The 67298-nt window shown below is 48.2% G+C and overlaps 1 pseudogene; it reads right to left on the minus strand.

Annotated features, from left to right (window-relative positions):
• Positions 1 to 35625: 35625 nt before the first annotated feature.
• On the minus strand, positions 35626 to 54232 carry LOC149338199 (uncharacterized; annotated as a pseudogene).
• Between the last annotated feature and the right edge of the window lie 13066 nt (positions 54233 to 67298).

The raw sequence follows: 67298 nt of genomic DNA on the forward strand, positions 1-67298 counted from the left end.
AGTTTCTGAGGCTCTGTATATTGCAGCATTTGGCATGTACACTTATGGCACTTGTTGGAGAATTGCCCCAGTTTTTGTGCAGATTTAGTCCAAGTGGGATATATTTGAAGCATTTTATTCCTCCCTTTGTCCTGTGACACAGCGAACTCCTGTATATTACAGGGCTAGCCTGTACAAAACAGGACTGTCCTGTAATCCGGTATAAATTTTAAACCGGAACCGCATACCGGGTTATTATACAGGATTTGCGATACCGGAGTATCCTGTATAATACAGGACTGTCCTGTTTTATAAAGGATACTCCGGTAATCCGGTATTGCAAATCCTGTACAATAACCCGGTGTGCGGTTCCGGCTTAAAATTCATGCCAGATTTTTCAGTAGGGAAGCTGTACAACAGTAAGCTCACGAATCCTTACATTTAGCGAAGGCAGTGTTAAACCTAGCACATAACCTATTTATGGCGAAATCGCTGAGATTCCTTGTATGACAGCTGAAGTCACTGCAAACAACCAAATTTAAATGAAACGGAAAAGCGTGATTTAGAAAAAATAGTCTGAGATTTTTTATTCCTCTTCTCAATCAAACCAGACAGAACAAACCTGAAAAGCATAACATGAGAACTGACGGAGGATGAACCGATCCTTTCAAAGCCAACCGTGTATATCCGAAACAAAGGGAAATCATGCAAGTTGAAATTCACCGGCTGTGGAAACTGGGTGTGATAATCTCAGATGAGAGTGTCTTCACACTACCATACAGATTAGTTGAAGTACCAAGCTAAGAGCAGAAGCCTTGACTAAATTGGCAGCGTTTAAACTCTGTAAAAGTCGATCAGATGTACCCACACCCAATACTCAATGAAGGCTGGAGACAGTATTCAAGGCCACGTACATTTCAGCCTTGAAGTTTTTTGACGGATACTAGTATGTTCCGCTTACTGAGCGTGCCAGTCACTGCGCAGCTTTTATTTCACCTCAAGGTGCTTTCCGGCCACGTATTCTTGTCTTTGGGCTGACGAATGCTACACACAAATTTTCCCGTCTAATGGAGCGCGTTCTGCTTGGTATGGAGAAGTCTATACTTCCGTACTTCAATGTTGTAGCGATATTTTCCATTACATGGAAAGTTTCAGTTTCAGTCTCAGTTTTATTCCTTAAAGGCCCCCTTTTCAAGCGGTGTTACATAAGGGGTGGGAATACACTTGAAAATGTGAAAAAAAAAGCAATGATTAACTTTGAAGATGATAATGCCACCTAGCATTGCCAGGTGGCGCATAGCTGCTGACGTATAGGGCGAGCGTCGTCATAGGTGATGATGCGGTGCTGCGTGATGGGTGTTTGACGAACCCTCGAGGAAGAAGCAAAGCACGGCTTGTATTCCTTCAGCAGAAGCTCCAAAGCCAGTCGTTGTTCCCGAGGCAGGTGGCAGTTTATGTCGACGTTTTCAAGGGAGGGCTCGTCAGTGCCGGCTGCCGCGGAAGCAAAACAAACAGGAGTATCGATAAAAGGTTCGGCAGAAGCAATAGCGGTTCCTGCAAAAAGATGTCGGTATTCATTAGAAAAATTTGTGACCAGCACCGCAGACCGGCCACTACGAAGCGTTAGTAGACTGCGAGCGGCACAGATGCCTTGAGTAAGCAGGAGTGAACAGTTAGCCTCGGCGACTGCTTCTGCGTCATGCAAGTCGTTGCAGGCGATTTCAACCAAAACACTGCTCCGTGGCGGCAACGTGACACTGTCAGCAGAAACACGAAGGGCGGCACTGCGGTGGCAAGAGTCGGCGAGGTGGGTGGCTTGACTGGTCGAAAAGCTGATGATTCGGTGGCGGAGGTCGATCACAGCACCATACTCCCGCAGAAAGTCAATGCCAATAATGAGATCGCGGGAGCAATTGCACAGAACTACACAACTGATGACGAACGTAGATCCATGAATCTGAACGCGAGCCGTGCAAATGCCCTTTGGGGTAACGAGATGACCACCGGCTGTACGAAGATGCACCACAGAACATGGAGTAAGCATTTTTTCAGGAGAGTCGCCAATTTATCACTGATAATTGAATAGTCGGCACCGGTGTCCACTAATGCACTGACTCTGTGACCGTCGAGAAGAACAGGTATGTCCAAAGAAACGGGGCTGTCTAGGTCGGATGACGGTGCCATCTGTTCACGGTCGGAACGTAGCGGCGGCGACGGGAGGTCTTCAGCGCAGCGACTCCCAGCGACCTCGCCCCCGAAGGTCGCCGGTCTCAGTTTTCCCGACGAGGGCTGGGCGAGCGACCCTGTGGTGCTCGCGAGGAGCTGTGGGGGTTCGGGGAAGAGCGCCTCGGAGACGATGAGCGCGGCTGATGCGGCGTGCGGGCTGAAATTCGCTGTTCCGCTAGGAAATCTTCAATGGCAGGGGGCCGATGGCCAAACCGGGGTCTGGGTGAATCGGCTCGAAAGCCCTGCAGACCGAGACGTCGATAAGAGCAGTTACGGTAGAGATGTCCTGGTTCTCCGCAGTGAAAGCAGAGTGGCCGGTTATCAGGTGTGCGCCAGACATCGGCCTTCCGCAAGGGCGCTCGGCGATCCTCGAAATACTGCACTGGTGGCACTGAGGATCGCGGCTCAGGAGGCGTTACCGGAAACGGTGGTGGCGAAACCGCAGCCGGGCGCCTCGCAATTTCAGCATAGGTGGGGCGGTGGCATTCTCCTGGTAGAGGAGGTGTTTCGACAGCAGGAGCCCTGAACGCCTGTTGCACTTCCTCGCGAACAAGAGCGGAAATCGAACCTAGCGCTGGCTGCGAAGGGCTGCAAAATTTCAGGACCTCTTCACGCACGATGGCGCGAATCAGTTCACGCAGATCGTCAGGGTGGCTCCCGGAGGTAGCAAACGATGCGGTGACAGCAGCAGCATGCACGGGCCGGTCGTAGGTCGCAGAACGTTGTTGCAGCACCTTTTCCATCGTTGTGGCCTCCGTAAGGAATGCAGCAACGGTCGATGGTGGGCTGCGCACGAGGCCTGCGAAAAGCTGCTCTTTGACGCCACGCATCAAATGTCGGAGTTTCTTGTCTTCCGGCATGGCCGGGTCAGCTCTTCTGAAAAGGCGCGTCAATGAGAGGGCGAAGTTCCGAGTCCGCCCTCTGCCGGGACAGTAAGTCGGAGGCGGTGAGCGTACCAAGGAATCCGCTGTCGTCATCGGGCGCTGCGTCGCCAGGATCAACTGGTGCACGCGACAGTGTGTCGGCATCTTCGTGTCTGCGGCCGGACTTGTAGACAATAGTGATGTCAAATTCCTGGAGCCGTAAGCTCCAGCGTGCCAGGCGTCCAGATGGGTCTCGCAAATTTGCCAGCCAGCAAAGGCAGTGGTGATCGGTTACGACTTTGAATGGGGGCGACTTTGAATGGGATACACGCGCTTGAAAAACAGATGGCGAAGCGATGACGACGATGTCATAGGGAAGGCCGTTCCAGTCTGAAGCTGTTCGCGAAAAGAGCGATGCAGAAAAAGCAGTAGTGCGCGACGATGGGCGTGCAACTTGCAGTGGATGACTGCAAGATCATCTAGATCACATGCGGGATCATGCTGGGAAGGTTGACGGACGCAGGACTCACCGTGAGAGCGGAAAAATGTCCCTTGGGCTGCACGGAAGTGACTTAACCGGGCCTTTTGTTGAGCGGTGTGCCTGCCGACCTTCCGAAGTCAAAATTGCTGCCACGGTCAACTTTCGCCACCCGACAACTAAGACTGAAATAAAAGCATTTCTCTGCCTTACTAGCTATTACTAACATTGCATCCAGCACTGTTCTGAGACTGCAAGTCCCTTGACAGAGTGTTCTCCCAAAAAAGACAGCCCCGTAACCATTCAATGGGACACTGAGAAAGAGGCCGCATTCCAGAGCTTGAAGGGAGCATTCATTTCTACGGAGGAGCGCAAAGACGACAGATAAGAAAGGAGAGGGCGTACAACAAAGCGTTGGACTATAACCTGGGGTTTATTCCAAAATACTTCTTTTAAACATCGCTGTTCTGGAAGTCAAGGGTGTACACAACAGGTAGAAACGGTCAAACATTCTTTTTAAAAGGTCAGTGATCTGCAAGTAACTTGATTATACAACATATGGCAATGGCCAATCAATATTTAACAAAAACTGTCTATAAAAGTGAATTCCTCCTCATGCAAGGTCAAGGCTGTGCTGCTAACGCACGAGACTCCCGCTTTTCTTAACTCAAACGGTCCTGCCAGCTCAAGGGTTGTATTACCTTCGTGCGTGAATAACACGGGTGTCCTACCGCGAAATGGTGAACGCCCTTCGCATGAGTTTCAGCGCTCTGCTAGGTCACAGAAAGGTTGACTTGAGAGGAAACAGAAATGCTCCCGTAGTCACGTATTGAAGCAACGCGACTACGGAAGCACACCGACTACGGGAGCATATCAGTTCCGGCAGAATGGAGATGCTTAAATTAAGTTTTTTTTTTCGAATAAACCTCAGTTGATTGTCCAGTGCTTTGTTGTGTGCCCTCTCCTTTCGTTTCTGTCGTCATTGCGCGCTGTTCCGTAGCAACGAATCCATACTAACTTTCCCAATTAGCCGCTCTAGCGCAGTTTATTTGAAGATAGCGTTGAGTCAAAGGCCAGTTCTCAGGGCTCCAGACATTTCAAAGCATTTCATAACTTAATGCGACTCCAGCAACCGAGGCTTGGGAGCTGTGTTTTGTCAGAGAGACTCTATGGCCAAGAGCGACCCGTTCTCTATATAAGCCGCAAGATGAGCGTCAGAGAAAAGGCGTGCAACGCATCGGAAAACGAATGTTCATGCCTCATTTTGGCCGCGCAAAAGCTTGCATGCTAAGTCGCCGGGTCAAAGGTCACGGTAAAGAGGGACCAGTGATTCTTAACGTGGCTGCAAATCATGTCAACAAAGAATATAGCCCTTCAGCCAGCCGGAGAACTTACAAATGCATTGTAAGAACGGAAAGCTACAGCCCAAATCTGATGGCCTCAGTCCAGTGTTCTAAAATGAATTTTGCCGTTTAGCTACTAGTTACGTCGTTGTATAACCGAAGACATTGTATTTGGTTAACTTTTTCGATTTCACAATGGTGGATACTACGCGTAGTCGGAGAAGGTTCCTAGTGCGAGCCGCTAGTTTTTCTGCGCTCAAAAGGATGTATACACTATTCACCGAAGGCGTCGCAATCAGGCTAGCTTGAAATACGGAACATCTAGACTCAGAATGGACATGTTGCAGCGCTCCTACTGGAATGAGCTGGCCCTTCGCATGCCTCATATGTATACTGATTTATTTTATACGTTATTTAAGCCGCATTGCATAATTCAGAGTTTTTTTTATTGCGCGGACATTCTTGTGGAAGTTGTTCCTTGGGCTTGCCAGCCTTTACAAGCACTATGGTTCGTTTTATAACGCATTAAATGAAAACATACCTGTTTTCTTGAAGATCTAGCGATTCAGTTGGTTTTCGCGGGGTTCTTTCTGCTCTGGATTTGTTTGGTAATGGTGGCCTTGCTGAGTGCGCCAAGTTAATCCAAATCGTTCAGAGGAAGTGTCGCTCAGTCGGGAGGAAAGGACATCAACAGAAATCGTGAGAGAATCAAGTCAGCCGAGAAGCAGCGAACAGTTCGACCTCCTGATGCAGCGACTGGCGGCGGGGTGCACTATTCGGAGCGCGGTTTCAACATGTTTCGGTTAAAAGTGTTTCGTACAAGGCTGCACTAACCAGCTCTTCTACAGCTAATCCACTCGAGCCTACCCTTCATGGCTTAATAGCTTCTGCGCCATCTCTACCGTTAAGAGAAACTGAGCAGTGAGTGACGGCCGCACAAGAACCTTGCTTACACGGTGCCTGCAGGCTGCTCTTCTCCATTTTGTTCAAGCCACAGCCGAGACGTGACTCCGGGGCCATCTTCGTAAGAGTGGAAAGATCGCGACCGCCGCCGGAATTGGTGTAACCCGAAATTTGTGTAACCTTTTGTATAGACCTTTTCGTCTTCCCGCAACTTCCTTCTTCTGTTGACTCGGGCTCAACAATGCCGATGTCGCTAACCAAGTCCGAGCACCCGCGGGCCACGCAGGTTAACGAGCCAGCAGAGCGCGTGATGGTTGGTGATGATGGTGAACAGGCGTCCGTAGAGATATAAAAGAAAACACTTCGTGGCGGACGACAGCGAGGCATCCCTGCTCGGTGGCCGTACAACTGCGGTCCGGCTTACTGATGAGTGACTGGCATAGGCAACAACGTGCTCTCTCTTTTCACAGCGCTGGACAGCAGCTTCGATTCCAACACCGCTTGCGTCGGTATGAATCTGCGGAGAAATTGGATCAATGTGGCGAACGACAGAGAGCGAAGTGAGAAAAACACTTTAGTTGTCGGAATGCGGAATTGCATTCAGAGGTCCGCTGGAAAGCCATACCTCTTCAACAGAGGCCTTTCAGGGGGTGTGCGATGTGCGCTAAGCGATTAATAAAGCGGCGGAAGTACGAGCATAAGCCTAAGAAACTGAGCACTTCTTTCACACAATGCGGTGGCTTGAACGACTCGACGGCTATAGTCTAGGCGGGATTCGATCTGACGCCGTCGTTATCAACGAGGTGTGCGAGAAGCAGCGCTTGATGTGCACCAAGGCGGAGCTATTTAGAGTGAAGCACTGGGCCAACTTTCCGTATACAGTCCAAGACGAGAGCCGGGCTGTCGTTGTGCTCATTGAACAACGCCCATCTCATAACGACTTCTTCTATATAGCACCTTATGATGGTATTCGATAATTAAGGTGACTGATAATGAGGGCGTAGTACAGGAATAAGGCGACATGACTTTGAATCAAACACCAAGTTTTTATTAGCACTGGTTTCCAGGAATAAATTCCTTTACTGATAGATTAGGTGTGCAAGTAAAATTTTAGATTACATTGAAGCGTGATGCCGAGAAATACATCCAATTCGAATACAGGAATAATATGATCTCGTAGATAAATGTTTGAGCTCTTGATAGCTTACATTTGATAAGCGCAGAATGTCATGAAAGTGGTTTTTGTCGGGTTAAGTGGTTTTTCATCTATTAGGCATAATAAATTTTTATCTTGAGTGAATATTTTGGTAGCATCCGTGTCAAGTATACTTCTTATATAAGTGAGGCTTGCAGATAAGAAATTTATATAGATGACAAACAGAAGCATACCATGAATGGAGCCTTGTGGCACTTCTAAATATATGTTAAGGTGTGAGAAACTGTTACCTGTAACCAGAAAACTTGTATATGGTTAGTGTGATAACTGCACAAGATAGCTGAAGGAGGTCCACTGATGTCGACAGAGCCTAATTTAGGGCAAAACATGTGCAGTTAATTGTGTGAAACGGTTTCGTGAAATCTAAGAAAAAAACACTCTAAAAGAGCCTTTTATCTATATAATTTTCATTCTGTCAACGAATTCAATTAATGCTAGCTCTTTTGAGCGATTAGAGCGGAATCTAAATTGCTGACCTGCTAACAGTTTGAATGTAAGGAAGTAGTTCATATAAGATTAACGATTGGCGTCTCGATTACATGCTTTACTAAAGAAAGGCAATATATTTATTGGACTGTAGTTAACTAGGTTTTCTGTGCCGGCTTTCGCAAAGATCGGCATCACCTTGGCGTATTTAAGTTCAGTGGGATAAAGCGCAGTCCTAAATACTGAATTAATAGTGCCTCTGAGAACATTGCAGACATCGCGACATACTAACTTTATTTTAAAGGAATTAATTGCATCCATTCCAAGAGCCGTATTTTTTAAACTAGAGATTACTTGAAAGACCTCTTCTGGGGAGTTAGGCCGTAAGTAAATAAAGTCGGGGCATCGACAAGGGCCGCAGAAAGTTGTTGTAGGCGAGAAACCGCAACGCGAGATAAAGGAATTAAATCTATTAGCAATGTGTCATTGAGGAGCAAGTACACGCACCATCAAAAATTTTTGTTATGCTAGCGTTGTTTTCAGCTAACGTCAATAATTCGTTTATTGTTGCCCAGTTCATACTAGCACTGTATCCGTTTCTAAGAATTTCATTTTGAGTGGTACTATTCTTGTTTAGTGCGACTAACTATAGCTGAGAGAATTTCGGAGTACTTTAGAAAGCGCTGTTTTGAGTGACCATAAATCGGCTGTGTCTTAACTTTTTTAGCAGGGTTATTTTTATTTATACAGCTTAGAAGGCTTTCTTTGACCCATGGGTTCCTTGGAATTGAGTACCAATGAGTGGTGGGACTTATTGATGCGCATAAATATGTTTATAGCTTTTCCTCCGGGCTGTGTAATTGGCACGTTCGATTAACAAGAAATCGGGGTAATGGTCTGGGACGTCAAAATTGACGACTTCTGCGATCATAGGAGCGATAACTTTCGATACTACATGATCAGTGAGGGTGTTAGAGCCTTGGCAAGGAGTACATATGGGTGACGTTAACAGTGACTCCAACCTATCGCCGATCAAGCAATTGGTGTATAACGAACAAGATATATCGGAGTGTAATGTCTAATATTGTCGTCTATAATGACGATGTTGTTGTTTTCAAGATTACAAGTTTGGACAATGATCTCTAGGTTATGTCAGAAGCGTTCGTCAGATGCGGAAGGTCAGCGCTAGATGAAATCAATGATAGTGTTTCTCTTTGAAGCAAAAATGCATCTTTTTTCTATTCTAGCCAAACTGATTAGCACTTTTTTGTTTGAAATGTGACGATCGCGACGTCATTTGTATGATATAGAGTTAGAAATAAAAACTGCAGATCCTCCTTGCCGATCAGTTGACCTGTGATAGTATTCAGTGCGATATCCATGCAATGCAAAAACCTGTCAACGTCGAATGACAGCTATGTGTCTTAAAGACAATGAGTGAAAACGCATGATCACTGCGTTAAAAGGTTTAATAAGCTATCATAGTGCCTAGGTAAACTGTGAGAATTAAAATGATTAAAGGACTTATGGGTGTCAGCTGAATTAAGGAGGAGGTTTTTAGGTGATCTAGTGAGAAGTGCATTGTGATTTAGCTATATGTGGCGCGCGTTTTGCAAGCGGCAAGGCAGATCCCGGGAGGTGAAAGAATGATCACGTAAAGGTAGACAGATATACAAACAGAACTCCGTAGATACGGTAGAGCCCGCTTGCCTTGGAATTGCTTGACTTGATACAGGCATCTACAAAACCAACTCACCGTATTTTTTTCTTTTTTTCAGAGCTAGTGCTTTGCCTAGAAAGACGTTTGTTCTCTGGGATTACGCTGTCGTTGATGTGAATGAGTTTGTCGTCTTCATTATGAAATTTGAATCCAATGCAGCTCATAGCGATGCGTGCCTTTCTTGCTTGTCCATGAATTCTGCATCTTGGTGCGGGAAAAAAGCGGGCTATGATGATGGTGTCTCTTTCGCTCCTGCGAACAACAACATCCAATAGCCATGCTGAGATGAAGCTTTTGTAGGCATCGTATGAGCCCTCCCCTATTGCCAGGCCATCCTGCAGCCAGCTACTTTGAACGCGTCAAACACAATTAGTTATAAGACGTCTGTAAAGCAGATTCTTGGAAGCCGGTGTCTCGGTAGGAACATCACCGCGCTTTAGGTCTTGAAAAGCAAATCATTAGAGTCTGCTTTAAAAAAGGTGCACATAATGCGTTTTGGACAAACAAAAATTGTTTGTTGGACTTAATATTTTTGCCTGTAAAAATGGAAGTTCAACTATTACGAACACTGGATGCTGTAACGCAATTCGCTTGACCGTCATGTTCGTGCACGAAATGCACATTGGCATAACCGATGAGCCATATTAAAAGGAAGTGACATAATGAAAAGAGACAAGAGCGTGTTGCGCTTGATTTTACTCAAATGCCTGTGGCATACCTGAGGTGTCTTTTATAAGTAACCATTACACATTTGTCTTTTTTCCCAAAATTTGTTACGTAAATGTACCGTTTATAATGAATGAACAAAACAGAAGACTCACCATAGAGTACTTGAACTTCGGTTTGTGGTCTGCTTTATGGGCGCTTAATCACCCAAAGAGACTTAGGCTATGAGGGACGCAGTATTGCAGGCCTCGGGAAATTTCGACCACCTGGAGTTCTTTAACGCGCACTAACATCGCACAGTTATCGGGCCTGTAGAATTTCGGCTCCATCATAATTCGACCCCTGCGACTGCGATCGAATCCGCACCTTTTCGTTAAGCGTCCGATCACCGTAACCCCCGAGTCCTCGAGGCAGCAAGATACTTAAACTTCATTTTCAAATGTAGAAGGCAGGTTTCAATTGCAGTGAGAACAAATAAAGCCAATCTCACAGCCCATTTCTAATGGATCGGCAGGACCCAACACTCATCGCAAGGTGCAAGAGCTTGTGCAATAGACATTCATCCCGACGCTGAACCACGATATGAATGGCTGTCACTATCTATACATACAAGACTATTCTGAAAAAGGTCGTGTGTAGAGCACTTCAAGCCATTTCTGGCTACTGAAAATAAATTGCATTTACATATGCAACTACTCTGGCTGACAATTAAACTAAAAATACAAATTTCTCCTTGTCCTGCGCTCGCCCTACACCAATACCGAACATTATCTGAGCAAGTCAGGACCGCATTGCAAAGTACAAGAAGAAGTTGAAAGCTTCATGCCTGCATTGTTACATTTTTATAGAGGGCATTCGTTTCATTGTACAGAACAGCTTCAGCAGTGCAGGCCGGAGCATGTGGGCAGAAGAAGATCATTAGTCGCCTTCCAAGCCTTTCGCCATGCTCCATGTACAACAAAACGGTGGCCATTGCGACGTTGCTGCATACTGTCGACTGTCGTTTAGTGTTTGACGAATTGCCGGCTTATGAGGGTAGATCATAAGAGCAAATAAATGAACTCGCGAAATAAAAAGCAAAGAAGAGAGCTGAAGCTTTGTGGCCCGCATTGGTGCCTTGTTCACCGGGACCATGAATGCTTTTTCTGCCACAACAAGCCTTGCCACATGACATGAAGGAAAAAAATAGAACTTAGGCCGTCAAGTGACATTTTTTGAAATCGAACCTCAGAGCTTCTCCTTGATTCCTCGCCGCCGTCTCAGTGCACAGTGCAGCAGACAGTCTTGCCGGCGAGGAAACTTGGCTGCGACTTTGGCAAACTTTTATCATGAAGCTCGGATAGCGAGGGCCACTACTGAGATTTCATTCCTCCATGCAACACAATACCTATTCCAGGTAAGACCTCCACCTCCTGTGGGAGAATGGGAAGGTAGTCACTCTTGGAATTTCTTTTTTGCCCGGCTGTGCGCTAATGGATTCCTGGTCATCAAGGGACCCATAGCAGCCCCAAAACGTAAGCTGTTTCCTTTTTTTTTAAATTTAGCGTGTGTTCTTTTATTTTCTTTTATACTGCATGGCTCAACGTGGCTTAATATCACCATTCGGAAATCCATTATTTTAGCAAGGTAACTGGAACCTTGATCCTATTACATTCTTCCCTCATTCGAAGCAGTCCTCTACAGTTACATGAAATGCTGCCAAATTTACTTCATTCCTATGCGCACAGTTTTCCGAAAAATTGCCAAAAAGTTATCCTCTGACTCTTCACAGCTGGCCTAAGAAAGCTTCGCCTTCCCCATGCGCACCAGAACCGCTCGTGCTGCTTCAGCCAGCCGATGAATGATTTGAGAGATCCACCGCTCAAGGGATGAAGTAAGAATACTGGTTTTAACCACTGAAACCAGTGCATTCCCTTATATCCTCAAGAATTAGTAATTTGGTTATTTATTTATTATTTATACATCACTCAATGCCCCCGGGTAGGGGGTTTTACGTGAGGGATGGGCCGCTTCACAGTAGATGTTCGATTGCAGTTCTGAAGTTAGTCGTACTGGAATGGTTCACCGATTCTTCAGGCAGATCATTGCAGTCTTTCGCTGTATGTGGAAAAAAGGAGAAAAGACGCGACGATGTGCGCGCACGCGGGGTTGTACTGATTTTGAATAACTGGTCCGGTATGTTTGAAGGTGAGCGGTGATATGACGTTGTTAGCAATTTGAACGTGATAAAAATTTTCCTACATAATGAGCCTCTACTGGTGACGTTCTAGGGTGCCGGAATATAACTAAGCAGCTGAACACGGCCCTATGACATTTCCCGTGGCCACAATCATCTCCTCGGGAAGTTTTGCGCCTGCAAACACGTCAAAAGATGGCAGTTTGCTCTAAGTTTACTGCTTATTCGTGAATATCACAAATGTACCTGAGTCGCAAAAGGAAGACACGAGAGATTCTGCGATCACCACACTACGATGCTGGCCCCTCTGAACATACCTGACTTTTTCACTTGTGGCGATACACACTGTGGAAGGACAATGGAGTTTGCCAGGGAAAAGCCCACGTTACATAAAAATTCGCGTTACATAAGCTCCCTTTTTTCAGCGAAGTGCATCTTTGTCATTTCTCTGCAGCAGTCGTTCGATTGAGGCCGACTTCAGGTTGTCCTCAGTGTAACTTTAAGTGCGCCACTCTAAATATCCACAAGTTCATTTGGATTTCCCACTTATAGCGCATGGCAAAACAAGGACAGAGAACAAGGAATGACACACTGGGCGATACAAATCGAACCAAAAAGCCGAAGTTTCTACGTTACTGAAGTTTATTTCTTTAAATAGGCTTTTGATCAGTAAACATGGGAGCATATTTCAAGCATTTCCAAAATAATTACACTCAACTTTAGGCCGGAAATTGCTACAGATTAGCAGCCCTGTGCAATTACATTTACAGGGCCTCCCGATTAGGGTAGCGTATATGAAAATTCGGGTTCTCGAGCAGCAAAGAACTGCTGTGCCTAAGTGTGAGAGGCAACCAACTTCTGCTGAGTATTAATCTAAGGCATGTGTTATTGTGGTCGTCCCAAAGGAAATAACAAGCCGCTTTTCCCTGAGCGGAGGTCTTCTGGCTACACGCTGGGCCTCCCTGGCCAGCGCACAGCCGACATCCAGTGGAGACGAAGGGACAAAATCGAGGACGGCGGTCATCGTAAATTGCCAGCTGACAAGCCCTCGGCGAGGTCCCAGTGTTCGGCACGTTGTTTCAGAGACATCTAACCCCCCCCCCCCCCCCCCTTCCTCAACCCCGCCTGTGGCTGCAAAAGTTGATGAGCCGCTTGCAACAACTGTGAGTGCGCGGGCACTACCCGCCGGTCTCGCCGTTGTCGGTTTTTGCGGTCCTACCATGGCAGCTTCCCACCATGCCTACTATGGCAGTTCAATAGAAATTGGTTACGGGATGCTGCTCTGAGTATCACAACCCCCTCTAGTGGCCGTACCTGCCACCGAAAGGCAGTGGTACAAGGCTGCACCAAAGTGCCAGGAGTGGTATCAGGACTTGCAGCGCTCTGTGAATTTAATGTAGAGAATACCTAATTTCGCATTTTGGAGCATTAAATCATTAAATGTATCGCGCTATAACCTTGAGCCGAAGTTTAAGTGTCTCGTCTATTTTTTGTGCGCTGGCACGAAGCCCCCACGCACAGATTTCACTGATATTTGGCTGAAGCCTGCTTTAACTTGAAACCTCAAACAGAAATGAAACAGGAACGGGTGTCCGAATAGCGCTTTTTAAGGCGGAAGCCTTTAATGCCTCATCGTTGTAAGCTAGGAGCTGTCGACAGAAATGTCACGCTTTTCAATTGGTCGCTATGGTCGTGACGTCACAGTGCGCGAATTTCAAACGGCGCCAATTGTACTTTGGCTAGTAACCATGCAACCAATTAAAGGGATGGTATAGTGATGCTCCAAGTGGGACTGAGTTTAATTAACTGCTTAATTAACAATGTACCCTAATTAACCTTTCTAGTCACACCAGATAAATAAACTAGAATACAGTGCCTTCGTTCACTTCCATCTTCCTCCCTTCCCTTACGGCGAGGCTCTGGTGTCTACCGAGATATGCGAGACAGATACATTTCCTTTCCTCCAAAACCAATTTACCGACGAGCAAGGCGTAGAGCCGAACGGCCGATGGCGTTCTGTGAACCCCCTAGCAGCGTTGCAAGACGCTGTCGCGTTCCACTCTTAGAGGCGAAGCTTAACATCTTAGCCACACATCAGTGACACAAGCAGCAACATCGCACCTTAAGGCTTTCGCCTCAGCGCACTTTAGGTCAACAAAGTGCCCCACTGAATTTTTACGATGTGCTTAGATTTGCTATCACTTAGAATACGAATAGTTTAGCTCATAACCGACTCGAATACGAATGGAATAGTGAGAGAAGCGAATCAGATGCGACTTGAATATTTTCACTCTATTCGCTACTTGTGCGAATATTGAAAGAGCAGTTGTGAGAAAGAGTGAAGCATTGCTCTGGAATTTATAGCTATATCTGCTAAAAAGTACAACACTGATCTCCTTTCGGGTTGCTGCAACACAATGGCAGCGCATTCATTTATCATCGGCAAGTTATGCGCCTAGGAAAAGTACCCTTTACTATCGATAACGAGAGGATATAAACTATAGCTACATCTCAATCCATCAGGGTGATATCTACGTATAAGGCCTGGCTTCAGGCAAAAAGATCGCGTTTGCTAAACCTGCCTGGACGTTGCCGCGCCGCCCGCTGTGTGAGCCCTTGTATTATGGTTATGAAGACACCGCACGTAACTCGAATTTGGCCTAAGTTAAATTGTGCGCCAGTCTCTTCAAAGTCATCCCTTCTTCTGTTTGGTCGCCATATGCCGGTATACAAATGGCTATTAGTTAAATTCTTTAAGAGTTCACGTAGCTACAGTGAAACAGCGACAAGCGGCCTCGGGGAGTGGGAGCAAGGGAACCTGCATGTCACTCGAGACCGTTTCGGCCGACAATGCGAGGGTTAGCCGCGGACCCAGTGGGTGGCCAGTCTCAAGGGTGACCTTCCAGGAATCAACACTCCCGGACGATGTGGAACTGGGACTGCCGCCTGCTGCTACCTGGCGCGTACGACTTCAGGGGTGCGCACCTCGCTAGATGCAGGATATCGTGACCATTGACCAACAACGCAGTCTTCAGGACAATGGAAACAAACCTCGAAGAGAGAACCTGCCACCATCTAGTCTCTACTTTGCGCCATGCTGCTAATCAATGCGAGCAGTTTGCCTCTTTCCACTCGTGTTGCCCGTGTTCTACCTGCTCTCCTTCTTGAACCAAGGCTGGCTGGTGATACCGTGCCTGACCCACGGTGAGACGCAAGAGGTTAAATCTGTGCTAAGAGCGGCATCTACTGTGTACGTAATTGAAGTTGGAAACGTTATGCATGCTGGTTCGCAGAAAGGAAATAAAAAGTAGTTACCATTTTGCTTATTGCAGAGCGCTAGTAAGCTGCCGATATAAGTTATTGGGAGCCTGCCATTCTTTTCACAGTCGTCGATTTTCTTTCTCTTAACGAAGTAATTCTCAAGAGTTACAACGTACAAAGTCAATCTTGTGACAACATTAATAACGTCCGCCAATATGTTGCCGTCCGTGGGGCTGCTCGTAAATTTTAGAAAAAATAACAGAGTACAAACCACTGAGCAATTTTTCGTCTTCCTCGTGCTCACTGATTATTGTGAAATTGGCGCTGTTACACGCATTTTTTGCCGCTTGAGAGGTTCGTTTTGCTATGGCAAGCTGTCTTAACCAAAAATTCACTAACCTTACTTGTTGGTAGAGAAATAACAACCTTACTTCTGCATGTATTTTGCACTTTTTTAACAAGTACGAAACAGTGTTGAGATGGATTCCCAATATTGGAGACGCTCTATGTGTTCCCAGGGGCATGCCCAAGCCTACAGAATAAATATCGAGCTTCCTGCATGCTCAGCCTCCATTCGCCATGTACCCCGCATTAATTTTTCTCGCGGTAATGATGCGCGGCAATGGTTCCCGTATGGCTATAAACGTTTTCATTAGTATTCCAGAGTATGTGAAAAGAGAATGCTGTCCGATTTGATTTTGTTGGTTTCAGGGGTAAAAAATGTGGCATCGTAACAGACTTATCTGTGAGATGAAAAAATTACCGACGATTACGTTACTTCCTAATGCGAAATTTGAGCGCAGCAAATAAGCTGTTTCACCTTTTCGATAGATTGAGGCAAAGAAATCGAGCAACACATGTATGCGCTATCACAGAATTTTTTTTTTATTTTTCACACGTATTCCTTTAACAAAGACTCCACTAACAGTTCTTGACAGTCATGAAGGAAGCTTTGTGGTCGGAGAAATAGACTGATATATGTTCGACTTGGTACACCAATGCTTGATTCTCAAAGACGAGATCTATACAAGTGCCTCGCGAGGTTGTCACAGCCGTGGGACGCGTTACGAGCGAGAGGAACGGGATGTTCTCCCGCACAAGTGTTAGGAAATTGCTGTTTGTCTTTATGTCAACATTAAAGTCCCCCACTACTAACATCGGTGTGGATCGATGGACGGTTAATGCGAGTTGCAGGAAGTGCACGACGTCTTTCGTGAGTGCGGTAGGGGCGAAGTAGGCAGCTACTACCAGCAAGCCGTTGGGCAACTTTGCGGCGCACAGTTCGCCAACTTCATGTGACGTGCCAAACATTTCGACTGGTATTGCAGAGAGACCTGTGCGCAAGTAGATAGCGACTCCCGCCGCTCTGTTGTGGTCTCTGCGAGCACCACAGCAGTATAGGAAATCTATGATTTCGAGAGGCTCTTCGGGATCCATCCAGGTTTCAGCAAAGCAAAGTACAGAGGAATGGCGCAGAATGTGATCGTTGTGTACGTCCTTGGCATGTGCGGCAAGGGAGCGTACGTTAAGAATGTGGTTGTGAATGATGAATGAAGTGCTGCCAGCGAATGACGCGTCCATTGGCTGTCTGCGTGTGTTACTGATGTGTGGTTAACATGTTAAGCTTCGCCTGTAAGAGTGGAACGCGACAGCGTCTTGCAACGCTGCCAGGGAGTCCACAGAACGCCATCGCCAATTCGGCTGTACGCCTTGCTGGACGGTAAATTTATTTTTTGAGGAAAGGAAATGTATCTCTCTCGCATATCTGGGTGGACACCTGCACCTCGCCGTAAGGGAAAGGGGGAAGATGGGAGTGAACGAAGACGCCGTATTAGCTAGACGCGCCTTTGTTCATTCCAAACCATTCAGCTGGCATTACGGAGTGGCTAGCGTGCTCGTATCGCACTCCGGAGACCCTGGTTCGGTTCCCCAACTCGACCAATTTCGTTCTCGGTTTTATTGATTTATGCGGTCTAACTAGAAAGGTTAATTAGGCTATTTCATATTTATATTCTTGCATTTCTATCCATCGTGTTCTGTCATTAACCTGTCAATTGTTGGAACTGTCTAGGATGTTCGACACAACGTATATGAAACGAGCAACGTCTTACTGAGTGGGGAAGTGCGTGGTGGTGGAGGGAACGCGTCTTCGTACTTATCTGTTTTTTTCAGCAGCGTCTCCTTCCGCGGACGCTGTTGTCGCTGCGGCGCGCGTCTTTCTTTTCTTTTCTTCTGACCTCTTCATTCTCCTCTATATTAATTAGGCTAATTGATTAATTAAGCAATTAACTAAACTCAGTCCAACTTAGTTGCAGCATCACTATACGATCCCTTTGATTGGTTGCATGGTTACTAGCCAAAGTACAATATGCCCCATTTGAAATTCGCGCACTGTGACGTCACGAGCATTTCGACCAATTGAAAAGCGTGACATTGGGGGCGGAGCTGGTTACGAGGCCGACGCCGACGCCGACGACGACGACGACGCGAAACCCAGGAACGGACGCCAAAGAGCTGCGCTCTAAAACTTACCTCTTGCTTTTCTGCTCCTAAGCAAGCTGCCACCAGTGAAGCTCAGCGCAAGTGTAAAGCTTCATCTTCGCCTTGCCAACAGCAAATGCGCTTGATTCAAAACTTCAGGACAAGAGTAAACTATACGAGCATCTGTACATCGACCATCAGTGGGGTGGGATCGATATTTGCGGTTGAGAACATGTATCGCATTTTCTCATTTTTGGTATTGGCATTGCAGGTGCAGCCAAGTGCTGGCACCACAATCGCGTGACTTTACTGTTTGCGTTTAGCCTGATCGTCGTGCTGTCAGTAGCATGCCAATAGAATAGACATCTTAGACGGCAGCCATTTAACCACAGCCGCACAGTAAACACGGCTGTAGCGGTACTGCATCACTACAGCCTTATTCGCATGGCGTCCTGGTCTCTCGGGCCGCGCTCAGCGAGCTCAGAACCGATCTTGCTACAATTGTGTACAGCGCTGGAGCGTTGTGCTTAGAAGGAGATGAAGCGAAGCGTTGACGCAGCTCTTCTGCTAAGCCAACATGTGCCTGTGTGGTTCGAATGTCTATTCGCACCCGCCCAGTGGCTTAGTGGTTTTGAAATTCGGCTGCTGGTCCCGTCGTAGAGAGTTTACTCCCCACTGTCTACAATTTCAAGTTCATTTCAACTCAAGGAAGCGTCGCACATGTTGTTGCATGACCTCAATTTATGTCTCCACAGTGAACACACTACAGCTTACAAATTACAATTCTGGGTAGAAGGGGAACTTTTACGCATGCGGCATGTGGAGCGATGGCACTTCGGCCTCTCCTCTCGTCCCCAACTCTTACGTGACGTCACGGCAACGCACTGGCACTGTAGGAAACAGGTGAATTCCTTACCTTGGAAGCAAGCGGTTGCTCCGAGCGAGGAATGTCGGAGAGGTTAAAAAATTGGCTGTGGCTTAGCTTGGTTAAGCCTGGTAATTGCGAAGCAATACGTGATTATGCTGCCGTTCTTCTCGGTCTTCTTCTGTCTCCATAGCTCTCTGATGCTTTCTTTTTGCAACCTGCCGAAGCGTATAGGCACCCTGCGCATCTAACTCCCGCGCGACGCGCGCGCCACTGGCGGCGGCGCGCGCGTCCCTGTCAGGAAGGCGGGGGCAGTCTGACAGCTCCCGCTGTGTTGCGCGCGCCGTCGCGAAGCAGTTGTGCGCCTCCTTCCCGAGCATCAAATGGCACATAACAACAGGGGGAGACATTGCTGTGTTGTAGGATGCAATAATAAATATATAAATTCGCCTCGGACAAGGTTTTATGGATTTTCAACGCGACATTGGGAGACGGCCCACCGTCACATAGCGCGCAGCGCCCCTGGTGAAAGGATCGGGAGTCAGGGCACGGCCGTGGCTATGCGCCGCGCAAGGCGACGGTGTGAGATGGGGCCCCGTTTTTACACAGATGGTATCACGCCACATAGCGCGCAGCGCCCTTGGTGAGAGGAGCAGGAGTCAGGCCGTGGCCATGCACCGCGCAAGGAGACGGCGTGAGATGGGGCCCCGTTTTTACACACACGGTAGGAAGTCACGCAGCGAGGTGACGCGAAAGTTTAAGCGTGGGTATACGGCCGCGGCACGGCACGGGCTGAGGTGGAAGTGAAAGTAGTATTTCTTCAAATAAAAGGACAAGCCCGCGGCGGGAACAGGCTCTCTTGCAGCGGTGCGATGGCCGAACTGGCCCGCCGATCCCCTGCCTGCCCGCGACCTCCCGGACGACCCAACGCCGGTCGACGAAGACTTGGTGAGCTGCTGTACCTCTATTTTTTATCGGATAGAACATTGTTCCGCAGTGTGCTTTGCTTGGCGTTAGGTTAATAAACTGTTTCTTAGCGTACTCTGCTGTTGCCTGTTTCGTCCGAACCTGCCGTGGCTGCGACGGCGGCTGCACCGGTTGGGGACACGAGTCACGTACCAGTAAACGCCTGCGTGTAGCCGGCACGGAAGCTCGCATTCCCAGTCGGCTGGACGCGGAGTGACCCCATAACCTTCAGATCTTCGGGCGACTACAAGCAGCCGCTGTCTCGCACACGTGAATGCCGCGGCAGTGGTGCGTCATTGGTGCGAGCCGTGCGTGCGGAATTCGGCATATAAGCACCCGTCTGCGCCCACTAATCAGAGAATGAGCCACGACAGACATTGGCCAGCAATCCTAACTCCTCTGTGCGAGTTATATTACTTCATTCTGCCGGTACTCACCTATGGGGCAGAAACGTGGAGGCTAACAAAGAGGCCTCAGCTTAAGTTAAGAACAACGCAGTGAGCTATGGAAAGGAAAATGATAGGTGTAACGTTAAAGGGACACTGAGGAGAAATTGAAGTTGACTTGCATCGACAGAATACCAGCTCCTGATTACAAAAACGTCATTCATACTGACAACAAAGCTCCTGTAACATAGAAAAGAGCAAGAACCAAAATACAGGTATCGCCGCCACAGGCCAAACTCGCAAGTACAAGCTTCATGGCGTCATAGCACAAAACAGTGTTGCTAGAACCAATAGTTCTAGCAACACTAGGACACGAGAAGCTACGAATCACTGAGGCGCAGCAAATGCATGCGCAAATCTCCTTGACGTCGCCAGATGGCGCCACGTATCCGATAGCTACGCGCGCTCCTGCAGCGCCGGGACCAATCAGCGCTTGCTCTCAGCGGTATGGGGGCTCCCGGTATCCCGCTAACGGTAACAAGGTACACGGTATGCTAAAGGCGTCTATTTGCGAGAACTTCGTTGACGACTTCGAGAACGGGATCCATTGTAACGCTGGCAAAACGCCGGTGCAAATGTAAACGAAGCGACAGCTTTCTTTTCGGCTGCTGCTGGGCCGCACTGCTGGCCACCAGAAATCACGGAGTCTGCGTTACGTCATGTGAATGTCATGTTTCACGTCACTTAGTTCTGTGTCGTCATAGCAGAATCCCAAGTTTGAATCAGAGCGGCGGGAAAAACTATTTCAACTTCGAATCCAAATTTCTTAGAAATAAATGCATCTTTCGCTGCCGGCCAAGTGGCAACAAAGCCATGAAATGCCGAACTATCGGATTCTGCTATAAAAAAATATTAATATAGCTCTCCTCAGTGTCCCTTTAAGAGATCGGAAGAGGGCGGAGTGGGTGAGGGAACAAACGCGGGTTAATGACATCTTAGTTGAAATCAAGAGGAAGAAATGGGCTTGGGCAGGGCATGTAATGCGAAGGCAAGATAACCGGCCGAATGCGAGACAAGCGGAGTAACAGAGGGTCGCGCCGGTAGAGGGCCTGCACATGCGCGCGGCGATTTTGAACTTTCGTCTGGTTCGGCTAGGCGGCGCTGACACGCAGTTCTTTCCTCGTCCTTATAAGGGTAACGGAGTGGATTCCGAGAGTGGATTCCGTAATGGCCGCTCGCTACACAGGGAGCGGCCATCGAGTCAAGAGCATCATCAGCATGACATAGACGCCGGCCGAATGCGAGACAAGCGGAGTAACGAGATTGTCGCGCCGGTAGAGGGCCTGCACATGCGCGCGGCGATTTTGAACTTTCGTCTGGTTCGGCTAGGCGGCGCTGACAAGCAGTTCTTCACTGTGTGGCGCGCTCCGTTTACTTCTGTCCGCGCCTGTACCTAAATTTGATCGTGGCCGACGTGCAACAAAATCGATGTCCTGTCATAATTGACTGTGGACAACACGACGGTCACCTCAGAAATTGGCCCGCGCCATTTCTGAAATTTAGTCCGGGCCATCCTCCAGTGCTTTCGCCTGAAGTTGTTTTCACGAAGTCAGTTGCCGGCCACGTTTGAAATGTCTTCTTGACACATTGACAAGGCCATTACATGTGTGTTATGAAGAACGCTTTTTCGAACCAATAAGCAAAGAAGGGCGTCGAAAATTTCTGCGGTGCGTCTGGGCAGTGAAGTGTGGTGGTATAACTACTTTCCTCCACTTCGCGATGAAATGTTTACTTTTTTCTTGCAGCAACTACCTGAGTTGATTTCAAGAATATTTATTGCGTACGAATGGGCCTTTTTCCATCAATATGGCTGAAGTTCTTTGAGCATGAATATGTGCTCTGTGCGTGAACGTAGTTCGTAAGACATTCCAGAAATATTTGTGAGCTAAGTGGTTTTAAATGCACCTATACACGTTTTGATATCTTTTCCTGTCGTGGAACACGATGCGTGTCCAAAAGGTGCACTCTAGCCTTGGTCGAAAAGCCGGTAGTGTAGGAGACGCGCTCGCGGCGGATGTAGTGTTCTACATAACATGCCTCGCTGCTAGTTTGCCGGTAGCCTTCAAGACGCCAAACATCCGCGATCTGCGAGTGCCGCCGGGCTCAAGCACTGCTGCTGATAAATGTCCGACGTTTAGCGGTGTTGATGATGTCTGGATCTGCTCCCAGCAAACGGGGCAAGCAGTTAGCGAAACTCTACGATAGATTTGACGTGCCGAGCTCAAATTTGTACAGGCTTTAAATGCCCATTCTACGGCCGCAGCTGTCCATCCATGGAGTGCCACAATCAGGGTGTGGAACCGGCATTTTTTCGGCTACGGTTCGGGTTCGGATTCACGCCTTTCGGCTTCAGTTCCGGGTTCGGATCCAGAGGGCCATTCCGTTCCGGTTCGAACCGATTCGGACCGTCTCGAACCAGTTCAAACGGGTTCAGAACAAAACAAAATTTCAGTCAACCTTGCTATGAGTTTTCATTTTCTGGCACATCTCTATACAGAATAAAAAATGCGCAGATTTGTTCACAATACATAAAACTGGGACATAAAGCGCAGTAAACAGGACAAAGGAAGACTGGAGACGACACAGACGCTGACTAACAACTGGTTATTACATCCTCGGAATAGTATATTGTCACGTTGTAGTGACGGCAGTCCAGTGGTCAGGAAGACACCAGCCAGTCTTGGAAACGAAGCTCTTTATTTGGGCTGACTTGCGCCCGCAAAATAACTGAATCACTCGGCGGCGGCGTAAGCAACAAACGTGCTCGTCGGTCGTCGAACTACGAATGCCCGCTGCTCGTGGCATCGTTCAATTTAAAGCTGGCTAGGAAACTTCGAGATAACAGGTCGAGATCATCTAGAGTAATCTAGAAACACGTAGGCGAGGCTGTTCATGGCTGTGAACAATCGAGATTAGTCCGGTCGCTTCTCGCGTCAGGAACAAAAATGGTAACAGCCCTTTCCTGCAGCCTTGAGCGTGAACGAACAAACACTACAATGATACGTGGCATTACCCCCCTTCCAAAGAAGCATCGTCTCGATGCTTTAAAATGAAAATAAACACGGAAAATGAAACTTCGAGTCCTTTAGCGTTCATAATATGGCTTCAGGCGTACGACATGTACGACTTCCGGGCGTGGGCGGCGTCGCTGAGATGCTGTCGTGGCGTCGGGCATGACTTCATAGTCGAGGTCACCGATCCGACGGAGAACCCTGTACGGGCCAAAGTAGCGTCGCAGCAACATTTCTCTCAATCCACGGCGGCGAACTGGCGTCCATATCCAAACCCGATCACCTGGCTTGTAATGCGTGTCTCGTCGGCGCAGATTGTAGCGTCGGGCGTCGGTGTGCTGCTGGTCTTGAATGCGAAGCCGCGCAAGTCTTCGGGCTTCCTCGGCGCGATGAAGGTAGGCGGCGACGTCGAGGTTGTCTTCGTCGGAAACGTGCGGGAGCATTGCGTCGAGTGTTGTCGTGGGCTTCTTGCCGTATACCAGCTAGAATGGGGTAAACCTGGTTGTCTCCTGGACGGCAGTATTATAAGCGAAGATCACGTAGGGCAGAATGGAGTCCCACGTCTTGTGTTCGGCGTCGATGTACATGGAGAGCATGTCTGCGATGGTCTTGTTCAGACGCTCTGTGAGTCCGTTGGTTTGTGGATGATAGGCAGTGGTCCTCCGATGGCTTGTCTGGCTGTAGTTTAAAATGGCTTGCGTCAGCTCCGCTGTAAACGCCGTTCCTCTGTCTGTGATGAGCACTTCCGGGGCGCCGTGTCGCAGGAGAATTTGTTCGACAAAAAATTTTGCGACTAATGTGGCGGTACCACAAGGCAATGCTTTTGCTTCGGCGTAGCGGGTCATGTAGTCGGTGGCCACGGTGATCCACTTGTTTCCTAATGAAGAGGTCGGAAAGTGGCCGAGGAGGTCCATCCCTATTTGCTGAAAGGGCTTAATTGGCGGTGGTATGGGGTTCAGGAGTCCGGCTGGTCTAGTCGGAGGCGTTTTGCGTCGCTGACACTCACGGCACGTTTTCACGTAATGGGAAACATCGGTAGCTAGCCGTGGCTAATAGTACTTGTCCTGGATGCGGTGCAACGTGCGAGCAATCCCGAGATGTCCTGCAGTCGGCTCATCATGACATGCCTGCATAATTTCTTGCCTGAGATTTTTGGGCACGACAAGAAGATGCACTGTCCTATTAGGCGCGAAGTTCTTCTTCAGGAGGACATTATTGTGAAGGACGAAGGACGACAGTTGCCGCTTGAACCCTCGGGGAGGCGATGCGGTCTTGCCTTTCAGATAATCAACTAGGCTTTGCAAGTCAGGATCCGAGTGCTGCTGCTGCGCGAAACTGCTGGCGCTCACCGGTCCTAAGAAAGCGTCGTCGTCTTCCTCTTCGGGTGCTGCGTCGACAGGAGCTCGTGACAAGCAGTCTGCATCGGAATGCTTGCGGCCAGATTCGTAGACTACAGTTATGTCGAATTCTTGAAGACGCAGGCTGCAACGAGCAAGGCGGCTGGAGGGATCTTTCAAATTGGCCAGCCAGCACAGAGCATGGTGATCGCTCACAACCTTGAATGGTCGTCTGTATAGGTAGGGGCGAAATTTGGATGTGGCCCAAATAATGGCGAGACATTCTTTTTCTGTCGTCGAATAGTTGGCTTCGGCTCTCGACAGTGAACGGCTAGCGTACGCGATAACTTTCTCCTGTCTGCCATTTTTCTGAACGAGGACCGCTCCTAAGCCCACCCCGCTTGCATCGGTATGAACTTCGGTTTCGGCGTTTTCATCAAAGTGCCCGAGCACAGGAGGGGACTGTAAGCGGCACTTCAGCTCGTTGAAAGCTTCCTCTTGTGGCCTTTTCCATTTGAAAGGCACGTCAGCCTTGGTAAGTTGAGTCAAAGGTTCAGCGATGCGCGAAAAGTTCTTGACGAATCGTCGGTAATAAGCGCACAATCCAAGAAATCTGCGTATAGCCTTCTTGTCATTAGGCTGTGGAAACTGGGGTCTGGGCGAACTCCATCCTTGCTTACGACGTGACCAAGGAACAGCAGCTCCTCGAAGGCGAAGTGGCATTTCTCTGGTTTCAGTGTCAGGCCTGAAGACTTGATCGTTTCCAGCACTATCCGAAGCCTTCTGAGGTGGTCTTGAAAGCTTGAGGAGAAGACAACAACGTCATCTAAGTAGACTAGGCAAATCTGCCACTTCAAGCCTGCGAGCACCGTATCCATTACTCGCTGGAACGTCGCTGGGGCAGAGCAGAGGCCGAATGGCATCACCTTGAACTCGAAGAGTCCGTCTGGCGTGATGAACGCAGTCTTCTCGCGATCTCTTTCGTCGACTTCAATTTGCCAGTAGCCGCTCTTCAGGTCCATCGATGAGAAGTACTTAGCGTTGCACAGCCGGTCCAGTGTATCGTCGATGCGGGGGAGGGGGTAGACATCCTTCTTCGTAATGTTGTTCAGGCGGCGGTAATCGACACAAAAGCGAAGGTTGCCGTCTTTCTTTTTCACTAGGACGACCGGTGCTGCCCAGGGGCTCCTCGATGGCTGTATGACGTCGTCACGAAGCATTTCCTCAACTTGCTTGCGGATAGCTTGGCGTTCTAGCGGCGATACGCGGTAGGGGCTCTGTCGCAGTGGTCGCGCGTGTTCGTCTGCGACAATGCGGTGCTTGGCAAGCCGGGTTCGTCGCACATTCGATGCTGATGAGAAGCAATCGGTGTACCTTTGAAGAAGACTGCGTATTTGGTCTTGTCTGCTCCGGGGTAATGCCGGGTTGATGTCGAACGTGGGTTGATGGCCTTGGTCAGATGGTTCTACGGGTTGGTCGGGTAGGGCAAATACGTCTGTGATGTCTGCCTGCTCGTCGAGGAAAGCGATCGTCGTACCTTTGTTTACGTTCGCCCGATGTTCGTTCAGGAAGTCCATTCCCAAAATCACGTCTCTCGAGCATTGCTGTAGGATCAGGAAGGTTGTCGCATAGGTTCTCCCATTTACAGCAACTCTCGCGGTACAGCGTCCTGACGGCGTAATCAGGTTGCCACCTGCGGTGCGGATCAGCGGGCCATCCCAGGTTGTTGTTACCTTTCTGAGTCGGACAGCGAGTGGGCCACTCATGACAGAGTAGTCAGCTCCCGTGTCCACCAAGGCAGTAACCGCGTGACCGTCGACCGTAACTTCAAGGTCACTTGTTCGCGTTCTCGTATTGTACGTTGTCTTCGGTGTCCGATCTCGGCTTCGTCGAGTAGTGAGGCTGCGGTGGGCGTACTGCGACGTTACTTCACTGGGCAGCGGTAAAAGCTTCAAGTCTGGCCGAGTCGTCGTCGTCGGTGTCGTCGTCGTCGGTGTTGTCGTCGTAGTTGAGGCATGGTCTTGAGTACTCGTCGATGGAGGATCTTTGTCATTGCGCTTAGAAGCAACCTCAGCTCCAGAGGCTGCTTTATTTAGTTTAACCTTCGGGGGCTGGGGGAGCGTCCACGCACGGCGTAACCTCGGCTAGGGGATACAAAGCGCGGGGACGATGGCGACGGGGAACGTGATAGGCGGCTCGGCGATGAGTATTCTTCCCGACGTAAAAGCTCTTCGATTTCGGCTGGTCGCTGGCCGGGTCGGAGTCGTGGAGCGTCGTAAGAGAACCCTCGGATGCCCAGTCTTCTGTATGGGCAGTGCCGGAGGACGTGACCGGCTTCGCCACAGTGGAAACATAGTGGGCGGCGCTGGTCGGGAGTTCTCCACTCGTCGCATTTCCTCGGCTGCGCGCGTCGCTCATAGGACGGGCGGGTTGGGGCGAGTGGGCGGCGGTCCAACGCAGGTGGCTGAAGGCGATAGGGGCTTGGGTCCCGTCGTCGAGGTGCAGGACGGCGCACAGCTGCGGCGTAAGTCATGGCTGGGGGCTGCAGAGGCTGCGTGGGTGTCGGCGTCACACCCAAGGCCTGTTGAACCTCGTCCCGGATTACGTCAGTAAGTGATGTAACCTGCGGCTGCGTTCCATTTGGCAGCAATCGTCGGAGCTCTTCTCGTACAACTTGGCGCATAACCTCCCGCAGGTTATCGTTGTTAGCGGCGTCCAGGCAGTTTGCTGAAAAAACGCACTGCTGGCGCTCATATTGGCGGGCTCGGGCGTCAAGAGTTTTTTCCATCGTGGAGGCCTCTTCTATGAATTCCGCCACGGTTTTCGGTGGGTTCCGTACGAGCCCGGGAAAGAGTTGTTCTTTAACTCCTCGCATAAGCAGCTTGACCTTTTCTTCTTCCTTCATGTTCGAGTCGGCACGCCGGAAGAGACGCTTCATCTCCTCAGTGTACACTGCAACGGTCTCGTTTGGGTGTTGTATGCGAGACTGTAGCAGCTGCTGGGCTCTCTCCTTTCTCACGACGTTTGTGAAAGTCTTGAAAAGCTGCTCTTTGAAGGTTTCCCAATTCGCGAGGCTGGCTTCCTCATTCTCAAACCAGACTCTTGCTGGTCTCTCCAGGGCAAAGAAGACGTACCTAAGTTTCGTGGCATCGTCCCAGTTGTTGAAGATAGCCACACGGTCGAACTGCTCCAGCCATTCTTCGGGGTCGGCGCCAGGCGAAGCGTCGAAGGTTGGTGACACCCGGGGCTGGTGAAGAATGATTGGAGTCGTCGTCTGGGGCAAGCTCATGGTAGAAGTTGCGGCTGGCTTCCGCTTCCGGGTAGGGTCCGGCAGATTCCCGAACTCTGGTGCGTCCCCTTGAAGGCGTCGGCTAGCGCGGTGGACTGGACTCAGGTCCTGCGGTTGATGACTCAGAGGGCTGGCGTCACGGCTTGTAGGGGGTGTCCGGAACATGTGAGGCTTCCCAGCACCTCCACCAGATGTCACGTTGTAGTGACGGCAGTCCGGTGGTCAGGAAGACACCAGCCAGTCTTGGAAACGAAGCTCTTTATTTGGGCTGACTTGCGCCCGCAAAATAACTGAATCACTCGGCGGCGGCGTAAGCAACAAACGTGCTCGTTGGTCGTCGAACTACGAATGCCCGCTGCTCGTGGCATTGTTCAATTTAAAGCCGGCTAGGAAACTTCGAGAAAACAGGTCGAGATGGCCGACCTCTCCACCTTTCCCTCATTAAAATTCCTTTCTCTCTCTCAGGTCGAGATCATCTAGAGCAATCTAGAAACACGTAGGAGAAGCTGTTCATGGCTGTGAACAATCGAGATTAGTCCGGTCGCTTCTCGCGTCAGGAACAAAAAGATAACAGCCCTTTCCTGCAGCCTTGAGCGTGAACGAACAAACACTACAATGATACGTGGCAATATGAAGGCGCAGGACACACAGTGAACAATCCAAAAAGCAGAAGAACAAAGATCAAATCTAAAAAACCATACTCGCATGCACATCATAGTCCAGTCATGACATCTTTTTCAGCAAAACTCGGACTTCATCCAATTGTCAAGAGAGCCTGACTCCTTACCTACGAAATTGATGGATGGTGAAGCAACACAGTCATCTGCTTCCTTCCTGACCATAACTCCCTCCACTATCTCGCTATAAATTCGATCAGGGTGATTAAACAGGAGACTTGTCTTTCTAAGTGGGAAGGAATGAGCATTTGTACGAACATCACACGTAGGTGAGGTGTCATACAACTTGACTTTGCATTGCATTGAGCACAACGATTCCTTCCCCCAGTAGATAAGACAAGTGTCTTGTTTAATATCCCTGTTTGCATTTGTAGGGAGCTGGTGGAGGCCTATGCGATCAGGAAGGAAGCTGATGAGTGTGTTTCTTCACCATTTATCAATTTGGTAGATAGGAAGTTACGCTTTCTTGGCAATTGGGTGAGGTCCAGGAGATTGGGGAGTGCCGTCTCCTATGGAATGTAGTCTTGGAATTTCGTTGCAAAAAATGTCATGTCTCGAATATGATGTTCATGCGCAGTAAGCTTTAATCTTTGTCCTCCTATTTTTTTTATTTTTTATTTTTTTTTTTGGGGGGGTTGTTCCCTGTGTCTTGCGCCTTTATATACTTTTCCTAGAATAAAATAACCGGTTGTTAGCGCTCGTGTGGTCTCCCGTCTTCCTTTTGTCGTGGTTACTGCGTTACTTAAGCAAGAAAAAATTGTTTAATGCGATATGTTCTCACTTTATTCACTTTATTTATTGTCCACAGCAAAAAGACGAATTCACGACAAGAGCCGTAAATGAAATCAACTCGAAATTAATGAAAATTGGCTATGTATACGCTAGAATCCACATTATGAGGTGTAGGTGAAAAGCCGGGGGATTTTGCATCTACAAGACCCTCCTGCTTGAGCAGTTTGGGAGACACCGTCGCGCGAGTAATAGGTCTCCGTTGAAGCTTGAGTCAGTTGGGGCTTTCTCGTACGCAGTGTACTTACGGGGCCCCAGAGCTGCCGCCGCACGCGCCCTCTACGTTTCCGCGCACATCTGAGAAGCGAAACTTTCATGTATCGCCACCTACATACAGACACATACCTTTCCATCGCCCCGAAACCGACTTGCCAGTCCCTCCTTGTTATACTACATTGTAATAAAATGTGCGAGAATCCCTCCACCTCCCATCCGACGCCCAACGAGAACCTCTTGGGAGCACTTGCTCTCCGTAACATCCAGAACTTATCAAACGTATTTTATTTAAATCACAAATTTGACATTGCCTTTGCGGCCCACGTTATATATCCCGAGCCCCTATAGCTCATCATCATCATCATCATCAGCCTGACTACACCCACTGCAGGGCAAAGGCCTCTCCCATGGCTCTCCAATTAACCCTGTCCTTTGTCAGTTGCCGCCACTGTATCCCTGCAAACTTCTTAATCTCATCCGCCCACCTAACTTTCTGCTGTCCCCTGCTACGTTTGCTTTCTCTTCGAATCCACTCCGTTACCCTTAAGGACCAGCGGTTATTTTGCCTTCGCATTACATGCCCTGCCCAAGCCCATTTCTTCCTCTTGATTTCAACTAAGATGTCATTAACCCGCGTTTGTTCCCTCACACACTCCGCCCTCTTCCGATCTCTTAACTTTACACCTATCATTTTCCTTTCCATAGCTAATCATGGCTTGTCACTATAGTACAGTAAGAAGTTACGACATTGGCTTATTATGATGACGTCAACCTCTTTTGTTCTGATAAAAAGAGTATGATAAAAAAACACACCCTTGGATGGGTTCAGAACGCTGCGTTTTTGCACGGACACTATTTGGTAACATATTGTTAGCGCTTGTGTGCATCCTTGCTTGTCCTTGTCCTGTTCCTGCGCTATTTTTGTTGACATATTCGTTGCGATGTTGAGCTGCAACATTCTTGCAAATGGAGCATTGTGCGAGGAAGCAGAGACACTTGAAGTACATGGAGTTCTTGTGACTTTTCCTGGGGCGCTACCAAAGGCAAACGTTGCGTCAACAGAATTTTTTGCGCCCTAGAAGGAGTGATAAAGAGTGGTTAATCTGGCGTGCACCATTTGTCCACCAACTTGTTTCAGGCATTTATTTTCGAAACTACCAACAACCCCTTTTCTGGCAGCTGTGCTTAATAGGAGACTATGTGCTCGCCTGTCTTTTCTGGACATGCTCGCAGGAAAACTTTGTATTGATTCATTCGGTTTTCTCACTCTTCGCTTTTACTTATCTGCTGTACGGCCTCTCCAGAAGGCAGACAACAAATGTTGCGATCGGTCATTACTTCATCTACCCATATATCTGCAGTCTTACCTAGACTTTCTTGATAGTAGTGTATTAAAGCGAAGTCAGCGGATGTACAGTGGAGCCCGCTTTAATGACCGCAGATATAACGAACGCTCGCTTATTACGAGCGGGTGCGATGCTACCGTGAAAATATGCATGAGGGCAACGGAAATTCGCCGTAGTTACAGCGAACAACTCTGGCCACACCACTCGGTTATAGAGAACGAGGTGGCGCGGTCAAATACCCAGAGGTTGTAGAGGTCGTTCTTCCGCTAAGCACGCAGATGAAATAGCGCTTCTCAACCTTCTCGACACAGCCCCGGAAAGTGGACGCCAACCCAGGAATGGAATTAAGAGGCGGCACTGCCGTGCGCAGCGCTAAACCGGAAAATCCGGCATCCGGTAACACTCTAAACGGTAAAGTAAACACAGTAACGATATGCTATAACTCTCTATTCAAATAGTAAGTAACCGCCGGACAAACCAGGCCAAATACGTGTCGATGGCCTACCGGGGAAATCATTGCCTACGCGTTCGCCGGCTCGGCAAAGCATCCCGAATGGAAGAAGCGCGGTGCGCGTGAGAAAGGGGCATCGTCGAAAGCGAAGCTACTGACTATGGTCGCGGATCAACTAACAGCAGCGATTTGAGAATTCTGAAATCCTTGCTGGCCATGCCGGTCACGTGGTATGCATAGCATGCCCAGTCGTCTCCATCTCTTGCGCCGCTACCATGTGCAGGCATTGTCATACAGCTGACAGTGCAACGGATGCATTCTGCGCCGCAAGCGCTGCGCTACTTCGTCGCTGAATCAGCCCAGGAACGACAGAAGAAGCTCGAAAACACGCGTGACCAGAGGCATGTAGATTTCTGGCAACGTTTCACTGGCCCATAGCTGGCCAAATGTTTCCTCGGATAACTACGCTCCTGCGGACCACAAAATCGCAGAAGCGCCTGCTTTGACGGATACGTTGAACACCAAGTGGGAGCTATCCCTAGTGCCAGGAATCTCATTTACGTGGCCGACTTTCCACCAGTTGCCGTGTACACTTCAACCGCGATTAGTTATGCCCCGTCCCTAAATTTGATAGTTGGCAGCAAGCCCTGTCGAAAAAACAACAGAAAAATAAAAAAAGAAACAAGCCTGTCGTATAATGGGACCTTGTCGTCTTGTAATGCTCTGTAGTTTGTAGTATCTTGTCGTCTGTAGTCTTGTCGTCTGCAGTCTTGTGTCGTTTGTTGTAGTAATGTGTCGTTTGTAGTAATGTGTCGTTTGTAGTAATGTGTCGTTTGTAGTATTGTGTCGTTTGTAGCAGTATGTAGCCCACAAAATCCTGTTACACACTCGCTAACGCTCTTACTCGTCTGTCACTTTGTGTCCAGTGCTGTTATGCCATGCATATTTATACGGTAGCATTTAGCTTGTCCCAGAAAAAATTTTCGGTTTCTGTCACAAAATTCCTCGACTGGTCGAAAGAGGTAACATGACACTGTGACATCGTCACAACCTGGCCACCATGGGTTGTGAGCTACCTGCCCCCCATGCTACTTAGCAATGAAGCTGATTCAAATAAATGCAATGCAATTCCCACTTTAATCCATCACGGGGTTACACATGAACTTTAGAGGAGCTCGGCAAGAGCAACCTGGGTCCTGCTAGCTGCACTGGGGGCCGAGCTACCTACCTAGGCACTGGTGTATCGCTCAACCACTGCACCACTGTGCCAGCAGTGGTATGAGAATCTCCAGGGATCTATGAATGCGACTGGGAGGGTTGTGATGTCATCAACACCTTGTGACCACCAGTTGACTAATCAGAGAACACTGCCAAGATTTGAAGATCTGAGGACCACTGAAACCTTCAAACTCCAAAATTTAGGAAGTAGGCACAGCCCAGAAAATGAATTATGGTGGATAAGCGGATCGGATTAGTACAATCACATATAATCCAGATATTCGTACATTCTAGATTGGTTGGTTTATTGGTTTATGGGGTTTTAACGTCCCAAAGCGACTAAGGCTATGAGAGACGCCGTAGTGGAGGGCTCCGAAAATTTCGACCACCTGGGGTTCTTTAACGTGCACTGACATCGCACAGCACACGGGCCTCTAAAATTTCTCCTCCAAAGAAATTCAACCACCGGGGCCGGGATCGAACCCGCGTCTTTCGGGTCAGCAGCCGAGTACCATAACCACTGAGCCACCGCGGCGGGCTGTACATTCTAGAAAGTGACAACTCATGTATACTATATAAGGGCAATGGAACTGATTCCAATCAGGTGCTTAGCCCCCAGAAATATCGCAAAAATATAATGTGGACGCCGTTGCAGGCAACCTAAACGCTACCGCATTTTCTTTGATAACAATGTGATTAGAAAACCCCCTAGATTTATGTGGAACCTTCCAGCTTGTGCATTATGCTGTAGCAGGCATATGGTTTAGTGAAAAGCATGCGAAAGGCAGTCTCAAGATTGCCTTAGAGCGAAAAGCACGACACGCATAGAAGGAGCTACTTAGCATTTGATGATCAGAGGTATGCCGCGAAGCGGCTGCGGGCACGAAATGCGCGCTAAAAGAGTGGTGGGGCGCTAGCGCGGCACGGCGACAGAGCGGGATAGTAGGGGCAGCGAGACACGGGTCGGAGTGTGGCGGTGGCGGCAGTGCCGGAGGAGTCCGGGGAAGCCCCGCCGTGAACACGACAACGCAGACTACCACCCTTAGATAGCGAAGCACGTGTCCAACCTGCCCCGTGTTTGCCGACAACTGCGGCCAACCCCAGAGTACACCCACCGCCACGAGGACACCCACAGAATCGCCAAAACGCGCAGCGCCTGCATAAGAAGAGAGTCAAAAAGGAAGGAGGTGGCTCGTTCAAAATTTTGGAGAGGCCGGAGAGATGAGCGGGCTATAAGAGCGCGCTGCGTAGTTAGCGAGCACTGAGGCAGGCAAGTGGGGTAGTCATGGGGGTAGAGACCTCGCATGTGGTTTACCGCGTGTGCGGTTAGCGGGCAATGGAATTGAGCGCAGTGGAGTTAGGCTGCCAAGAAGGCGAGCCAAAGGAAGAGAGCGCACGGGAGCGATAGACGCCCTGAGCGAGAAGAGCGCGGGCGGCGGCGCGGTCCGGCGCAAGGACCGGGAGGCGCAGGGGCAGCGCGGCGACGACGGAGCAAGCGGTGGCGGCAGAAGAGGAAGAGTCCGGGGCGGCCACCCCGACGGACACGACAGCGCAGACTACCGCTCTCAGATAGCGATGTACGAGCCCGACCCGCCCCGTGTGGGCCTACGACTGCGGCCAACTCCGCGACATGCGCGCAGCCCAAGAGCAACGCGGAGGGTGCGCCGGAACGGGCGCTGCGAGCGCGAGAGAAGCCAGGAAGGCATGAGGTATAGAAGCGGACCAGGGTGGGCGCTGAGAGAAAGCGGAAGAAGGCAGCGTGAAGAGAGGCCGTTGGGCGAAAGAGTATAGCAGGCACACAAAGTGCGTGCGGGAGAGTTCACCGTTCGTCCAGAGTCCAGGGCGCGCCTTCCGAGCAGCAGACACACGCGAACACACACAGGTAATCCGTTCGAGGGCGGTGAGAAAGTCTGCTAGGAAGACCACTGCTGAGCAGGGGGAGAGAGTTGTTGCTGCTGAAAGACCACCGATAAGGAGGCGCAGCCATGGTATCCAAGGAAGACTTGAGTAATCCTGGGTGGCGGGCCGCTGTTGGGCGCGCGTCGTAGAAATAGGGCCTCCATCGTCGCCATCAGCGCATACAAAGGGCCTGTTCAGAGACGCCGGCCGCCGACGTGTGCACCTGTCGGTGGCACGAACGAGACTCAGCCTGCACAGAGCATAAGATTTGATAAGTAAATACAGTTTCTGAGTACACATAAGAAACTGTATTTACTTCCATGTGGTTTTCGTTTTATCTGTCAATTCACTATACACAACGTGGTTACAACGCGGTTTGACTTCACTTGCGCCAGTATAGTATATATCTAGTAGCAATAGTTGTTATGTGTACTTAGCCTGCACAGAGCATAAGATTTGATAAGTAAATACAGTTTCTGAGTACACATAACTATTGCTACTAGATATATACTATACTGGTGCAAGTGAAGTCAAACCGCGTTGTAACCACGTTGTGTATAGTGAATTGAGAGATAAAACAAAAACCACAGCAGAGCATGCACGCTATCAAAACAGCCCAAATCACCAGCCTATATGTCAAAGATACAAGTAAAATGCTGGCCCGCCTGTTTCTCAAGCAAGAAATACAGGTTTACCGCACATTGCCAACCCTTAGACGTTTCATGCCTCAACCAAAAGACCGTGCACCGAGCAATCATCTGTCATCGTCTACAAAAAAAGCCCTGTGCTGACTCTCCTACCAGCTACATAAGCATAGAAACAATTTTCGCAACTAAGACTGATAGCGAATGCAATCGTAGAGCATTCTGAGGAGCTGAACCACTGCATTACCTTTGAGCATGTCAGGGTTAACACCAAACCCAACTTATTCAGGGACAGCTTATGCTGGCACATATAAAACGCCTTCTGAAATGTGAATTAATCAGTAGTATATATACCTGACCTGAGCGACATTGCAAATCCTACAAAAAAAGGGGGTATGCGGTGCACAGGCCTTCAAAAAGATGGCTAAAACCAAATAATATTGGGTTGTATAGTAAAAGCGTTGGCAAAAGTACTGGCAGTATGTTCAGCTCCAATATTAAGTGGGTAATGAAAAGGTGTTGGGTGAGGTATGCATTGACGTAGATGTTTGGAGAACCCCACAGAGCACTCCAAGGACATAGTAAAGGTCAGAAACAGCCAAAACCAGAAAACACGAGAGGAAACCAACCTGGACAGAGGACCTGTTGTTCCTGAAGAGGACAACAGGGGCTCTGGAGCCCGGGGAATTCTGCAGAAGCTAGTTGGAAAACCCCTGGTATGAATCTTACTTCATTAGCGCCGCAGATCAGCACACTTTTGTGCCAAGTATCTCACAAGCTGCTTGTGGCGTTTCCCAACTTCCTCGTCTGGGCACCCTTTTTCCTTGAGGAAGTGAGCAAAGGCAGCTAAACAAAAAAAATGCAAGTAAATGACAAACCTCAATGCTGAAGACACATTCCAGCCTATGGGCATAGTATTTATGGCAGCATTTAGCCTACTTGTTATTTAGACAGTAGTGGCTGCACCACGAGTGGAAATAAACATACATTTATATTCCATACTTAGAATGACCAGGAATGTACGTGAAACAAAAGTTCAAACCAGAGTACCTGCAATAAATTTGTTACACCTGATAGGCTAGGAAATTGAGCTTTAATATAATAATGTACACCAGCCAACAAATTAAAAGCGAGCAGGATATCATAGAAATATTAGCTAAAAGAAAAAAAAATAGACGAGGTGAAATAATTTCACACAGCATTCATTATACCAAAGAAGTGACAATAAAGTGCACTAGTATCCCAGCGGTATGAACTGAAATGTGATCATTTCCCTGCTCCAGTCTCAGCACTCCTGTTTTGGGTTGTTTGACACTGACTGCTTTTATGCTACATGTTTTATGCCTAAAATGTTCATCAGGTTACAGCGTTTTAACAAAAACAAAGAAGCATAAAAGACTGCTGCATCTACTCACACGACATTCCCATCAGCTTCATGGGCGAAAGAGGCGGGAACACTGTCGTCTTGCCCTGGGAAATGTCTCTATTGCTCTGCCTTCCAAAAACGCTGCGTTTTGCAAGCACCTCTGCGCCCCACAAGGCAACAGCAAGGCGCTTGCAAAATGCAGTGTCTGTGGTCTGCATCATGAGTGCTGCCCACACTTCTGTATTCACGTGTATGCCGTTCCCAAGCTGCACCTGCATATTGTTTCAAATGACACCAAAAACGAAAAGGACAAAATAAACATTTGCTTAAACACTAACGGCACTTAGTTGGTCGAAGTAATTTTATAGAAGCCACAAGTACTGCTGCATACCATACAATATTCAAAATTAGAGGCTTAAAATTACTTGCACAGTTTCATTTAGAATACCCATCAACAATACACATCCCATCCACCTTGCTAATGCGCTTGAGGGAGTTGAAACAAGGCCAGAGGATTGAAATGCTTGAGTTACTCGCACGTTACCAATTTTTAAAAATCATAACCGGATATACCCCACCTCAATCTGCCATCTCACTAAGAATTTACCATAAATACTATTCGACATTTTGTTAGGAAGCATACCTTTTTGGAGGGACCCTGGCCTTACATTTTTTTATTTACTGCAGGATTATGATGAAAATTTCCTTGTTCGTGTAGTTTTTGTGCTCATTTCAAATATGTTTATATTTTCCCTAAACAATTAATTTTTTTAGGATACTGGGGATTTCACGTTCTTTGTTTGGAGGCGATTTTTCTGTCAGACTACAAGTGTTATACTGAAGATTTTTTACAATATCCTAGAACAGAGAGTCCAATCAGCAAAAATGAATGTTCTCGACTAATTTTAACTAAAGTTAGAGCAGTTCATACTATGGAGAAAAAATTTCAGCCACTCGGACACACCAGAAAAAAAATTTGTCAACAGTATGAATTGCTGTAACTTTAGTTAAAATTAGTCAAGAACATTCATTTTTGCTGATTGCATAGTTTGTTCTATAATATTGTAATATATAAATTGTCAGTATAGCACTTGTAGTTTGAGAGAAAAGTCACCTCCAAGCAAAGAACATGAAATACCGAATATCTTAAAAAAATGATGGTTTATGGAAAATATATGCATATTTGAAATCAGCACAAAAAACTACACAAACAAGGCAGTTTTCACCATAATCCTGCAGAAAATAAAAAAAAATTGTTTAAGACCAGGGTCCTCCCCTTAAGCATTAGCTGCACGCTCATCATGCTCCACTATAAAAACAATTCTAACTTGCATGCCCCCCTTCAATACCACATCTTCAAACGTAATTCTTTCTGAAGTGTTTGCTAGCCACGTTGCCCAATTACTGCCTCCTACCTGTTATACTCAATACACGTCAGCGGTTGGCTTACATTTGGAATCAGCTTATACATAAGAGTACGTGGCAAACAAAATTGCACACTAACCTGACTATCTTCACCAGGGGTCCCAAAGCTGCTTTCCAGTACAGGTACTCCAAGAGCTGAGGAAAAGAATGTTAAATTCCTGCTTTACACAAGGTATTTTACGGCAACCAAACATAAGGAAACAGTGCAAGCCCCATACACAACTGTCAACAGTCCTCTCATGACCGCTCCTCCATATTATGCTTACTCGTGTTGCTTTTATGATGCCAGAAACTTACAGCTCTGAGTGCCAATCTTGAAGGGTTTAAAACAAGATTTGTGTTTCCTAAGCAACATCCTTTGTTTCTTAATACGTAACGACTTGGTACCCTTCCACGGGATATCATGGCTAAGACTGCTATTCAGTGCCACTATACTATCCATCTTCCTTTGTGAAAGCAGTGCATTACCTCTCAAATGTGCTCCTCTGTTGTTTGTTGTTTGTTATGTAAACACCCAGATATTTGTAAGATGTGACATTTTCGAGAGCTATGGAGTTAACTTTGTAGCTGTAAGGTATAGGCAGGTTGGTACGGCGGGATATTGTCATGATTTTGCATTTACTAGCATTTAAAGTCATAAGCCAATCGTTACACCAGTGTGAGATCGCGTCAAGGTCGGACTGCAGGAGTATGTTATCATTAGCGTTTGTGATTTCACGAAAAAGAACACAGTCATCGGCATAAAGCTTTATGGATGAGGAAACACAGTCAGGAAGGTCATTAATATATATTAGGAACAATAACGGGGCCAAAACAGAGCCTTGTGGGACACCGGATTTTACAGAAGAAGTATATGAAGTAAAATTGTTAGCTGTAACAAACTGGGAGCGATTAGAGAGGAAACACTCAATCCATTTTATGATGCAGGGGTCGATGTTCAGGATGCTTAATTTTAGAAGGAGCAGGTTATGGGGGACTTTGTCGAAGGCTTTTGCAAAATCGAGGAAAATGCAATCAATTATTGATCCATGGTCGAGAGAGGAGGCTATTCTGTTAGTAAGAGATAATAGCTGTGTTTCACACGAGTAGTGCTTGCGAAAACCGTGTTGGACAGGAGTAAAAAATGAGTTTAATTCGAGGAACGTTATGCGGTTAGAGTAAATTATATGCTCTAATAATTTGCACGGGATGCTCGTTAGTGTGATTGGTCTATAATTAAGAGGGGAATGAGCATTACCGGATTTGAAAAGCGGAACCACCTTACCCACCTTCCAGTCCTGAGGCAAAATGCAGTGCTGTAGGGACTGTTCAAAAATGCTGGCCAAAATGACGGATGAATATACCTCAGTGTTCTTCAAAAATTTTGAGTTTATCTCATCAACCCCACAAGAAGATGAAATCTTCAGACCTTTTATCAATTTCATTAATCCGACTGAATCTATGACGATAGGATCCATTGGTGAGAATGTACGATTACGTAGCTTGGGTGCGAGAGCATTCGTGGCATCTGAAAATGACTTAGTAAAGATGTCATTGAGTACATTACAGCATTCGTTGCTGGGAATGACTTGGCCTTTATCGTCAGCAAGTGCTATGGCATTTTTCTTGGGCGGGTTGATAACCGACCAAAATTTCATTGCTCATTGCTCATTTAGCATTGTTCCAGACCTTCCTGACCACATTGCCATCATTATTAGTTGTCACTACCGAGGTTTTGAACACTTAAGCAGTCAAAAACACTTAAAAGAACCAGTTGTATGCAATACCCATTTACTTAAAATTTACCTAAAAACAATCTACCGCAGCAATTTCTGTTCAAAATCATAGCTGTGGCACTGAGAGCAACCAAAACAACTCTTTTGAAATAGAAATGAGCAGAATGTAGTTGTTTAAATGAATATTTCTCAAACCGATGCACCTAGTGGCAGCCTGGGAAAACTCTCACAATACAGGATGTGACCTCAGATTTACCCGCTGCAGGCTTTCACCTGCACTACAGACAGTACCAGCTGCGCCATCTCACGCCCACCAGAGGAACCAGCAGGTGGGGCTGCCTGAAGTGCCAACTGCCAACCCAGCTTCCCTACAGGAGTGCTGAGGGTAGGTGTGACGTCATGTCCGCCAGATCGCAAGCCGGTGCTCGAGTGTGGCCTGATCACTCAAAAAATTGGCAATGGTTTAGCTCCGGCTAAACCTAGTTATGTTGCGAAAGCAACAGCTGCATGGGCTACGCTTACGATTGTTGGATATTGTGATTAGATATTGTTAGCTTGGTGTTTTAATTTCTCCGCTCTTCTGCGCCGCTGAGCAGCGGCCAGGCTCTCCTTCTCCATAGTCGGTCAATTCTGTTTGTGCGCTCCTAGCTACTATATATCGACCACACACACACACCTTTCTCCGCACAACCAACGGAGAGAGTGATGCGCAGCCGCCGCCGGCTGTGGTTATGACTTCATTTCTCCGGCACCAGCGGAGCGCAGCCGCAACAGCAGCTCTGACACACCAGCTGCTGCCTCTGATGTCACACGGGCTCCTCGCGCATGCGCAGCTTGGCTCACGCTGTGCGACGCAAAATGACTTGACTAGCATAGTGTTGCTTCCGCACAAAAACACCCAAAATGAGCCATCCACTCAAAAATAACTGGAATGTTGACAGCATACCTGGGTAATCATACCTAATAAAAATTTAGCACTTTCTCAATATTTCCAATTTTCATTCAGTATCCCTTTAGAGGTCAGGTGTACTCAGAAGATTCTGAGCTCATCCTTTCACCTTGTGAAGTCGATCTACATACTCCGAGCATTGTTAGACAGTTCAAATTATTGCCGTGTGCGGCTGATTTCCCTATTATAAAAAATCCAGCACTTAAAATTTACATCAGTGCCAATGAAGGTTGCAGGCCTACAAGGACAATTAGTGTAAGCTGTGTGCAAGATGGGCAAAGGCATCTCAAATGGAAGTAGACAGTGCGGTGCCCGGGGACAGAGGCAGCGTTAACAGAAAGACTACTGCCGCCAAATGCTACGTGCAGGATTCAGCTACTGAACAGGGACATAGTTCAGGCACTCAAGGTGTACGTACTTTTAGACACACGAGCAGCAGGCTTTTTTTGTGTCCTTCTTTCTACACGTTGGGCTGGAAAAAAGAAGTATTTCCATGAGAACTTTAGAAGCAGCAATAGCAGCTAGCAGAATAGTCTAGCTGATCGGCTAGCTGACCAGAACTTGTAAAAAAAATACCAAAGGGCCCTCAGGAGTGCTCACATGCAGTGAAAGTGAAAGCAGTGTGTTATCATGAGCATTCGACTCCAACACACTCAGAAATGAAAAAGAGATGCGTTTCCCAACAACGCTGATTAGACAAACTGCATTTGGCCACCGCTCCCTGCTGTGATAATCGGGGTGCGGGCCTTGTCAGGAGGTATGCACTAACTACCTCCTTTAGCCTCACCTCGAGGGCTTATTGTATCTAATAAGGCCAAATAAACTGCTACTACTACTACTAATACTACTACTACTACTACTACTACTACTACTACTACTACTACTACTACTACTACTAAACCCACCAATGTCCGAGTGATTTTCTGTGCAATCTGTGAGTACATGTACTAACACAAGCCGCAGGATTTTCTTGTGACTTTAAAATGTGCTCATAATTATCAAACCCCGGTAAAATGTGCCAAAAATTGGGATAATACATTGCCTTGCAATGCATTTGTGGCTGTACACAATTCAGCTTCTGGGAATTTAGCCTCTGTGGATCCTTTGTCCACAATCAGTGTAAACAACATGCATGCACACACACACGTGTTGGCAAAAACGATGGTCAAACGGACTTACCTTCTGCAGTAGTGCCCGCAGCAATCACTGGGTTGACCGGCAGGTTTGAGACCACTGGTATGCTACAGCCTGTCACGGGTGTGGCTGTGGCCACTGGGTGAAAAGAAATAAGTGAGCAGCACTCACAGTAGCGAAAAGGCAAGGAAAGATTACTACTAATTTAAAAGTTGTCTAAACACAAACACCCATTTTTCCATATTTGCAAATGAACCCTCCCCCCCCCCCTACACTGCTGACTACCATATTTACACAATTGTAGGTCGACCTAGTATTTGAAAATACAAAGTGCAAGGGGGAAGGGGGTCAACTTACAATCAGAACCAAAGCATGGCACAATAAATAAAGGCGACAAACGAGAAACCAGGGATGCTACAGAATGCTTGCATTTTCGCTACGCTGCTCCAGCCATTAAATTTGAGACAAGGTGCATCAGCAAGGAATCCTGCAAGAAAAAACAGTACACGTGCAATGTTTACAATGCTATTTGGCGCAGCTGAGTTGCTGCGCTTTGCCACTGAGGGCTCAGAAACATGCCGTCGCACTCCTCTTGGTGCTGGCCTTGAGCAATTTCATGGTGTGGCCATTTGCGAAGTGCAGGATTTTGCTGGACAGTGTTAGAACATGCTGTGGGACCTCAGCTATCCTAACAACGCCATACAGGGGTGCCTGCGACGCCACATTCCTACTTGGTGCCCAGAAACCGAAACCGAAAATGGTTAATGTTTAAATGTGATAAATTATTTACTGTGAATAGTATGTGAATCTTTGAGCACGTATGGTGCTTCCTAGAGCAATATGAATCGTTTGAAACAAAGAACACGCAAGCCAAAAATTTGCTGTGTCCACCCCTTTAACGAGAAATTACAGTATGTCATATCTGGTACCAACCATGCAGCTTATAAATTTTTACCAAGGTTTCTAGGCTTGTAGTGCTGTAAAAGCATCATGCAGTGCACATATTAAACACAAGGGCTAGACACAAGTGCGGCAGCACATGGCAGTCAAGTAGGTTCACCGTGTGCAGGTGCATCCAGAGCCATGACTTCGCTGGTCCCTAGGCTTGTTTCCACTGGCAGATGGCAGCTTGTCACAGCAGTGGCAGTGTCCACTGATGGAGCAGAAGCATATTTGCAGGCGGTGAGACCAGCTCTTGCAAGGGTCTGTGGCCACTAAAGCCGCACATGACTTTGCAAGGAATGTGCGATGACCTTCTTTTAATATATGTTCTTTGACAGGTCATGGTTATACTGTCAGACGTTGCGAAAAATCACAGGTCTTCAGAAGTCAGAATGATCTCTTTCTCCGCAACTACATGGCTGCAGAGCCACTGCTTCAGCATGCACGAAGGGGAAGCCTCCAGAGCTCGAGCAGAACACAAGTGGCTAACAAGCAGGCTAAGCAGACATAACCTTCGTGTGAACAGCAATAAATTTGGCCACCAGCACCACAGGCTCAATGAAAGATCATTTAAAGGGACCCTAAAAGAAAATACTAAGTTCGGCTAAACTGATAAATTACTGTCTTGCATATATCTGTTCTTGTGCACATAAATCGTGCCTAGAGTACATAACCTGAGTACATATATTGTTACAGGTTCTATTTACAAATACTATTTACAAGGCAGGTCGAGAAGAGCCTGGTGCGCCGGCGGCAGGATACTGAACTTTCTCTTCTTCTTCCAGCCGCCGCACGTCTTCTTTGTTCCTCAGAGCCCATGCGCAGCACGTGACATTTCCCCGTTCGCAGACGAAGCCCACTGGGCCAGTCAATCAATCGGGGTCCCGAGAGTGGAATGGCTTCAGCTGTGCGACATGCACGACCTGGGTTGTCCTTGAGCGGCGTCCTTGCGTTGATTGGGGAGAGATGACATAGTTGAGGTCATTGAGGCGAGCAACAACGATGAACGGGCCTGTGCAGTGGGATAGCAGCTTTACTGATAAACCACGCTTGCGTAGGGGCGTCCACAGCCATACAACGTCACCGGGCAGGTAGGAGACATCCTTGCGCCGGCGGTCATAACACTGCTTAGAGCGATGCTGTCATGCCAAGGTGCGTATCCGGGCAATCCGACGGGCTTCTTCAGCGCGACATAGAGTGTTGGCAATAGAAAGCTCGGTGTCGAGAGAGAAAGGTAAGATGCTGTCGAGGGAGCTTCGAGGCGGACGGGCATAAAGAAGGAAGAATGGGTTGTAACCAGTTATTTCATGCCTCGACGTGTTATAGGCGTATGTAATGAAGGGAAGCACGTCGTCCCAGTTTTTATGGCGGGAATCGACATACATGGCCAGCATGGTCGTGAGTGTCCGACTGGTACGTTCAACCAGTCCATTAGTCTGGGGGTGGTACGGCGTCGAGTGGCGAAAATGGCATGAACTAAGACGCAGAAGCTCTTCCACAACGTCTGCCGTAAATGGCGACCGCGGTCACTGATAACAACTCGAGGAGGTCCATGCCGGAGGATGACAGCACGAAGAAGGAAGAGCGAGACCTCAGCAGCGGTGGCGCAAGGTAGGGCGGCGGTCTCACAGTAACGGGTGAGGTGATCAACGCACACTATAATCCAGCGGTTACCGTTGGACGAGCGGGGAAACGGGCCGAGCAGATCGAGTCCAACTTGTTCATATGGCGTGCTTGGAGGTGGCACAGGATGCAGGCGTCCAGGCGAAGAAGTCGTGGGAAGCTTTAACCGCTGACACTGCACGCAGGTGGCCACGTAGCGCTGAACCATGTGACGCATTTTTGGCCAGTAAAAACGTTCTTTGATGCGGTTAAGGGTCCTGGCAAACCTCAAGTGCCCAGCCGTGACGTCATCGTGCATTGCCTGCAGAACAGAGGAGTACAGAGTAGCCGGAACGACGAGGAGAAAGCGCGCACCTCCAGGCGAGTAATTCGTTCTGTAGAGTAAACCGTCGCGAATGCAGAAAGGGCTTGCGGATGTCGGGTCACGGGTTTCGGCAAAAAGCGGCGCCAAGTGCTGATCCTTGCGTTATTCCGTCTGGAAAGTGCCAAGATCTGGAAACTCTTGGGAAACGGCAGCGAGATAGTCCTCGAAGTTTTCATCATCGGAAGTAGTAACCGTGAGCGGCAGCCGCGAGAGGCAGTCTGCGTCGGCGTGTTGGCGGCCACTTTCGTAAGACACTTTGAAGTTAAGCTCTTGGAGGCGTAACGCCCAGCGGGCCAACCGACCTCAGGGGTCGCGTAGATTGACCAGCCAGCACAGAGAGTGATGGTCTGTGACGACTGTAAAAGCACGTCCATAAAGGTACGCGAAACCGTTGTACGCCGAAAACAACGGCGAGACACTCTTGCTCTGTTACTACAGTGTAATTGCGTTCCGACTTGCTGAGGGTGCGACTTGCATAAACGACAACGTGTTGATTGCCCTCATGGCGTTGGATAAGCACAGCACCCACGCCGATGCCGCTGGCGTCAGTGTGGAGTTCAGTCGGCGCAGTCGGGCAGAAATGACGCAATATTGGCCGAGAGGTGAGGAGAAACTTGAGCTGCCGAAACGCGGAGTCGCATTCGGGAGTCCAGTGGAAAGGAGTGTCTTTCTGCAGGAGACTTGTAAGCGGGTAGGCTAAATCAGAAAACTTGGGAACGAAACGCCGAAAATATGAGCAAAGTCCTAGGAAACTCCTGAGCTCTTTCACTGATTTGGGTTCTTTGACACTGCTTACAGCTTCAACCTTCTGCGGGTCGGGTCTGACGCCATCATTGTCAACGAGATGACCAAGCACAGTAATTTGGCGTTCACCGAAGCGACACTTCTTCGAGTTCAGCACGAGGCCTGCTCTCTCTATGCAGTCTAGGAGGACAATGGCTAAGCGGCTGTTATGTTCGGCGAAGGTCCTACCAAAAATAACAACATCGTCCAGATAACACCTGCAAACTTGCCACTTCAGGCCACGTAAAAGCGTATCCATAAATCGTTCAAAAGTGGCAGAAGCATTGGAAAGGCCGAAAGGCATAACATTAAATTCATACAACCCGTCAGGTGTCACGAATGCTATCTTCTCTTTGTCTTGCGGGTGCATCGGGATCTGCCAGTACCCGGACCGTAGATCCACTGAGGAAAAGTAGGAGGCTGAATGGAGGCAGTCAATGGCATCATCAACGCGTGGGAGCGGATAAACATCCTTCTTTGTGACAGTGTTAAGCCGGCGGTAGTCGACACAAGATCGCCAAGTACCATCTTTCTTTTTGACAAGGATCACTGGAGCAGCCCACGGGCTTGAAGATTCCTGAATGATGCCGCGGTGCAACGTGTCACGGAGTTGTTCATCGATTATCTGACGTTCGGAAGGCGAGACGCGGTATGGCTGCTGTCGAATCGGCTGTGCAGATCCAGTATTGATCATGTGATGGGTGCGGGAAGCTGGAATCGGCGGTGGTTGGTCGCGACCAAAGTCAAACACGTCCGCATGCTTCATAAGAACGGCCACTAGTACCTGGCGGTCGCTAGTGGGTAGGGATTTGTTGACCATGGCTAGGAATTGAGAGTCGCTCAGATCGCGGCGTCTAGTTGGACGAGACAAGTTGTCAGTGATCGCGGCAACTGGTACAGGAAAACATTCATCAAAGCCAGCAAGTTTTAAACCACATGGCAATACTGCAGGTTCGTTGGAATGATTGACAGTCCAAAGAGTGGCATGGCCCTTGTCACATGGACGACGCTGCGGGGTACTAGCAGACTTTTCTTTGCACAGTTAAGGGAACAAGGTTCCACCACAGCATCGAAGACATCAGAAATCGTGCTCGAGGACGCAACGGGAACGAATATGGCAGACATTGCTGGAACGACGGTATCTTCAGAGACAGAAAACACTTCGGCAACCACTGGCGAGTCTTCTGTGAGAGCTGACCGAAGGCCAGGACTTAACGATATGCCACCACTGCGGAAGTCGAGAGTAGCGCCGCACTGGTGCAAAAAGTCAATACCGAGGATGATGTCATGCGTAGAACGAGGGAGCACTGTGAATTCAGTTCGGAACATGTGGCCAGCGATCACTACATTCACAAAACAAATACCAATCGGAAACAATGATTCTCCCCCTACACCCCGGAATATAACAGCACGATTCAAACCGAACATTATTTTACAACCCAGACGGTTCTTGAAAGTTGAACTCATCACTGACACCGTGGCACCAGTGTCCACTAAGGCCATGACGCAAATACCGTCCACTAAAACTTCAAGGCGGTTCCGTAACATAACAATGGGCAGAGGAATTGGCACTATCGATGATCCGGCGACCGCACCTCCATTGGCCGCACACGCTAGTTTCCCGGGGACGGTGGGGAACGACGTTGGGGAGAAGGCGAGCGGCGAGAGCGGTGCGGAGGTGGAGTCAGACTTCGGTCAGAGGCAGGGGAGCCGTTCCGTGGTGGCGCGAGATATGTGACCGATCATACCACAACGGTAACAAAGTGGTGGGTCGGGGGGGCACTCGGGATAACACTCCTCGTAGCCAGTGTCGAAACGACCATCGTACTCCGGCTGCCGCAGGTGGCGTTGCGGAGGAGCTGGCGCCCTGGGGCCGGGGCGGGTGATCCGGGGAGCGCCGTTCGGACGTGCGTCAGCTGCCTTGGGCATTTGCACGGGCAGCGGTGGCAATCTGGCGATTCTTCGGCTGCAGCGGTTGCCAGAGGGGTCCGTGGTCATCGACCCCGCACCTCCACCACATTGTTACAGGTTCTATTTACAAATACTATTTACAGGGCAGGTCGAGAAGAGCCTGGTGCGCCGGCGGCAGGATATTGAACTTTCTCTTCTTCTTCCAGCCGCCGCACGTCTTCTTTGTTCCTCAGAGCCCATGCGCAGCACGTGACAATATGGTCGTGTACTCAGGTTCCTGCTCGATATAGCAGGTGAAGCCACGTCAAAGGAGGTTTTCTTGCCATGCTGCAGCCATGTACTTTCTCTACCTTCTGCAGATCATGTGCTGTTTCAGCAATGGATGGCATCTTGTCATCATGATACTAATTTCTGTGTGAGGCTGTTGTCATCTGCAGTACTTTTTGAAACCACACACACAACAAATTTTGCTTGTCTCTCATGTTGCATACTCGTTTGTTAGGAAATGCACTATGAATTTATGTGAGCCACTCACACGCATGTATGCACCTGAAGGAATACACACTCTGACCTAGCAGGCAATGCTCCCCACCGATACACATTTTCGCCAAGATTTCCTCAAGGTACGGTAATTCGACTCTGCTGCAAGGCATGCACCCTTCGTGCATCATATTAGGAACAAGGGACTCACAGACTTTAGAGACATTGTAAATGAGTCGACTGTGTGATCAAGGCAGATGCGGTTACAAACAAGCTAAGTAGCAGGGCGCCAACTCCTAACTTTGTCTGCAATGCCATTAAGCTTTTTCTCCATTCACTGAATGTAAACATGCGAACGGGCCAGCAACAGAGGGCAGATTCAGGCTGCGCCAAACTCAAAACCCAACTGGCTGTCAGCTGAAGGCCGTTGTCATACACAGCAACACCAATGGCACGAGCTCTCAGAAGCATCTCGCATTCAGTAAGACTCAAAACGGTGAAGCCTAAACCAATTTCTTTGGTCATGCTTGCACCATGCATTTGAGCGAGCAATCCTTCGCTGAAAGCACCTCAGTTGGTGATGGAGTTGCAGAGCATTTGTTTACAAAGCGCATTCTTTTCATTTTTTCCTACCTCTGCAATGGTACTTCTGGCCTTCAGAAGCGGCATCTCCAACTAGCCGAAGAGTTCTGATGAATTCCTGTACTCAAGACAACGTGGCAAGTATGTTTCCGGTTGACAAGCTACATCATTTAAAGGGTCACTCAATGTGGAAATATTTCATTAACAATTCTCTCCGCAAAGCAGCAACGTTGACATGCAAGAAAAGCATTGGTAATATTCCCAAGATGGTACAGGCTAGCCTAACTTGGTATCATTCGTCGGAGTCCCATCAAACATAAATACCAACGGGCAGCTTTAGACTTGTGAATCGGCTTCTACTGCCGCTTAGTCGTATAAAGGATCATTCTCTCCACATGCCACACACAATTGTGACAACGCATGGCAGTTGAGCAGGCTGACCGTGCAGAGGCTCACTGTTCGCAGGCGTGCCCAAGGACACTGCTTGCTTGGACACCAGGCTTATTTCACCAGGCAGGTGGAAGCTTGCAATGGCTGGGCTGGTGTCCACTGATCGACATGAAAAATTTTTACGGAGGGGTGAGAGTAGCTCTTGCAGGAGCCTGGAGCCATTAAAAATGCTCACAACTTTGCGAGGCATGTGCTACGAGATAATTTTAATATTTGCTCTTTTACAAACCATGATTATAGTGCCAAATTTTACCAATCTCACTCAGACCTCAAGATGTGAAAATGACCTCATTTTTTCTGCAAGTCTAAAGCCCATAAAACCAAAATAAGCATAAATACACAATAGTAAGCTTTTTGTTACACCTGAAAAATTTGTGAATGAACGGCCTCAACAGCCAAAAGAGCAATTGGATTTAAGCTACGCCCAAACTGGTGTTTGTACCTCATATCTAGTTCTAACTCACAGTTGCAATACATGGAACACGAAGAAACGAAAATGACACAAAATAGACAGGACGGAGTGCACAGGAAGATTACACTCACTCATATGCATATTTCGTTGTTCGTGCCATTTATGTTTAATGTCTCATAAACATCAATTTGAATTGGATATAAAGGCCTCTGACGCACAAATGCATCCCTGCAGAATAGTGAAAGTTAACATTTTTGTGATAACTTGCACTGCTAGTCTTGATATTTTCACACAACGTAAAGTGCAGCTTTGCACCACAATGACAAGTGTTGACAGGAAGCCAAATATTTTGAGGAAATATAGCTTTGCACACACTGCACTCCATTTCATACACAGCTGTCAATGCAGCCATGGCTGCGGTGCCTGTTTGCGCTCCTTGTCCACATTGTAACGTAGTACGCTAAAAAAACAGTAATCAATTGAAAATTGAACGATTTTTCAGCATTGTAGTAGACCGACATTAGTTTTCTTTTACAAAAAGATTGCTTTTTCCTTCATGTTCTCTACAACAAGCGCCTTATTTTCATGGTTTTCTTCGGCTCCTCCTGTATTAGGTTTTCGCAGCTAGGCCAGACGGTCAGTTGTTTGCTTTGGTTTTTGAGTCTGGAATTGGTGGCGCTAACTCTTACTCACTTGTTTTCTTTGCCCACAGTCACTCCAAAAACATTTTCTGCCCACCTCTTTTCCAAGCTGAAGTCTCCAAACATTTAGAAAATGTGCGAGCTGGTAACTGTCAACGTGCACGCTAGCACAGGGGAGCGCTTCCCTGAGAAGACTGTGTGTGAAGTTCTCACAATTTTGGGGTGAAATGACTGAGCGCTCGTACAATTCCGAGGTTCAAAAAAGGTCTCTCTGGCGGAATAAAATATCACTTCCCGAATCAGACTCCCCTGACTTCAAAGCCAATCAGCTCATACACACCCCAATCAATGCCGCGTAGGTGCCAGCCGTGGCTCCTCCAAATAATCAACACCACACTGAAATCAATCACCCTAGAATTAAGGACCCACCATGTGCAGCATGCAAAAAAGTTACTGCCCAAGAACCGCACTTCTCAGTCACTTCTGTTGTCAACACACTTAGAAACAAGTAAACAGCACTGTGTTTCTCAATGCAGTCATTCCAGCTTGATGAAAAACAGGCAGTTATGTATAGCTTGCAGTTAGACTTCCCATCTAGTGATTCTTTACACAAAAAAGAAAAAATAAAAAAACTGCCAGGCTGAGTGAAACCTCAGACTCTCATAAAATGAACAAACAGGCCCGCGCTTTGTACCATTGAGCCACGGTGCAAGGTGGAGTGATACATTGCCTTTCTTTCTTTGCAGCAGACTACTTCCACACCTTTGGAAGCTTTGACTGCTATATATGAAGTGGAGTATGGGCTCCTAGCATCTAAGAAACATTACAAAAGAATTCCACATCATGCAGCAGCGGTGAAAACAAAATAAGCAATCCTATCACACTGGCCTTTTCTAACACAGAACAATGACAAGAACAATGCACGTTCTGTTCAGTAAGCCAAGTTTCAATATGCTAAGTTTACGTTTAAGACTTGTTTCATTGCGTGTTTAAGCAGACGGATGAATAAGCAGCCTGTATAAATTACTGAAAAGCAGTCAGTCGTCTTACAGAGTAATGAGTCAGTTCCCATGGGATCTTGAATTTCAACACCAGCCGCCTCTACAGTGGCAGGCACCATTTCTGCAAACAGAACAACAGATTTATTGCATACAATCAAGTAGCAAAAGGTGCCAATGAAGTTGCTTAGGCAATTAGTAAAGTGGTTCCAGCTTTTGTTCTTACTGTCACATCATTTGGGCAGCATGCGCATTTTGATTGTGCTGTGTCATCTTAAAATTACACACTGGTTTACAAGTAGTAAAACATAACAAAACAAAGAATGCCCTTGAAAGTCAAGCTACTGAGCTAATTTATTTAGAAAGCACAACCACTAAGATGACTATGCAAACAAATGGCAAATGATAGTCCAGAATAAAAAAATGGTTAAGCATACCAGCTCTGAATATTTTCATCAGCATTGCTTCCTGCAGCTGCCGGTTCAGTTTTATAACTGAGTCCGTTTCCACCTTCTGCCGCCGAAGTTTGTCCTCAAGGGACTTGACCTTGCTCTCCAAAAGCCGAACCTTTTCTTCTAGGTCCTCGACTTGGGGAGAGACTTTAGGGAAGAGGGGCTCTTCCTCGACCGCTCGATGAGCAAAGCCTGCAGCTTGCTTGTCTACCTTTGCCTAAACCACAACCAGGCACACATTTTTCACTACACATAGAAACAGGACATCACACTGTCCAGTGCATATTACAATACCCAGAAGCATCATCTTAAATCTCCCAAAGGAAGCCAAGTAAGTGCCTTTAGAGATGAGCATTAAACATCCGTTTCATCTATATATCTCGAACAGGTTAACACAGAAAAAACTGCAAAGTTTTGGGAAGCGCTAGGAAACGCCACAACAAGATGACACAAACAAAATGAAGCGCATGATGCGTGTCGTCTTGTTCTGGTGGTTGCTAGCGCTTCCCAAAACTTCGCATTGATGCACCCACTAGCCCCTAAAGTAGCTCTTTTGATATGATAAAAAGCAAAGCTCAGGAGAGGCCCTCTCTCTCCTAGCTATATGCCAAAAAAATGGAGGAAGTCGTATGCTTTCGCAAGCACTACTGGGAGCCTTTGGCCGACGGCACAGCCACTAGTAACGCTTGCTGCAGCAGCGTCATCTGCTGCACTGTCTGCTGTGCATGCGCAAGCATGCTGAGATGGTGGCCAAAGTAAAGGGGGAGAGAGCCTTCACATCCGGATTCAAAAACGTAACGTAACCGCCCCTCCCAGGTTCTTTCCTTCCTCCACAGGTTAACACGAATGTTTTGCCACACTGTGTCCCAGCCGCTGCGGCCGAATTTCGATAGAGGCGAAATTCTAGAGGCCCATGTACTGTGTGATGTTAGTGGACGGTAAAGAACCCCAGGTGGTTGAAGTTTTCGGAGCCCTTCACTACTGCGTCCTTCATAGCCTCAGTCGCTTTGGGACGTTAAACACTAATAAATTAAACCAAACCAAAGTTTTTACGTCTTGAAGCCTGGAAAAGCAGTAATTTTTCGTCATACGGGTGATAAGAATGTCCTATTACGCTCTCGGCGTCCATTTTCTGAGTCAATTTACTGTTCATGGCGGTTTATCGTTCAAAGCGACTGAGGCTATGTAGGGCGCCATAGTGAAAGTCTGGAAATTTCCACCACCCGGGGTTCTTTAACGCGGCAGGGATCAAAACCGCGTCTTTCAAGTGAGCAGCCGAGCGCAATAACCACTGAACTATCGCTGCGGCCCATGTCTTATTGAGTGATCAGCTGTATACTATAGAACAATCGATGTCGTTTTCGTGGTCTACTTATATATACCTCTACCCTTTTACCTTCAATGTTTTCAATATTATTGTTTGTGGCGCATTGAAGCTGTCTTCGAACGAATATTCAACGGTTGATCGCAGAAAAAAAAGGCAGGGGCAGACAGCGACAGCCCTACGTGTAGACACACACTGGCAGAAACATCCACTGCCACGCCAAAGAGAATGGTACTTGCGAGCTTTTAAGTGTCAACGCTTTCAGGGGGAGGGGAGCTCACGAGCCCTTCACGGGCTGGTGGGCCAGTCGACTTCCGTCAGCAGCAGCGACGCGTGATGGAGAGCATGTTTTTGAGCGCGAACACGTTTGTAGTCGTCGGCCCTTCTCTCTGAGCTACGACCGCCACTGCAGACACGGCAGAGGGCCCTTCGACCGGCGTGCGCCTGGCATGACCGTTGCAACTGTGTTTTCCGAGTGCACCACTTCGCTTGTCTGGCGCCGTCCGCGCGCGCACCCCGTCCGGGCGCATGAGCTCATGACAGATCCATATCAAAGACGTTCATGTTCAAACTTCGTTTCCTTTTGGTTTTGAGTGGTTTAACATCGCAAACGACTCAGGCTCTGAGAGACACCGGAGTGAATTGTCCTTGAAATTGCAACGATCTTTAACTTGCACTGACATAGCATAGTACACGCTCGTCTGTAATTTCGCTTCCATTGAAATTCCGTCACCGCGGCTGGAATCGAAGCCGTGTCTTTCGGGTCAGCAGCCAAATACATAACCACTGAGCCACCGCGGTACTTTACATTCAAACTTCACATTTTGCAGAGGGCGTCAAGAACAATGACATGCAGTGCCTAATCAATTAGATGTCCGGAAAAACTCCGCACAGCCGTCAGTCCTTTTCTAAGCGTGCAAGTTGCTAAGCTTTGCAAACACATGGCATCATGTCTTAAATATAATCGTGTTATTATGCAAGCATCCGCCACGAATTAAGTTTCTGCAGCCGCTGCTACCACCGCAGTTGGAACGAAGCCGGCATAATCCACTAAACCAAGGACAGAATTCATTATGTTGGCGCCAGGCCTATGCTAAGAATCGTGATGGACTCTGATACCATCATCACTATGGTGACCAGCATTCATAATAGTGCCAATAATCTGCTGCTATAGTCAACAAGAACACACTGTTTTTCCGCTACAGCTACCGATATATTAAAAATCTTCCGCTGTAGCCTCTAAACAACTGTTATATTTCCCCTATAGTGCTAGGTGCAAATTCCGATTGGGTTTGACCGTTTTGACATACAAGCAAAGAAATCTCCGTTGCACGAATATCCTTGTCCTGTAGCCATGTTTTTACGAGCAAAGTCCCGCTAGTTAAAAAAAAAAGACAGGTTTTGACCGCAAGAAAAATCGTTACTTTTATTTTTTTCGAAAACACCTTTCCTAGGCCTGGGTTGTGCATGGTTGGATAAAGTGACGGTGAGAAGAGTGATCACGAAGTTTTTTTGAAAGTTGCTTTCTAGTTGCGGTTCTGATCTATTCAAAACAAAAGCATACGTGCAGAAGATGACAGGGTTGTGCAGCTCCCCTCCCCTCCGATACCGTGTGCGTCTCCGAAGTTGTCCCCGTTGCTCTGCTGGGCATCCCCTGGTTAAGCTCCCTGCCTTTCCGTCCTCCTGCTTCTCTCTCTCTCTCTCTCTCTTGCCAGAGACTCTGCCATGTACTGTGCGAATCATAGCAGGCGTTTACACCAACCTTGTTTACAGCCTTTGTCACGGCCATTTGGATCGCTTTAATATTGCGAAAACTGACTCCTCTTGACTCTCGGCAACCGGAAACAGTCTGCCGGAGCAAGGTCAGGACCATAGGGGGGAATGGTCGCCAAGTTCTGCTTGGCCTGGAATTCCCGTACGAACAGAGAACTGAGGCTAAGAGTGTTCTCGGTGGGCAGCTGCCAGGTATCTGCGATCTCCTTTCGCGCTCGAAGGACAGTTGTTTTCTAACTCTGGAGTATATCCACGTAGGAGGACAAAGTTGATTGTATGCCGTTGCAGTACGAATACTTTGTGAACCTCTCAAGCGTTAGAAAAGATAATTAGCATTGATTTAACTCTCGACTTCCTGATTCTCGCCTTCTTGAGGCGGGGGTACTTTGAGGTGTGCCATTCGAAGCTGAGACGCTGCGTGTCAGCGTTATAGTGGAGTAGTCATGTTTCGTCGGAGTTAATGACACTGTCCAAAAAATAAGGTTCAGTTTGCACGCGTTCCAAAAGTTCGCTCACGACCACCGCTTGGTTGTTTTTGTGGTCATCAGCAAACAATTTGATGACCACGATTTGATGAAGTAACAGAGTTATAATAGGGAAACTTGCATTCATGAGCGTTCTTATTACAGAAACATAATTGGTTGTGGGGAGAAATTCTAGAGGCCCGTGCACTGTGCGATGTCAGTGCACGTTAAAGAACCCCAGATAGTCGAAATTTCCGGAGCCCTCCACTACGGCGTCTCTCATAGCCTTAGTCGTTTTGGGACGTTAAACCCTATAAACCATAAACCATAATTGGTTGTGTCCCATCCCTTAGCGAAAAAGTGGATGTGCTTAAAATGCATTTCAAATATATGGTATAAATTTCATATTTCTTTCGCATTTTTTTGTCCCTATGCTTAAACTGCAATGCGAATGCTTTCTAAGTATGCTACGAATAATATATTGAACGGTCTTTAAAATACGTGAAATGTGCATTTTTGCCCGCTTAGCATATTTGTAATGCATTATAAATATACTAAAAATACAAATTAAATACATTAGATTACATTAGAAATAAACAAACAAATATACATATTGTGAGACAGGAGACAGAGCGCAGGATGGAGCGAGCTTTAATGGCACCCGCAGGTATGGCGACCAACCCTTCGAAGAAGAAGATGATCGATGATGATGGATATGTACAGATGAAGACGAAGGTCGCATGTTGTGCTTACACTTTCTCCCCTCGCGTACGAAAGCGACCGGCCCTGGCGCAGATTAGAGCACAGTAGGGCGACGGGCAAAGGGTTTGAGGCGGGAAACATGAACAATCTCGGCACCTCGGCAACGACGATCATTAACAGGATGAACAGGGGCAACGCGATAGTTCACCGGGGACGTTTGTTCGAGTACAGTATACGGACCAATATAACGGCTCAAAAATTTTTCACACAATCCCGGGGTACGCACTGGAGTCCACAGCAGTACCTCATCACCAGGGTGAAAAAATACGGCACGGTGGGAGAGATCATAGGTGTTTTTCCGGGAGGCTTGGGAGGCGTCGGTATTCAGGCGGGCAATGGCACGGCAGTAGGTAAGACGAGAAGTAAACTGTTCGTGAGAGAGTCTGGAAGAGGTTGAGGGGGCGGAGAAGAAAGAAGCTTCGAGGGTGAAGGTAGGTTGACGTCCATACACAAGGAAGAATGGGGAGAAGTTGGTGGTTCTTTGCACGGCACTATTGTATGCAAAGGTAACGAAGGGAAGCATGGTGTCCCAGTTGGTGTGGTCGGGCTGGATGTAGGTGGCTAGCATATCGGACAGCGTGCGATGAAAGCGCTCTGTGAGCCCATTGGTCTGAGGGTGATAAGCTGAAGAGGTTTTGTGCACGGTTCCGGAGGCGTTAAGAACTTCGGCAAGGATGCTGGAGAGGAAGGACTTGCCGCGGTCACTAATAAGGACACGAGGAGCTCCATGGCGCAGAAGGATGGCGTTCAGGAAGAAGTGGGCGATCTCTGAAGCAGAGCCGGAAGGAACAGGGGCCGTTTCAGCGTATCTAGTTAAGTGGTCGATGGCAGTGACGATCCAACGGTTGCCCGTTGGTGTTAATGGTAAGGGACCGTAGAGGTCAATCCCAACGACTTCAAAAGGGGAGAAAGGACAGGGGAGAGGCTGTAGAAGGCCCGCAGGGGCAGACGTGCTCCGTTTACGACGTTGGCAAGAGATGCAAGACGCAATATATTTTCCAACAGCGGTTGAGAGGCCAGGCCAAAAGAAACGGCGCTTGATGCGGTCATAAGTTTTCTGAAAGCCTAAGTGGCCAGCCGGGGGGTCATCATGAAAGGCCTGCAAAACTTCTCGGCGAAGAGAACGGGGTACGACAGGCACCCATGAGTCACCGAAGGGGCTGTAATTGTGCCAAAGAAGGATGTTGTCGACTAGCTTGAAAGAGTTAAGTTGGCGACGTAGGCGGGCATTCGGTGGCCGCGTAGCACCGCTCAGACGGTCGATAAGAGTCCGGCAGTAAGGGTCGGCCCGCTGCGCTGAAGCGAGATCGCCAAGACAGGGAGCTGGCATCAAGTCAATGGATGCGGCGGTCAAGGTTGAAATAGCCGTCGAAGGGGTAGTTTGGCAGTTTGAGGATTCGGAGGACACGGGTTGCGGATGCGCAGGTTGGGTTTGGGCGAGGGGACAACGAGATAGCGCATCGGCGTCCTGGTGTTTCTTGCCCGATTTATAGGTGACCGCAAAGTCATATTCCTGGAGACGGAGAATCCAGCGGCCGAGGCGAGGCGGCCGGACAAGTTTTTCTGCGAGGACAACCAGCACAGGGCATGATGGTCAGTGACAACTGTGAACTGGCGGCCGTACAAATAAGGGCGAAATTTCTGAATGGCCCAGACAACAGCGAGGCACTCTTGCTCAGTTATCGTGTAGTTCTGCTCCGCTGCAGTCAGTGTACGACTGGCGTAGGCGATGACTTGCTCGCACGAAGAGTGCTGCCGCTGCAGAAGAACGGCACCAATGCCGTGTCCACTGGCGTCCGTGTGTAAAATCGTTGGAGCATTGTCGTCGAAATGTGCCAGTATCGGATCAGATGTGAGAGCCTTCTTTAAGGTAGTAAAAGCGACCTCACAGGCCTCAGACCAAACAAACGGCTGGTCAGCGCAGAGGAGCTTATGCAAAGGGGCCGCAATAGAGGCAAAGTTGCGTATGAAGCGCCGGAAGTATGACGCTAGCCCCAGAAAACTGCGCAGGTCTTTGACGCGCGATGGGCGAGGAAAATGCAAAACTGCAGCCACTTTGTCGGGATCAGGCTTTACACCCTTCTGGCTAACGACGTGACCGAGTATCTTGATAGAAGTGGAAGCAAAGCAACATTTCTTGGTGTTTAACTGTAGGCCGGCCTCAGAAAGTGCGCTTAATACTTCATCGAGACGAAAAGGTGTTCAGAAAAAGTCGAAGAAAAAATGACTATGTCGTCGAGGTAGCATAGGCACGTTTTCCACTTCAGGCCTCGGAGAACGGTGTCGATCATGCACTATAACGTGGCCGGAGCATTGCATAGGCCGAACGGCATAACGTTGAATTCGTATAATCCGTCGGGAGTGGCGAAAGCAGTTTTTTCCTTGTCGGCCTCATGCATTGGTATTTGCCAGTATCCGGATCTTAGGTCGAGACTAGAGAAAAATTGTGCACCTTGGAGACAGTCGAGGGCGTCATCAATCCGAGGCAGCGGATAAACATCTTTTCTAGTGATCTTGTTAAGGGCGCGATAGTCAACACAAAAGCGTACTGAGCCATCCTTCTTTTGAACGAGCACAACAGGCGAAGACCAAGGACTCGAAGAAGGGCGTATGATGTGGCGCTTGAGCATATCGGCTACGTTATCTTGAATAACCTTGCGCTCACTAGAAGACACACGATACGGGCGACGGCGAATGATGCCCGAACCATCTGTGTAGATGCGATGCTTAGCTGCGGTGGTTTGGCTCAAGGTTGTTGCCTTGGTATCGAAGGAAGCGGCATGCTTGGTCAAGACGGCAAGCAATTCATCTTTTTGAGTCGGGGTTAGACCGGGGCTGATAGCAGCTGAAATAGATGCAGAGGCAGAGGCAGGGGTCGAAAGAGCGAAGCTTGATGGGGCAGAGGAAAGAACGGCCACAGGTTGAGTGGTATCCACAGAAGCGATGGCTGTGCCTTGACGCAGAAGAATAGGTTCCGGCGAAGTGTTAAAGGCAGTCAGTAGTGAAGACTCATTGGTGAAGCGGAGCAGGGACGCGACGAGAAAGATGCCCCTTGAGAGAAGACGGGGGCTTGGTGTGACGAAAACGTCCCCAGCGTTGACGTGGGCAGAAGCAACAGAGAGGACCTCTTCGCAGCCGGGGTAAAGTACATGATCAGCGGTGGTAACCAGATGATGAGAAGGCAGGACAGAAATGGCTGAAAGGTCGGATGCAGAAGCCTGTTGAGTAGGGGGACAGCAGGTAATTACAGCTTGCGCAGAGTGGAGGAAGTCCCAGCCGAGGATGAGGGGATAAGCACAGGAGGGAAGCACAGCAAATACTATGTAGTGCAGGATGCCGTCGATAGTGACTCGTGCCGTACACAATCCGGAAGGACGGATTGATTCATCATTGGCAGCACGGAGAGAAGGACCACTGTAAGGGGTGCGCACCTTGCGAAGACGAGAACATAAATCAGAACTAATTACAGAAATGGCGGCGCCCGTATCGATCAATGCTTCTACTACAGTGCCTTCAATGTCAACGGTTAACATGTTCGATGGCTGTGCAGGAGGAATTGAGAGGGCGGCGTGCGGTGCAGTGTTACCTCCGGAAACTGCACAATTTAGTTTTCCGTGTGGCCAGTTGTCTGGGAGGATGGTGGACGTAGAGGCGACGACGAGCGGCGGAAAGGCGATGGGGAGCGGCGGCGCGACGGCCTGTCGGTCGAGGAGCGGTCCGGAGAGGTAGAGGGATAGGAGGGACGATAATTGGTAGGGTCAGCAAACGGTGGGCGGTAAGCGTACGACGAGTGCGGAGCGTCTTGGGAGAAGTCCCCGTACGATGGGCGACGAGGAGGACTGGAGGCAAACGCCGGACGGTAAGCAGGTGACGAGTACGTAGCTCCGTTGCGAAAGTCTGGGTACCACTCGCGCTCGTCGCGTTGACGCCGACGGCACACACGGGCAACATGCCCGCGAATTCCGCAGTAGTGACACACCGGCCGACGTGCAGGCGGACTCCAAACAGGACACATAGCGGGGCTCGGGGACACAGAGACCGGAGTTTGCTGGACGGGCTGTGGATGCGACGGGTAAACAGCAGCAGGAGGCGTCGCAGCAACCTGGGCATAGGTAGGCACAAAACGCGGTACAGGTGGTTCCGCAGCCAAGGGACGAGTGACCGAAGCGAGCTCGTCTTTGATGAGATCACGGAAAGGCGAGGACGACGGGGCTGGAGGCGGGTGGGAATCAACTGACGGTAAGGTGGAGCCGTGCAGTTCCTCCCGGATAATGGAGCGAATAAGGGAGCGTAAGTCCACGTCGGGTGAAAGTGGGGTGTCCCAGGTGTCTTTTAATCGAAGCGACTGAAGGTCGTCAAGACGATGGCAAGTTGTTCGGATGTCTTGGACTGACGTTGGATTCTGAGCAGCAAGCGTGTTGAAGGCAAATGACCCAAGCCCTTTCAGAAGATGACGTACCCGATCGTTCTCTGACATAGCGCTGTCGACACGTCGACACAGGGCAAGCACGTCTTCAATGTAGGATGTGTAGGACTCACCGGGTAGCTGAACGCGCGTATCTAGCTTTTTTTTGTAGACAGCGGGGCTTGCACCAGATGTGCCAAAGATTTGTCGTATCTGTGCCGAGAAGTGAGCCCAGTCCGGGATGGCATCTTTGTGGTTGACGAACCAAGTCTTGGCCACGGCAGTGAGGTAGAACGACACGTTTACAAGTTTCATCGCTGAGTCCCAACGATTATAGGCACTGACCTGGTTATATTGGTCGAGCCAGTCCTCGACATCGTCCCCACGAAGACCAGCAAAAATGGGAGGCTCGCGCTGGAGGGTGGTGATGGTCCAAGTGGGGTGTCCAGAAGATTGGGAAGAACCGGGTTGGCTCATCATTGCTGGCTCCAGACGGTTCGAATCGAGAGGAAGAAGAACGGGGGGCCCATCGGGAGTACGAGTGGTGTTGTCGCTGACGGTAGCCATCGGTGCGGATGGTACGAGCAGGTGGCGACCGGAACGTAGCTGCAGTCTGGCGGCGGAGAGGACGCAGGGATCGAGAGCACACTCCACCACTCGTGAGACAGGAGACAGAGCGCAGGATGGAGCGAGCTTTAATGGCACCCGCAAGTATGGCGACCAACCCTTCGAAGAAGAAGATGATCGATGATGATGGATATGTACAGATGAAGACGAAGGTCGCATGTTGTGCTTACAATATACTTAAAATTATGTTCACTTTGGCTTAAGAAATGTGGACTTCAACAAATGATACGGGTTAATGCTTCAACTTGAGAACAAATTGTATAAGCGCAATTATCATCAATCACAATGTACATGAGTAAGGTGACGTGACGGCATGGGTACGGCAAAGATACCTACACAGCAAACCATGGCGGAAGGGCCATAGCAAACCCCAAATGCTCCGGCAAGCACCCTACTTGACTTGCCTTATACCGGGTGTTTTTTTTAGAAGGTCCAAAATTTTTAAAGAAAGGTAAATTTCTTTAGATTTATTTTAACCCTGGGGCTATGTTGAGGGCTACGGCGGACACCAGGTAAGAGGCAAACTACTTTAATTAGTTCGCTGATTAACTGAATACGTTAATTAACTTTTATAATTTTTATTTTAGGGGATATGTTGAATTAGCAGAATTGGAGATCGTCTTCCAAACAGTCCAGCCAAGAACAAAGATTTTCATGAAAAAATTTTTTGCGCGCGTAACGAAGCGAGAAAAAGTCACCCTGGTAGGCAGCTTCACACTGTAACACAGCGTCTGTGAGGGCCTGTGACGTAGCTCGCTCCGCCCTGCACTTTGTGTCAATGCGTTTTTGTTCCAGCGCTGCATTCCGTTAGGCCGCGGAGCGAAGCGAGATAAGCAGTGATAGGGCAGGCCGCCAGTCCGGGACCCGTGACGCAAAGCGCAGGGCGGAGTGAACTACGTCAGAGGCGCTCCCGCCGCTGCGTTACGGTGTGAAGATGCCTACCAGGGTGACTTTTTCGCGCCTCGTAACGTGCGTTAAAAATTTTTAATGAAAATTGTTTTTTCTCGGTTGGACTGCATAGAGGACGATCTCCAATTCTGCGAATACAACATATCCCCTAAAACAAAAATTAGAAAAGTTAATTAACATATTTAGTTAATCAGCGAACTAATTAAAGCAGTTTTCCTCTTGCCTGGCGCCCGCCGTAGCCTTCAGTATAGCACCAGTGCTAAAATAAATCTAAAGCAATTTACTTTTTTTTTAAATTTTGGACCTTCTAAAAAAAAGACACCCGGTATATACCCACCCGATAGCGGCGCACCATCTTGCCCGCTGAGGCGTTTATTTGCGCAAAGACTGTGAGCCCAAAAATTATCCGAAAAGTGCCCTACTGGTCGCGTTCGAATCGGAAGGCGATCTAGAACAGAATTTCTCGTCGAAACTTGCGTCAGAAATAGGTCAGGATTCGAACTGTCAACCAACAGATACACGGGCGTCTATGGGAGCCGGTCGCCGTTGCCGGTCGTGGTCCTTTTCGCTGTCATATTCGGGCCCGCAAATACCCAAGATGCCTTTGCCGGTATCATGCTATAACGTTGTCCGCACGTAGTGTAAATAAGTGGTGATTACCTTCCTTCTAGAAGTTACCACAAACGAAAGGACTTCAGAACAGAAAAGGCTTGGGCTGGTTGGTAATTCATTGCAACACAGTAATCATAACGCGTGAACAATGCAGGCGGTCTCGTCCCGTCTCGTCTTTGTCCTGCGTTGTTCCCGCGCTATGATTACTGTGTTGGAACGAAAGGACGACAGGAAAGGGAGAGTTTTCACTGTTCCCTGAAACGTCATTTCGAGCTCTAGATTGTTCCAAGGCAGCTTGAAGTGTGATGCAAATACGTTTACGTGGAGTGCACATTTGTTCGAATCGAAGTATAGCTGGAAGGATTAATTGCGTATTTACAAAAGTACACTTTAGAAACATTGCCAACACCAAAATGCGATTTCCCTAAACTCGATTTCGAGCATTAGGTTGTTCAAAGGCAGCTCGAAGTGTGCTGCAAATATTCTAAGGCGGACTGCCAATTTGCTAGATTTTAAGTATTCTTTGGACGAATTAATTGCGTATTTACGGAGGTACACTTCAAATACGTTGACAACACGCAAATGCGTTTTCTCGAAACGCGATTTCGAGCACTCGACTGTTCAACGGCAGCTTGAAGTGTGCTGTAAATACATTTAAAAGGACTGACTGTCCGCTTGTTAGAATTGAAGTATACTTCGGATGAATTAATTTCATATTTACGAAAGCGCACTTTTAATACATTAACAAGATGCTAAAACTGCATACATATACGTTTACAAGGACTGCCCGTTTTTTGGAATTGAAGTATACTTTGGATGAATTAATTTCAGATTTCCGAAAATACACTTTTAATATACTGACAATATGCTAAAACTGCTTACATGTTTTTTGGCGTATTTGAAAAGTGCTCTAAGTATGCTTGAAGTGAAGTATTTTTGACAAATTTTAAGAATATATTTCGAATACCAAGCATGAAATTTCAGGAATGTATTTCGTACATATTTTTAGTGCATTCATGAATACAAAATACGTTTAAGATACAATTTAAATATCCTACCTTATATTCCAAACGTATTAGGTCTTGCTAAGGGATTGCATGATATGTACGGTACCAGCGCCCTTCATACCTGAAAAAAAAATAGCAGAGACCTGTTTCCATCAGAAAAAGCGTCCGTCTCTATTAGGGCCAACGCTCCCGAAACGCCACTTGACTTGGGAAAATGGTGCAACAGATGCAACAGAAACACCATGCTCGGCAAACTGGATTCCGTGCAAGCCTTGGCGCTGAAATTGGGTTTGTCGTACTGGCTGAAGAAGTCATAGATATTAAGGAGAAAGCTTTTAATGTCTTATCGTTGTAAGCAGTAGTTGTCGACAGAAATGTCCCGCTTTTCAGTTGGTCGAAACGGTCGTGACGTCATAGTGCGCGAATATCAAACGGGCCAATTGTACTTTGGCTAGTAACCAGGCAACCAATTGAAGGGATCGTATAGTGATGCTCCAAATAAGTGGGACTGAGCTTAGTTAATTGCTTAATTACTTAATTAGCCTAATCAACTTTTCTAGTCAGGCCACATAAATGAATAAAACCGGGTAAGAAATTGGTCGAGCTCGGGAATCGAACCCCGGTCTTCGGAGTGTGAGAGGAGCATGCTATCCACTCCGCCATGCCAGCTCGATGGTTTGCGAAGAACAAAGGGCGCGTCTAGTGAATACGGTGTCTTCGCTCACTCCCATCCTCCTCCCTTCCCTTCCGGCGAGGTTTAGATGTCCACCGAGATATGAGAGACAGATACATTTCCTTTCCTCAAAAACCAATTTACCGACGAGCGATTGATTGATTGAAAACATCTTTATTTATTCAGTATTTTGAGAACATGTGGGTGGGCCGCCTAGTCCGGTAGTCCATTGGCTGCTGCTGCTGCGGTGGCCCTCCCCACCAGCCAGTGCTGACGGTCAGGATCATCGCTGAGCAGAATAGCCTCCCACTGCTCCTCCGAGGTGTTGGGAATGGGGTCAAGTAAGGGATTAAATTGGCATGCCCACACCATATGGTAGAGGTTAGCTACCTCTCCACAGTGTGGGCACTGCGGAGAGTATAGTGTAGGGTACCACAGGTGTAATTTAGCTGGTGTTGGGTATGTGTTGGTTTGTAGTCTCCTAAGGGTGTTCTCTTCTAACTTATTGAGGGATTTGTGTGGTGTTGGGTACTCCTTTCTGGCTGTTCTGTATGGCGCGAGATTGTCAGCATACACTGCTAAACCTCTCAGGTCCCGGCACCCTTTATGGTCATCAGGGGGAGACGCCCGGTATAGAAGAGCTCAGGCATGCCTGTGAGCGGCTTCGTTTCCTCCTGGTAGTTCCAGGTGACCGGGAAACCAGATGATTGAGGCTTGGTTGGGTGGATGCTTAGTCAGCAATGACATCCCTGACTTATGAATTAATCCGTAATTGAAGTTGCGACAGGCGTTCTGGGAATCAGTGAGCACAACGGCATTGGGGTTATATGCTACAGCTAATGCAATAGCTGCCTCCTCTGCGTGAGGGGGGTTAGATGTTTTCACCGAGGCGCAGTTCACCATCGACCCTGAAGGCGTTGAGACTACAATAGTCATGACTCCATTCTGTGGTCCTGCTGCGTCCACGTAAAGGGTGTTAGTCTGCTTGTCCCATTTCTTCTGCAGGGCTTCCCCTCTTGCCTTCCTCCTCTCGATGTTATATGCGGGATGCATATTCCGCGGAATGGGGTGCACGTTGATGCGTCTTCTCACATCGCGTGGGACCTCTTCCCTTTGGTCAATTGTATAGGGCTGATTAACATGGATCTTCTCGAGCAGTTCTCTGCCGGGTGTTGTGAGTGCGAGCCTATTGAGTTGTGAGAGCCACTGTGCTTCCCACATCTCTTTGAGGGTATTATGTACTCCTAGAGCCATGAGCTTGGCCGTTGGCTTGGAGTTCGGTAGCCCCAGTGCCGTCTTGTAGGCTTTCCTGATGAGTGTCTCCAACATTTCAATTTCCGACCTGGAGAGGTTAAGGAATGCCGTCCCGTACATTATCCGCGAGATCACAAAAGCTTGCACTAAGCGGATGGTGTCCCTTTCCTTCATGCCATGGTGTTTATTTCGGATACGATGTATCATCCGGAGGATTTGCTCGGTGGATGTCGTAAGCTTCTTCATTGTGGTGGTGTTCTGTCGCCCCTGCGGGATATACTGCCCTAGGATCTTGATCTCCGTGGGTTTCTGTACTGGGTGGCTCTCTATATACACCGAGATGTTCTGCGCTAGGGGTGTCCTCGGGTTCTTCAGAATTAGCAGCTCGGACTTTTCCGGCGCACACTGGAGGCCTCTCTCTCTGGCGTACCGGGCCAACGTGTCCGCTGCTGCTTGAAGACGCTCCTCGATCTCGGCGTCACTCCCCGAGTTGCACCAGACAGTGATATCATCCGCATACAATGTGTGTTTGATGCCGGCAATTTCGGAAAGAAGGCCTGGTAGATCTTTCATAGCCAAGTTGAACAAGAGGGGTGACAGTACCGCCCCTTGCGGAGTTCCCCTCGGGCCTAGAGTGATGGGATCTGATTTTATTCCACCGAAGTTTATAGTGGCTTGCCTGGCTGATAAGAAGTTTTTGATATAGTTTTAGGTTCTTGCGCCACAGTTGGTATCGGCGAGGCTTTGCAGGATATTTTTATGTAGAACGTTATCGAACGCTCCTTTCAAATCTAGTGCCAGGATGGCCCTTGTCTGTGACTTGGGAGGTGTCTCAAGGAGGTCTTTGTACAAATACAACAGGGCGTCCTGTGTTGATAGGTGAGGGCGAAAGCCGAATTGAGTGTTAGGTAGGAGGTTGTTATCTTCTAAGTATCTACTCAGTCTCATGTTGATGACCCTCTCTATGAGTTTCCCCAAACACGAGGTCAGCGATATCGGCCTTAGATTATCCAGTTTAAGAGGTTTGTTTGGCTTCGGAATGAACCGAACCTCGGCTGTCTTCCAGGATATTGGTAACGTTCCAGTAGCCCAATGCTGCTCGTTGAAGCATTCCACCAGCGAGGTGATGGTGTCATCGCTGAGGTTAAATAAGAGCTTCGCTGTTATCTGACGAGCGAGGCATAGAACTGAATGGGCGATGGCGTTCTATGGACTCCTGGAAGCGTTGCAAGACGCTGTCGCGTTCCACTCTTAGAGGCGAAGCTTAACATCTTAACCACACATCAGTGACCGCACTTTAGGTAAAAAAAGGGCCCCCGTGAATTTTGACGGGTGTCCACCGAGATATGTGTGACAGTTACTGCGCGATTTCCTTTCCTTAAATACAATTTTCATTTTCTTCATTATGGGTCATCTTTGTCTTTCTTCTTCCACTCCCACTTCCTCCCTTCCTCTACGGTGCGGTTCAGGTGTCCACCGAGATGACAGAGAATTACTGCGCCCTTTCCTTTCCTCAAAAGCGTTCAAAGGTCAAGGCATCGCGCCGAACGGGTGGTGGCGTTCCGTGGACTCCCTGGCAGCGCTACAACACGCTGTCGCGTTCCACTCCTAAAGGCGAAGGTTAAGCGTCATAATTAGCAGTTAATTAGTATTCAGGCACAAATCAGTAATTAACCATTAGTTAGCGATTTGTCGTCACTTAGCAATTAGTACTCAATTACATGTGACGCCACCAGTGCCACAGAAGCAGTCTAAATGGTGCGGAAAACGCTTTCGCCTCTGCGCACTTTAGGCAGTCAAAGTGCCCCCTGAGTTTTTTCGCCTCATAGGCACCTTGTATGCACTGTGGTGGCTACAGACGTGACGGAGGCTTGCAACGACGTGTTACATGTCAAGATCCTTGACAACATAGGACGTATGGGCATTCCCATACAGGTCATAAAAGCAATACGTAATCTGCTTAAGGACATGATCTTTTCTGTCCGGGTAAACGGACACCGGATCATTCATTAGGTCTAAAATAGAGGCGTGCCACGAGCTTTTGTGTTAGCACCATGGCTATTTAATATCCCGCTCATACCATTCCTGTAGAAAATAGCTGTAATGCTAGAGGTGCAGTTCATCACTTACGCGGACGATGTCACGATTTGGTCCCCTCATAAACAACATATGGTTTACGGCGTTTGACGTTTTAAATTGAGTCAGGCTACGAGAGACGCCGTAGTGAAGGGCTCCGTAAATTTCGACCGCCTAGGGTTCTTTAACGTACTCTGGCATCGCACAGCACACGGGCCGCTAGAATTTCGCCTCCATCGAAGTCCGCCCGCCGCGGCCGGGATCGAACCCGCGAATTTCGGGTCAGCAGCTGA

The sequence above is a fragment of the Amblyomma mixtum genome, chromosome 6 (genome assembly GCF_055824585.1).
Source record: "Amblyomma mixtum isolate Tamu chromosome 6, ASM5582458v1, whole genome shotgun sequence".
Taxonomy (NCBI): domain Eukaryota; kingdom Metazoa; phylum Arthropoda; class Arachnida; order Ixodida; family Ixodidae; genus Amblyomma; species Amblyomma mixtum.